The following is a 67,528-nucleotide window of genomic DNA, read 5'->3' as shown; positions in this document are numbered from 1 at the left end:
TAAAGTGCAGCTTATTTTAAAAGTGTTACTCAGTTCAAGATAGCATTTTTGTCATGTGTTTTCTTATTCAAAAGACATTTGACATAAAATCACAGTTCCTGGAGGGGCACACTTGAAAAGTTTCGACTCCTAAAAAGATGTCTCCTCTTAAATGTAGGGAAGCTCTGCCGTAGGTCATTTCCAAGAGCCTTCTTACTTCTGCCCCCTCTGGACTGTACCCTGCCCTCTTCCTTGCCCTCCTTGCCCGGTCTATGATCGGCAGGGCCTTAGAATGAAGGAAAGAGGGACAGGGGAGGGGCAGAGACGGCGGGCTAACGTCTGGGGGAACAGGACTTCCCGTTTTCATGTGACCTCTGTCATTCAGGACCACGAGGACACTGTCTAGCATTGGAAACACCTGGGTTGACAAAAGTCAAGCAGCCACCCCTCAGCCTTCTCTTCCCTCCCCTGCCTCCCAACTCACAGCAAACTTGTCATAGAGCCGGTAAGTGAGCAGGGGATCCGGCAGTTCTCTGAAGTAGGCTTTGCACAGGGAGGAGACGCAGTGAATGTCCTGCAGGTAAACATCTCGTCGCAGGTCTGGTTTCCGCTCTGCCTCAAACTCCTGCCTGGGGACGTGCAGAGTGGTCAGGAGTGGTGGGGATCAGGGGTAATATGGGGAGAGGTGGGAGCTGTGGAGATGGGCTCCAGCAGGGCCAAGGGTCAGCGTGTGTGGGACTTGGAAGGAGGATGTTGGTGTGTACACGTGAGGCAGCAGGGGTGACGCACTGTGTGCGCCACCGTCTGCAGGGGATGTGAAGATGCAAAGTATGTCTGCGTGTGAATGGGGACACGTGGCAGGGACATGGCTGTAGGTGTGAGTAGCAACGTAGGGGTAGAGTCAGTAGAACTGAGGGGGTGAGTCTACATATAGGTCTCTGGATATGTATAGAAATGGCTGTGAGTAACTCTTAGAGGAAACATAGTGTGAATCTGCATGACCCTGGATTCGGCAACTGTTGCAGACACAGGACACCAAAAGTACAAGCAACCAAAGAAAAAATAGACAAATTGACCATCAAAACCACAAGCATTTGTCTGTCAAAGGACACTATCAAGAAAGGGAAGACAACTCGCAGAGAGGGAAAAAATATTTGCACATCATAGATTTGATAAGTGTCTAATATCCAGGATACACAAAGAACTCGTACAAGTGAAAAGAGAAAACCCGATTTAAAAATGAGCAAAGGATTTGAATAGACATTTCTCCAAAAATATATATTCAAATGGCTAATAAGCCCAAGAGAAGGTGTTCGACATCATCTGCTATTAGGGAAATGCAAATATAAATGAAATATCACCTCACATCCACTAGGGCGGCTCTAATAAAAAAAGACACACAGTAACAAAGGTTGGCAGAGATGTGGCGACTGGAACCCTCCTGGATTTTTGGTAGGGATGTAAAGTGATGCAGATGCTACAGAAAACAGTTTGGCAATTCCTTAAGAAGTTCAACATAGAGTTACCATAAAACCTAGCAATTCTACTTCTGGGCATAGACTCAAGCGAATTGAAATCTTATGTCCATACAAACGCTGGTACATGAATGTTTATAGCAGCATTATTCATAACAGCCAAAAGGTGGAGACAACCCGCAAAGCCATCACTGATGAATGGGTACACAAAACGTGGTAAAGCCGTAGAGTGGAATATCATTCAGTCATAAAAGGAAAGGAAGTACTGGTACATGTGACAGCGTGCATGAACCTTGAAAACATGTTAAGTGAAAAATAACATACGAAAGTTACAGTTACATGATTCCATTTATGTGAAATATCCAGAATAGGCGAATCCATTAAAACAGAAAGTAGACCAGTGGTTCCTGGGGCTGAGGGAAAGGGAATGTGGAGTGACTGCCAGTGGGTGTAGGGTTTCCTCCTGGGTTGATGAAATGGATAGTGATGATGACGGCATAACCTTGTGAATATACTGAAAACCACCGAATTGTACATTTTTAAATGGTGAACTTTATGGTATGTGAATTATAAATATATTTTCTTAAGCTGGGTAGGTGTATGTGGGAGTAGAGATGTGTGTGTGCGTGTGTCTGTATGTGTGCACGTGCACACATGCTTATGCATGCTAGACTGGGGGCAGTGGGGTGCATTGTCTCACCCTTCCCTGAGGACACCCTAGCTCCTCGCATCTATGTTCCCTTCTCCCCATGTCCCCTCACCCCTCTGGCTCCCTGGCCTCCTGGCCACAGAGCCCTCCCCTCACTGCCTGGAGGCCACAGAGCCCTCCCCTCACTGTCTGACTCACCGGAGCTTCTGGATGTTGGAAGAGACCCCTGAGAGACGGTAGATCCCATCCACCACTCCATATTCTTCCACAAACTCGGCACAGCTCCGTAACACCTGGGGCACTGGGGACACAGATGGGGCAGAGGAAGAGAAATCAGAAGGTCTAGGAGGTCAGAGACTGCAAGGCATGTGAGAAATGGAAGCATCAGGGAAGGTGGTCTGGGGAGACGGATGGCAAAGCTTATGGAATGCAGTGTTGTCAGAAAGATTCTTACAGGACACCAGCTCCAACCTGCCGGCCCAGATACCATCCCCTCTACAGTATCTCTGCTCACTGGGTCCAGAGCCTTGGCATAAACCCCTCAGTGAGGGCAGGCTGCCCTTTCCTGTTAGAAAGTTATGCCTTTGTTGAGCTGAAATCTGGCTCGTAAGGACTAGTTGTTACTCCAGAATTTTTAAAAGGGCAGCAGTCTGTTTGGAAGGGAACTCATGGTAAAAGACTGTTCTTGAAAATGCATTTATGTTGTACTCTACATAAGATACAGGAACATTAGTTATCCCAACCAAATGGAACAGGGCTGATGGGGACTAGTAACATGCCCTCTCTGGTAAGCAAGGATGGATATTAGATCTGTCACAGGAAGGCACACAAAACTGTGACTCACCTTCAAACAGGTTAATTCAGGAAAGAAGTGACTGTGTGCCAAGCACCAGGCAGTAGGCACGCTAGTCCCCATTTTGCAGTTAAGAAAACTAAGGCTCAAAGGAGTAGTGAGTGTCTAGTGTCAGCCAGCTAGAGCCAGGATTCAAATCCAGGAGTGCAAAAAGCTGTGTTCTCTCTCCCCGCCTCAGACTCCCTCCCCTGTCATTATACTGAAAGCTCCTTCAGGACAAGATCTAAGCGTGATGCATCTTGATTTTCCTCAGTTTTCTGACACGGTGTCTCAAACATGGGAACCCTCAAACGCCATGTATTTCATCCCATCTCCACAAGGCCATATAGTTACTAAAACACTTTTCTGCTTTACATCTTCTGCTCCATAAACACCCTGTACCATCCTGATATTCGCCACTTACCTTACAGATTACAGAATAAAATATGAACTCCTCAGCATTGTATATATAAGACCCTTCACAAACCAGGGCCAACTGCCCCACTCCAGCCTCGGCTTCAACCAATTCCCCAACAATTTCCATGAGCCAGCTCTTTGCTGCCCCATGAACAAGCCTTGGACCAGCACTCATATTATTATCTTGCCTGAAAATACCCTCCCCTCTGTCTGTGCCTGGTGAACTCCTATGCATTCTTCAAAACACACCTCAAACATCATCTCCATTTCTGAACCCTTGCTTATATCTGTATTATAGTGCTTACTGCATTTTGTTATGATTAGTTTCTTTTCTATCTATGCCTTCTCACAAAGACTAACATCCTTCTCAGCGCCTAGCACGGTGTTGAAACAGAACAGGTATTCAATAAATGTCTATTAAATGACTCAATGAATTTATCAATCAGCGATAAGGATTAGTGACATCCCTTGGAGGTTTAATAAAGAATATTGCCTAAGACAAAACACTGAGTCCACTGAACTGAGCCTCGCCAGAGAAATCCTTTGCACATGCCAGTGTCAGAAAAAGCTGTGCTTCTCCTAAGTCGTCTACTTCATTTTTTTTTATGGGTTTTATGAGTTATACTTAATTATTTTGACCACCAGGAGGCTCAGAGCCCACATCTAGGAACCATACAGAACCACCTGATATGCATTTCTGGGCACTGATCTTACCTTTCCTCTAATTCTCCCTTCCACCCAATTCCTTCAGTGACTTAGTCTATCATTTTGCAAAGTTTTGGGTTTTGGAAGTCATCCATTCCACGCTCTTTGGCATTAAGATAGAGAAATATAGAAGGAAGGAGATAATCAATGAAACCATCAACCACTGTCTTAAACCCTCCTCTTATGCCCTGGTGTCCACGCCCTTTGCCCTCCTGTACCCCAGAGCCAGGACTTGGGTGAGACAAGGAAGGCATCTTAGGGTACAAAACTTCAGGAAGCACCCACTCTTAGGGCTATGCAAGTGCCAGCTGTGCACAGGCACGACCCTGAGTGTGAACGCCTCCCTAAGAAAGCCAGACTTGCATGGCCTTAGAGTGAGAGCTTCCTTAGCGTTCTGCGATCCACTATCCATCCCCTCAGGACGTGCACCCATTTGCTTGCCGGGGTGTCCCTGGCCTCAGGTAGCCAGCACGGACACAGAGGTGGGGCAGGCTCTCCTCCCTCAAGCTGCAGCCCCGCTCTGGGGTGCCTGGTGCTACACCGACTCCTTTGGCCTCCAGGTTACTCGTCGACTCACACATACTCCCCTGTCACCTACACCCTAGGTCCCCTTCACGTGAACTGCAACGCAGCCAGGTCTTCCCATCCTGTCATTTTCTGCAGATTTTGAACCTCCAGAGAAGACCCTTAAGGAAGGCACTCGGGACCCTCAGGAGACAGAGCCACAGAGGAAATAGGTTGCGGAGATGCGAGAAAAGGTAACGGGGTCAGAGAGATGGTGAGGGGAGGTCAAGGAGACAGAGATCAGAGATCAAAGTTAGAGGCAGGGCTGGGTTCATGGAGTCAAGAGATGGAGACATCAAGGAAAGGAGGTGGCACCGGGGAGGGGGGACAGAAGCCTAGGGCTCAGAGAACCAGAAACCTAAACAAGGGATCGAAGAGATGAAGATCAGTACCCACAGGGCTTGCGGGAGGGAGAGACCCGCCTGGGGCAAACACCTGGCGCAGGATGCTGAGATGCAGCAAGCGGGTAAGGATGGGAAGCCAAGATATCAGGAAGGATAAACTAACCAGAAACAGCTCTCCGCTGGCCTGGGCTTCCACTGCTGCTGGGCCTTGGGTTAAACGGACAAGCCAGCACCAGCCTCTTTCGGTGCTACTTCCCAGCTGTGCCAGGAGGAGCTGGGGGATGGGGAGAGGGGACCACTGCCACTCTGGGCCCAAGATCAGGCCCCCTTAGGTTTAGGTGAGGCTCTGGGGAGGGGCAGGAGGTGCCGCTCTCGCCCTCTGGGGTTTATTAGGATCAGGACCCAGCAACCAGATGTCTATGCCTTCCAGAGGACATGCCCCTCACCTGCTGGGAAGGCAGGCAGAGGCCGGGAGTGGTTACAGGTGTGGGTTTTGGGCTGGATCTAGGTTCAGTGTTTCTACAGAGTTGGCAGGGGGCCCACAGGGAAGGGCAGTGCCTGGATGAGGAGGCCGAACTGAGGGTTTGCAGAGAACTGGGAGAAGAGCACCAGCCCCAATTAAATCAAGTGGCCCTTGGCCAAGAGTCATCATTCTCAAGAGGAACCCCTTGTAGAGGAGTCAGCTCTGCGCTGGCAACCGGGCTCTGCGCGAGGATGCAGAGAAGCCACTAGGGCTGTGCAGCTCTTCCTTGGGGCCCAGGCCTTCCCTTAACCAAGGCGGGTGGGGATGGGGGCCTCTGGGGGAGGAGAAAAGGGGAAGGAGGCGTCTGGGGGTGCGGGGGCGGAGCCCAGAGCAGGAAATGAGCTGGGAACCACCACCACCCTCCCTCCGCTGCAGGCACCACAGCGCAGCGCAGCGCAGAGGGGAGGACAAAGAGGAAATGACAGATTGGGGTGGGGTGGGGGGTGGGGGGCAGAATCGTGCTCTTCTCTGGGAGGAGCTCCAAGTGCCAAAAACAAGCTGGGCTGGGCAGCCAGGATACCTGCGTTCAATTTCAAATCAAACCTCCTGCCCCATCTTGTCCCTGATCCCGCTGGTTTCCAAGCCCCTTCCAAGGTAACTCGGGGAGGGAACTGGGCGAGCGGCATCGACAGTCCCACACCCTTCCTGTGCACCTTCCAACCCCAGCTTCCACCAGGCCTCTTACTCTCCTGTTGTTCCCCATTTCAGCAGCTTCTCTCCTCGTCCTCCTCTTTGCACCTGTTTCTCCTTTGTACAGGGAAAGCTGGACAGCCACAGAGACCAGGAAGGCGGCTCTTCTCACCCCACATCCTCACCTGTGGCCCAGCAAGACTGCAGAGGGGTTGGGGCCCTACAACCTTGAACTTTGTCCCTGGGCACTCTCCTCCAACCAGGAAATCCCCATCCTCCACAGGGTCATTCTTAGAGTCTCAGCGGCCCTTCTTCTGTCTCCTTTCATTCAGACCTGCCACCCACTGTCCCCTCACCGTTCATCTCCACTTCTCTAGCCTCTCTCTGCTGTCGCCAGCAGTCATCCCCTTGCCTCTGGAGCTTCTACCTCTCCTGAGCCTCCTCCAGTCTCTCCATCCTCTCCCCTCAGTGCTTCCTGGCGCTCCCATCCTCGACCCCTCCACCCCCCCAGACCCAAGCGGTTCCATGGGGCCTACCTGCCCGCCTTGCTGTGCCACATTTCCTGCCTCGAATGCTCGTCCACCTCCTGGGTGGTGACCCCAAGCCACTGCCCCTTCCCCAGGAGCACCCGGAGGCTGCCCGGTCCCTCAGACTAGATCAGGCTAGGGGGCTCCGTCCCTGCCCCGCCACCCAGCAGAGCTGTGGGGCGGCCTCCTTACCCTCCTGGCCTGCATGCTGCAGGTGCTCCTGCAGGTCACACCCAAACACCCGCTCCTTCGAGCTGCCTTTCTTCTTTCCTTTCTGCCGAGACTTCATGGCCGGAGCCCCAGGGCTCTGGCCCAGCCACCTCTGTCCCCCAAGACCTTTGCCCTACCAGTCCCCCATGGGATCCCACACCAGCCTCTGGGCTGGGCCTGGCCTGGGGGGGCAGGGCTCTGAACTGGGGGTGGAGGGTGGCCTGGGCAACAGGCCACAGCTCCTGCCTCTGGGGCTCCGGCCACACGGAAGTAGCTGTGGAAGAGGAAGCTGCCAGGACACTGGCAAGAAGCTGTGTCTCGTGGCCTGGCCTGGCACTCGCCCTTCTCAGCCCTGGGGGGCAGGAAGCTGTGCAGCTTCTCAAACCCGCTTCCTGTTAGAGCATCTTTGCAACCACAGGGCCTGGGGTGGGGGAGGTAGCTGACATTCACATCCTCAACCCATGATGGGATTTGTTCATTGGTCAAGAGGAAGGTGACGTCAGAGCCCTGGGGTGGGGTGGTGGCGCCTAGGGTGTGAGCAGGTGACTGACACCCTTAGAAACCAGAATTCGGGGTCCGAGGTAGAGACCTGACGCGGGCCTTGGGGCGAGACGGCACGGGGCTGAGCAAAGCACACCGAGGATGGAGGATACCCCGACTCTGCCCCTGGCGTGCTGTAACGTCGGTCAGGTCACGTTGCCTCAGTTTCCACACAGATGAACATGAAGGGTGTGGACTTGGTGATCTTTAAATCCTCCCAGCGCTAACATTCTGGGGAACTCCTCTGAGTTTCGGTTTCTTTCTCTGTACAAAGTGTATATGACTGTGGACCTCCCAGGTCTGCTGTGGTGAGACTGAGACGGCACAGGATTTACCACCCTGCAGACTAAGACGCCGGCTATCCTGGAAGGGGCTCTTAGCTCCTGTCCTTCTTGGGGACTCTCAGAGATGGCTAGAGGCTTCGTGGAGGCCATTTCTATCCCCTTTTCCTCCCTGCCGTGAGCATCCTAGCTCCTCCCCTGTGTGGGACCACAGGGAGGATGATGCTGAAAACAGAGAGGAGAGGGGGTCAGGCTTACAGAGCTCAGGGGGCAAGGCAGGCACCAGACAGAACAGGTTTTATCTGTTTATTTAAAAACAGAATATCGCTTTATGTACAAATATGCACATATTTACACAAAATGTACATACGAGGAATCGGCGGGCTGCGCATCCAAGGTCCTGGGCCATCTGGGGATCGGGGGATAGAAGTCTCTCCCTTGGTCCGGAAATGCGGCCGATTTCCGCGCAAGCAGGGTTTAGGCACTGGATTTAGGTATGCTGGCTGGGTGTTTGGTTGACCAGGGGAAAAGGACCTTATCTAACCTCAGCCCACACCCACAGAAACTGCCAGAAGAGCCCGAGTCAGTGACCCTGAGGGCCCTAGAGGAAGGGAGACACCCGTGCCCCCAGCAGCTCCTTCGCTCCTCGAGTCTCCCTTCCTTGGTCTGTAACCACTACCCTCTCCCGTACACCACAGCGAACCACAAGTCCGCGGCGCCCAGTCTCAGCAACCCGCCACAGGACCACACACTGCGGGTACAGCTAAGGAAAGAGATGAGGCCAGGAAGGGCCCAGGAGCCGCAGGGCCCAGGCCCTGCCTTATCCTCCCTTAGCCAGTAACTGTGGACTCACGGCCCTAATTCAGACCCCATGGCCCTCAGGCTCCCTCCTTCCCAAGGGGCTGCCTAGGAGCACCTTTCAGAGCCCCCTGGGGTGGGGTCTCAGGAAGGCCTAGGTGTGCTGACTTCAGGTGTGGGGTGGCCTCCCTTTAAGCTATCCTAGCAGTGACAAACAGCCAGATAAATCAGAAGTCTTTTAACTGTTCTTTTTCTCTTATTAAAGGATTCGGAGCAGTATTCCTTAAAGAAGCTCCCCCGCGCAGGTTTATTTACAGAAAGTATGTACATGCAGCAGGCCCAGAAGCCACCAGAGGGCAGAGGGCTTCTTGGCTAACAGCTGGAGCCTCTGGCAGCACCCCCAGGGCAGCTGCAGCACGCACCCCACGGCTCCCCAGCAGTGGGAGCCCGGCTCCCCCACTGAGGCAGCCAGATTCCAGCTCCAGCTAGGCCAGCACACCTGGCTCTGGCCCACAGTCTCCACCTCTCACCTCCAACCTCTGCATCATTAATACTGCTCTGGGGTCTGAGGAAAACACCTGCGTTTACAGGCAGAGGTCACAGAGCCACACAACACACAAACCAGACCCTGACGGTTCCCCATGCCACCGCCCGAGTCCTGTGGAGCACACACTGCGGTTCACTTGGACTCTGACACGACAGCACGATGCACACCATGGGCACAGTCACCCCTTTACACGCTCACACGGGCAGCGAACACTCACACAGGCACCAATGCACACACAGTGACCCGCACACGCGGAGGGGAACGACTCAACCAGTGGAGCCCTCCCCTCGTCCAACAGCAGGGTTGGAGGAAAAGGTCGAGCACTCAGTGGGCTGGGGAGCATCTTCCTCAAGAAATGGGATGTTTAGGGAGGCCCCAGAGATAAGCTGAAATCCTCCATGTCAGCAGGAGGAGCCTGGGTCAGGGAGGGAGGCAGGCCTGGGTCAGACCAGGTGCCCCCGCCCATTGATGTAAATGCCGTTGCCAGTGGGCTTGGCCCGCAGGGTTCCGTTCTCCTGGACAAAATGGTTCATGGCCTGTTTGATGCCTTCGTCCCGGTCTTCCTCCTCCTCGGCCCGCCCTGGAGACAGCAGTTCGGTCTGGGTCTCGATCTCCCTCACCGTGGTCAGCGTGGAGTAACTGCGGCCCTCTGGCTCGTCACTCTGGAGAGCAAGGGCAGAGGGCAAATCAGGGACCAAGGCAGGGCAGCCAGACACGAGGGGCGCTGGTTGGGGCTCGGTGGGGTCCGAGGTCACGCACAAGCAGGGGTTACAGTTGACCCAGAGGCAGAGCAGCTCAGAGATCAGGGGCCAGGAGTGAGCGTTAGGCACGGGGAAGGGGAGACAGAGAGCAAAGGCGCAGCGGAGGTGAGGGCCAGGCGGCAGGAGCCCCGGCTGAGGCGAGGGAGCTGCTGGCGCGCCCCACGTGGGACCAGGAGAGGGGCCTGAGGAGCATGGTGGGGACACCGGTGGGGCCGGGGGCCTCACCATCACAGAGCAGCTACTGTTGTCCTTGAGACTATCAGGGTGGCCCTCGGCTCTCAGCCCTACACTCTCCTCCGGCTGCAGGGCCCGGACACGGAGGAGGGGTCAGAACAGGGCTCGGCTCCTCACGTCGGTCCTCCCCCAGCCTCCTCCCTAGTCGCCTTCCCCCAGCCCCGGTGCCTCCTCTCTCCTCGGTACAAACATCTTCATCGCTTCCCACCCTAGTCCCACCCAGGCACCGGTGCAGGTGGCGGGCGGCTCGCAGAGCAGCCCGAGGCCAGTGCTGGGGAGCCTGCGGAGGAGCCCGGCAGACCCAAGCCCCTGCGCCCCAACTCCGCCCCGCGCCGCCCCAGCTGCCAGCCAGCGGCCAGACCCGGCGGAGGGCTGAGCTCCCACTCTGCAGAGGGGCCCGGCCCCGTGAGGGCCTCCAACCTGCACGCACCTGGCTCCTGGGGTCTGCGTGATGGGAATGCAGCCTCCGGATGGAGTTCTCCCGGGTCAGCGTCAGCTCCTCCTCACTGGGAAAGACACGCCCCGTCAGGAGCTGGGGGTGGTGGGAGCCCGCCCGAGGCGAGCGAGGCCTGGCTGAGCCTCTGTGAGAGGCGAGAGTGTGTGTGCGCTGCGCTGCCCTGCAAGTGTGAGTGGGTGGCTGCAGGTGGCGGTGTGGCTCCAAAGCGAGCATGCCAGGACGTGCACCTGCGCCAATGTGCGCTTGGTGGGACTGAGGCACGTGGGCCTGACCTGCACTCGGGCAGTAGGCTTCTCCCGCGTCCAGCGGTGGTTCAGGCCCCAGGCTCCTTCAGAAAGACTCTGCCCACCTGTGGCCCATAAGCCCCCAGGTGTCAGGCCCCTGTCTCCTCTCTCTCTCCTCAGTTCTGGCCCACCTGCTCGCCTCCTCTTTGTTCCAAGCTTAGCTCTACTGTCCCCAGAGTGGCCAGTACTCACTATTTCTGGGTCATCTGCTGGGCCTTTCGCCGATGGTATCGGGACATGAGCACCACCACCACCACCAGAAGGCAGAACAAGAGCGCGGCGATCACACCCACCACCACCACGGAGGCCGACACCAGGTCCACCTGCTTCCCGGGGGCCTCCTGAGGGTCTGCTGGAGACAGGCGTCTGTCTGAGGTGGATGCCCAGATGCCTGGTCCACCCCCAGACCCCACAGCTCTCACAGAACATCCCAAACCACCCCCTCAGCCAGGCCCTCTGCAGAACGCATGCAGCTCAGCCCACTCCGAATAAATACTCTCCCAGGTCACTCTCTGTCTTTCCCCTATTGCCCCACCAGGCCCTGGGCCCCGGGCCCCGGCCCCTGGCCCCTGTCTCTGCCCCAGTGCTTACCAAGAACATCCACAGTGACCTGAGAATCCCTGGAGGAAAGCTCATTGCTCACACGGCAAACGTAGATGCCACTGTGCTCAGTGGTCAGCGGGGGGAAGCCCAGAGTGTCCCCTTCCACTCGTACCCCACTGGGCAGAGGCCCATCCAGCCTGGAGGATAGGGAAGCTGATGGGTGCCGGCCGGGGCGGGCTGCCCTGCCACCAGCCAGCGTGCCCAGGCAGCTCTCCACCTCCCTCCCCCTTGATGTCACCCAGAGCCGGCGGCTGTTCCCACGGTGCCCCTCCCTCCCCTAGGCAGGTCTGGACAGAGGCCCCCTTTCCCTGCCGCCCAGCCTGACCCTGGCACCCCCCACACACACTCGGGGAAGACCCACATGTGTGCCATCCCACATGCTCCCACACCACGTCACCAGCACTGGGTACCAGGTACAGATGGAATAAAGTCCACAAGAGGGGACACTCCATTCCTCTCTGGGCTCAGGTGTACTTGGAGGTGTACTGCGTGCCCCGACCCCCATGAGGCTGCATGGCAGGGAGGTGAACAAAGCCCCAGGCACAGGGCCACATGCATGGCTCCTCTGCTCACCCGTGAGAACATGCTTGTCATGGGCTCACATGCATGTGCACCTGACCCCTCCCTGACTCTCTAGACATCACAGACCTTGGAAAAAAGCCAAGCACTGGTGGAGGTGGGTGGGTGCTTCTGAGGCACTGGCAACATTGTAGTGATGACAGGAGTGCGGGTTTAATAACAATCAACTCTATCTTTTGTCTTCTCCACTTTAGACACTTACATAAATATACAAAATATTGATACTTGAATACTATATTTCATAATTTAAAAGTTGGGGGAACAAAACACAAGGGCTTATTAGCTTATTTCCCACCAATAACCAAGTAGCCTAGCCTCCCTGGTGCAAGCCAGTAATAATATTTGGTGACCATGCATGTTCTTGCATTGGTCTGAACATGTGCCCCAATTTATTTGGGGTTCAGAATATACTGTTCCGGCCCATAATGAGTACATGCTGGCCCTGAGAGGGAAGGACTCTGGTCCCAGGCTAGGCCTGGAGGAGGGCCCAGGCCCTACCGTGTCCAGTTATACGAGGGAGGGGGGTGTCCTTCACTCAGGCACTTGAGTGTGGCCCCTTCTCGGCCAACCTGCCACAGCTTTTGGTCTTCTAGGCCCCTCACAGAGGCCTCGGCTAGGACTAGAACGGGAGACAGGAGGAGAGAGAATGGGAATGATGCTTTTGATCATGGTGTTCCTTGAAAGGCCCCACCCCATACCCCGCCCTGCCCGTAATAGCCTCCCCCTGCCCTTCTCCATCCTATTCATCTGCAGCCAAACCTAGTCCAGCCCCACCTTGCTGACAGCTCTCAACCACCTGGTTCCCTCCCACTTCTAAGCTCAGAGTCCATGCTTTGCCTGTGCAGTAAGCCTCTAAGTACCTCAGCATAGCGATGTGTCACCCTTTTTCTGAATCCCCTGTGGTCCCTACCATAGTGCTAGTCACAGAACAGGTGCTCAGCAAAAGCTCTCTGATTCTTCAAAGACTTAACAGTCCTACTAGTTTATCCACTTCCTTAACAACTTATTTGTTGAAGACCTATTTTGTGCCAAATGCTGGGTTAGAATGAGTAGAAAACAGTCCTAGCCCCCAAGAGCTCAAAGTCTCATGCTAGAAAAACAATGTCAACGTTTACTGAGCACCATCTGTGCACTATGCACTGTTCAAGATGCTTTGCATTCACGGTTCCCATTTCCCATCAGAACCCTGTAAGGTTGGTATAATGCTATTCCTTCTGCTGGTACAGAAAATGAAGCCTAACGAGACTGAATAACAGCTGGTAAATAACAGAACTAGGACGTGTCCCAAGTCAGTCTGTCTTCAAGTCCTAAACTGTGAATTTTGTTTGTATCCGAGTCTCCCAACAACCCGGTGACGCAGGGCAATCCCTTTGTAAACAGGAAGACACCAAAGGTCAGTGATTTGCCAGGGTCATCTGGGATGGGCTCCAGGTCTTCTACCTTTGGACTAGTGCTCTCTTGGCCACCACGTAAGGTGGCTTCCAGGACCCAAGCTGGCCAGACTGGTGTGGCTCAGGGTCTCTCGGTATCTCACTCATCCTCTCAGAGCCCATGGAGTCTCCCTCCCCAACATCCAAGCACTCACAGGCCACTTGGAGGATGTGGGTGATCCTTTGGTCCTGGAGCAAGCCAGGGTGGGACACCACACAGGTAAGCGGCTGTCCATTCATGCTGCGGCTGGGCACCAGGTGGAACTCTGAAGTGACAGCAGCTGAGCGGGAGTGCTTGAAGGAGCGGCTGGACGTTGTGCCCTTGACCTCTGTGTCCCAGGTCACATTGGGGGCGGGGCTGCCCTCTGCGGTGCAGGAGGCTGCCAGCGTCAGGCCCTGGCCCTCTTCGAGTGCTGGCCCAGGATTCAGTGAAGGCAGGGGAGGCACTGCAGATGGCAGGGGGCAGGCGTCACGATCTTCACCACCTCCATCAGGAGGCCCCGCCCCACCTCCAGTCTGTCCTGCGCAGGTGCAGGGTCGGGCCCTTTTTCTTCTCTTACGTCACCAACAAAGACACGGGATGAGGGGAAGAATCTCAGCTGACTATGTACTTTTCTCCATGGTTTGAATTTTTTACAATGAGCTCGGGTCATTTTTTATAAAAATACTGAAGTAATAAAAAACTAATCAGATGACAGCTATATAATAATAGCCACCATTTATTCAGCACTTACTATGTGTCAAGTATCATGCTGAACACTTTGCAAACATCTCATTTAACCCTGTCAACAAACCGATGAGGTAGGTATTATTATCCCAGTTTTACAGGTGAGGAAATGGAGACTCAGGGAGGTAAAGTCATCTGTCCCAGACTGTCCGCTGGTAGGTGATGAAGTCTAGGTTCACTCCCAGGTTTTTCTACCTAATGGTTGCTGTCACTGACTGTCATGTGGTGAAGGGACACTATAAAGGCTTTTACATGTAACTTCATCTCATTAAGACCCAGTGACAGGATGGAAAAGACTTAACTTGACCATCCATCCAGGCCATCACTGACCATGAGCGCCCACAGCACAAAGTGGCTTGAAAGGCGATTGTGGTCTCTGGCCACATCCCCTGAAGGCCACACTGGTCAGAGCTGGGCTTGCATGTCACATCTGGGCCCCACTCTTTACAACCATGGAGCTCCAGATAGCAAGGGAGGCTTTAGGTGAATGTCTTTGGTAGAACTGCTGCGGAAACCAGTGAGTTCAGCTTGGAGAAGAGACTGGGGGTGTGTGGGTATGTTGCGGGGGGAGCGGGGGACAAGACAAAGGACCTCTGCTCTTTGAAAGACTTGTGCCAAAGAGAGAATAAGCCTGGATCCTATTGCTCCAGAGGGTAAACGTCACCGAGACGGAGGTTTCAGAGGGAAGAACTTCCTAATGAACGGATCCTTCCCCAAGGCTGACCAAGCCCTATCAGGCTGTTGGGGTCACTGAAGAGAATCTGTGGATCGGGGAGGAGGATGGGCTGGATGAGGCTCCCTCATCTCTCCAGCACCCCACCCCTTACTCCTGTTCTGCCGCTGCCCCCACCCATTTCTACAGTCCCCATCTCAGCATCCCCCTGCCTCGGGCCTCTGCCCTCCAGGCCCCGTGCCTCTGCACACACGCAGTAGCCCGACCTTGCCGGCTGGAGCACTTACCCAGCACGCGGAGCCGCAGCCGCGCCTGGAAGCTGCCGGCGGGGAAGGTGCTGACACGACACTCGTACTCGCCCTCATCGGCCTGCACGGCGTTGCGCAAGAGCACCGCGCCGTCCAGGGGGTCCCGCGGGGGCGGCGGCTGCTCCACGCGGCCCTCATAGGGCGAGCTCACGTGCAGCCCGTATTTGGAGTGCAGCAACGCCAGCTCCCGGGCGCCCTCGCCCGCATCCACCCGAGCCCATGCCACCTGCCCCACCTGCTCGCCGGGTTCCCCTCGGTAGAAGCAGGGCAGCTTTGCGTCCTGGCCCAGCACCACGGTCACCAGGTCCGAGGTCTCCAGCTCGCCCGCGGGGCATCGGCCTGCAGGGGGCAGACAGGAGCAGCCAGGATTAGGGGCGCTGCCACAGCCGGGGGAACACTTTTTCATAATGGTAATGACAGCAAAAGCAGATGGAACTCCGGGAGCATTTTATGCTTGCAAAGCGCATTCAGTCCATGACCTCATTAGATCCACAATACATTCCCAAGAAGTAGGCGTTATTATCACCACTTAACAGAAGAGCAAACTGAGACCCAGAGAGAAGAAGTGACTTGCCTAAGGCCACACAGACTCCCAGCCCAGGACTGTGTCCTGAGCAATGGCCAGGTGGGAGGCTGGGGCTAGAGCAGAGACCCAGCCTCCGCCCTCAGGGAGCTCTCAGGCCTCTCAGGGAAAGACTGGTGGGGGGAGCGGTGGGGAGACGGCGTGACAGACTTTCACAGAAGGCTCCTCCTACCAAGGGGGAGAAAGTGAGTGCTTTCAGGCCGTGTGGCCAGGAGCCGACGAAGGGCGAGAGCAGCTGGTGTCTGGAGTGGGACGTGCAGTGTAGGAAGGGTCCCAGTAGGCCCTTCAGAGCATTCTTTTCATGGCTTGGAGATGAGAGACCTGGATTCCCAAAGAGAAGAAGGTATTCTATGTAGGAGGGATGGCACGAACCGAAGCTCGGAGGCAGGAATGAGCAAGCCATCCAAGACAGAAGGGCCCCAGGTCAAAGGCCCAGGGAGATGAGGTCAGGGTAGACACGCAGCGGCAGCGTCAGTGGTTTGCCAGAATCAGAGGACCAAGAGACGGCACCCAGCGATGAAGGAACAGTATGACGCACTCAGGGGTGTGTATCCCGTGGCTTTATCTGCAAAGAAGGACCCATTTCCTGTCCTGGAACCTGAGATCTGTTCAGGTGGAGGAGTTCCACGTGGAGACAAATACGGAAACCTGTGTGATTCCTGACTGAGTGCCCGGTGTGTGTTGCAGGCAGGTTCTAGGATAGGACAGTCGCTGTGGACCTGCGTCCTGCGGGAGGACCTCACGTACCAGCAGGGTAGGATCAGGAGGGGGAGAGCCCCGGAAGGGGGTCCCAGGTGAGGGGCCAGGATGGGCATGGAGAGGTGGCTAGCTCAGGAAGCAGAGAGGAGACACAAGCAGGGACTGGGGGTCGTGCAGGAGTGGAACACACGGTCAGGCAAGTCACCCAAGACCTTCCATACCAGGCAAAGGAACTCTAACCTGGTCAAGAGAAAATAGGGAGTCAGTAAAACATGAGGCCGGTGGTGATGTGCCCTCAGACTAGGAAGTTGGGGGTGGAAGACAGGACAGTCACTGGGAAGCTGCAGTTGCAGCCTGTGCGGCACCACTGGGGTGGAGAGGAGGGCGCAGGCGCCCGGGGGGGAATCTTAGCTGGATTTGGTCACCGACCAGAAAGAGAGAGAGAAGAGAGGAAAGACCCAAAGACAACTCCTAGGTTTCCAGGATGAGTAACTTCTGAGGGAGGCGGGGCCTGGGGAAGCTCGGGGCCAGGAAGAAATACACACGGAGCTGCGGATTAAAGCAGTAAAATTTGGGCTGGGGGCAGAGCAAAGGCCCTCTGGGATGGCCAAGGCTCCTTGCCATGGAATTTGTATCCAGCAGCTCCCAAAAGTTCACAGCCCCTGCCTCTGGCCAGCACTTCGCACACGCCGCTGTTGCTCACCTTGCGCACACAGCCCCTGCCTGGAACGCCCGCCTGCCTATGTCTGGTAGCTCCTACTCATCCTGCAAGACGCCGCGGAGACATCACTTCCTCCTGGGCCTCCCTGCCCCCACCTCCACCTCAGGCAGGGCCTGCGTCTACTCTTCTCCTTCCCTCGCACCCTGCCTTTCCCTATAACTGTACTTTATCCCACAGGCCCTATTTGTTCTTTTCTTGCCGGCCTCTCCCACCACACAGAGCTCGCCAACAGTAGAAACTGGGTCTCACATCACATTCGGAAACATGCGGTCTGCATGCCTGGCACGTAATTGTTGCTCAATTAATGTTTGCTGACTGAATGAATGAGAGATGACCAGAAGGAAAGTGTAGAAGGGGGAGGGCTGAGTAGTCGTGTGTTGGGTTGGGCAGGGAGGGGGCTGACAGGGCAACCTTGGGGCAGAAGCCGGATGGACTGGCTAGCTGAGTCCACTGCCAGCGGGAGCACCCCTGACTGGGCTTAGGGAGAGAGAGGGGGACGGAGGAAGAAAGTGAAGCCTCACTAGAGGGGTCCTGTGAGGCAGAGCATGGGGCAGGGGAAGGGGGTCCTGTGGCCCTTGCTAGAAGGGGTGAAGGGAGGGAGGATGCTATCGGGAGCTGGGAGGGGCTGAACAGGACAGGACAGACCTGCAGGGCCAGATACCAGGGCCCTGACCTGTCTAAGCTGGTGTGGGTCCCACCCAGCCCAGACTGGGAGTCCAGCTAACCACCCGCACCCACCCTCCCAGGCACCTCCTCCTGGCATTGGAGGGGGCAGGGCTGCCAAGGAAGGCCTGGAGGTGGGCTTGAGATGGGCCTTCCCAGCCTGTCCGCTGCTTCAAAAGCTGGTGCTGGTGTCTCTGCAGGGATCCGAAGCCCTGCTTCCTTAGGACACTCAAACCCTTCCAAAGACTCTGTCAGGGACAATGTCACATGACATGTTTTCTGTCTCCATCCCTATGCCTGCTGACCATCTGCCCCCTCCCCACCACCAATCACCTACATTTTCCCTCAGACCATACCCTCTTAGGACCCATCACATGCCTGAGTCTAAATTCTCCCTCCCCACCTGTGAATCCCCAAGCCTCACTCCCAAGTGACAAGCCCAAGCTTTTTAGGATAAGGAACTTAGTAAAACAGGAAAGTCCCTTCTGTGTTTCCCCCAAAGCCCCTCACTGTCCTAAATCCACTATTTAGTGGGCACATCTCAGCTCGGGGCAACACCCCCCTCCAGCTCACACACGTGCATTGGCACACACACACACACGCGCGGGCTACAAGAGAAGGGATTTGGCCTCTAGAATCTCTATCCTGGGCTGAGCGGACCCAGAGCCTAGACTCCCAGGCCAGGGCAGGCCAGGACTGCCTCCTCCTTCTCTCCCCCACCCAGTGCCCGCCCGGCGTCAGCATGATGATGTCACCAGAGCAGAGGAGACACACCGCCTGCCTGGTGAGGTCACCCTGCGGGCATGCAGTTGCCAAGCCAGGCCAAGCTCACGGACCCAAACTGTTTGCTGAGGCTGGTGGACTCTGCTGCCTGGGCACTCCTCCCCATGGCCCTCCCCACCCCTCCCCCCAGGAGCTGCAGGACGCAGGGCCGGAGCCTTGGAGATGCAGACGCTGCTGCAAGGCCCCAGCCCCAGCCCCAGCCGCCACCAGCCACCACCTTGCGCAAGGGAGAGAACAGGCCCAACTAGCCAGACGGGATCCCTGCCCTCGGCCTCCCCCACCCGTGGCCAGGCCCCCACGGGCCTCTTTGGGGCCCTGCCCTCGGTGCACCCCGCCCGCTCCCAGACAGGCCTTCCATTCCTGGCTTGGGCTGGCTGCCTGCTCCCCACCCTTGCTTGGGTCCCAACTTTCCTATTTGTGTAAGGCCTGGCCTCTGATCTCAGGAGGGGAAACTGAGGCTGGCAGCAGCAGATAACATTTTTGGGGCCTTTCTCCCTCAGCAGGGGTGCAAGTAAATACAGAGGTACACATAGCAGTCCTAGAGGTGGGTCTGTGAAGAGGAGGAAGGGAGGAAGTGTGAGTCTTTTGTGTCTGAATGTGTAATACCTTTGGGCGAGGGCCCGGAGGGAGTCAGCACTGGTTCACACGCATGTGAGGCTGTCTCCTTGCATGAACTTGGGGGGTTTCACACATACATGTGCTCACAGCGTATCTTTCGGAGGGCATATGTGCTTGTCTGCATCCGGAGAGAAGAGCTGGGGACTGCTGAGCGAATGTGTGTGCACACCCATTCCATGTGCACCTCACGTGTCCGTGTGCATGGCATGCATCCCATCCCGCGGAACTCTGCATACAGAGTAAATATTTTGGTGTTGGCTTCTTGTGGCTTCCGCGTGTCTCTCCGCCTCAGCTGCCCTTGGTCAGTGGTGTGTGGCTCTGCGCCTTTGCCTCTGCGTCCTGCCTGGAGTGTCTCCCAGGCATCCCTCCTCACCTCACCTGGGGCTGGAGGGCAGATTCATCTCAGGTGGAGGTACCCAGAGATGAGGTCACTGTCCCTCCAGGTGATGAGAAATTGCCATCAAGGGCTCCCCACAGAACAAAACAAAAGCCCGTTCTACCCTTGCTCCTCAAGTTCTACAGAAGGACTCCCACCCGTCCACCCCACCCCCAGCCACTCCCCTGGCCCCCCAGCTCCTCTGGCCCCCTGAGAAGGCCTCTCCCTGGGAATCTGTCAGGCCTCTGCTGTCACCACCAGAAAAACCAGCTCCAACCCCAGGCCTGGGGTAAGGGTTGTCTGGTGTGGGTTTGGTGGGAAGGGGGGGACCCTGCCTGAGGCTAAGGGGAGGGGTCCAAGCTGTCTAAGGGGCTCTGTCTCCTTTATTAACTCTTGCGTCCCCTCACCCCACAGCAGCAGCCTCCACCAGAGAGAGCTGGAATATGTGGGTGAGTTTGGGGTAAGGACCCGGGAGGGCGGCCCTAAAGCCCCCCATTCAGGACAGGTGACATCATCGACTCAGCAAGCCATTTTTCTTGCACTCTCCCCCCATAACCTTGGCCTTGGAGTGCCAAGGAACTTTGAAAACAAGGAGATTCTGCCTCTGCCTTCAACCACCTCCCTCCCTCACCCCCACTGCCCTAAGCCCCCCAGCTTAGTTAGAGCTTCCCAAGCCCCAGGCCAAGCGCCCATCACAGATCAGTGTCTGGGGAGGGGGCACAGCAATAACAAAGGGCGAGGGGAACAGTGGGGGAGGACAGGCCTCGAGGCAGCCCAGGCTCCGGCCCAGGCCCAGACACAGCTCCCCACACAGGTACATCCCCTAAACCCCCCCCCCCAACTCCCAGAGACAGACTCTGGGCCTGGCTGAGTCACCACAACAGCCACACGCGGGGTGGGAGACCCAGAATTCAGTTTCTCCCAGACTCCTGAAGTCCTAGATGCCCCCCTCCCTAAGATCCTGCCAGCCAGCCACCCCCACCAAGTGTGGCCAGCTCTGCCCCTGCCCCACCCCAAATCACAGCCTCAACCCAGCTCTCAGGACACACCAGTTTTAAAGGCAAGTGGGGAGGGAGGTGGCCAGAACACTGGGAAAACCTCCTGAGGCCAGAAGCTCAGTGCTGGTGGAAGAACCATCCCAACCACCACCTCCAGGAGGCTTGGAGGCTGGCCCCAGTTCTGGACTTGACCTTGGCATTTCAGGTCCTGTTCCCAGACCCAGGCCCTAGGTTCCTCTCCTCCTCTCCCTCCGGACTCAGCTCTCCACCCCGCCCCCAGAGAGCGCCCCTTCTCTCTGCTTAGACTTTGGTCAGCACAAGGTCAAGTCGTGGAGGCCAGAAGACCCAGGCATTCTCTCCCCACTCGGCTTGTTCTCCCAGGTAGCAGGCCCCCCTCACTTTGCCTGGAGGACCCCAGGATTTCCAGGCTGTGGTCTAGAAGCTGGCACTGTGGACTCTCCTGTGAGCTCCTCGCTGCCATCTCTGTGGCTGGGGTCCCCTTAGCTCAGCCTCTGAAACACTAGGGCAGGACCGAGGTCACTGGGGCCCTGGGGCTTCCCTGGGATTCTCCTAGTTCTCCCCACCTTGGGTGGGGAAGCTGGCCTTCCTTTCTGGCTTCCCTGGGTTTGGGTAGATCCTACAGGAAAGGGCCTGCCCCCCTCTGTAAACAGGGGTAGGAGAGCAGGGGTGGGCCTCCCCCTTTCTAGGAAACTAACCTCAGTCAGAAAGCTGATCCTAACCCTCACAGGACAGACCTCAGGATTCAGAGAACCCCAGACCCACTGCAGGGCCCAGCGAGGCACAGAGGCACAAAGGGCTGGGAACTAGGATCCTAGTAGAGGGGTATCTGTAGATTTGGGCCCCTCAGCCCCAGGGCAGGAAATGAAGGAGGGAGAAGGGACGGGCCCTCACCCGGAAACTCATCCCACTAAGGAGAGACAAAGAGCTGTGGTGTCAAGGCGCCTCCCAAACCTGGGCTCCTCTCCCTGGCAGGGGTGGGGCAGGGCCCTGGGGCTCAGAGCTCTAATGGCTCAAGAGTTGGGGGGGCACTGATTTGCAGCAGGGCAGGGCCAGAGGGCAGTATGCAAGGTAAGGCTACCCTTGGTCCCCACTGAGAGATGGGGCCTGGGCCTGCCCCACTTGTATCTCTGCAGCCAGACTCACTCACTCTCCCAGCATCCCCTTTCAGTCAGGGGCTGGACAAGCACACAGCCTTAGAATTTCAGAGCTGGAAGGCCCACAGAGATCATCTGGTCCTATCCCTGCATCTTCTAAAGTCTAATTTCTTAGTTGCCCAAAGCCACCTAGCAAATTAAAAGCAGAAACGGGGCCAGAACCTGACTCCTGATTTCCCAGGCCAAGGCTTTTTCAGAGGCAAGAAACACTCCAGTTTTCTGGGGCCACTGGGTAGATGACTGCACCCAGAAAAGCCAGAATGGGGGTGGCAGTGGAAGTGGGCCCTTCTGATCGCCAGGCTGGGACCCTGGGTCTGAGTTCGAGCCCTCAGAGCACACTCCTGCTCCGGGAGGTCACAGCGGCAGTGGCAGGGGAGGGGGCGCTCACTGGGCACCAGCTCCCCGGGGCTGTCCTGGAGCTGGGCTTCCTCGCTGGCCACAGCATCTGTCCACCAGGCACTGGGCAAGGGCAGGCTGAGGCCCTAGCCGAAAGGGGGCTGCCTCTCCCCTTCCGTGGGCTCTCTTAGGAAGAATAGCTTGGTGCCATGGAAAAGGAAGGCCAAGATCATGTCTTACTCCCCATTGCGTCTCCAGCATAGAACCCTGGCTGTACCCCGTGTGTACTTAGATATATTCTTTAATGAACTAGGAGTTGGGAGACCAACACATTAACCTCAGCTGTGCTTCTAATACTGAGTAATCCTGGGATCTCTCCTGGCCACCTGTTTCTCTGTTTTCCCATCTGTAAAATGAGGGAGTTGGAGCGGCGATCTCTTTGATCCCTTCCAAGTCCTGAGACATCATGGCTCCATTCTGTAGGTGTGGGTAGATCCCATAGGCTAGCGACTGCCCAGTTCCTGGCCCTGGCATCCAGGCCCCGCCCTCTTGGCCTAAGCAAGTGCGAAGGTGTTCTGGAAGGTGGGAACTGAGATGGGGGGTGGGCAGGGAGAGGGCAGGGGTTGGAGCTCAGGATGCTGTGACTGGAGGCAGGGCCAGCGACCCTTCCATTATAAGATAGGAGCACGAGCAGCCCCACCCCTCCACACATCTAGGCCTCCTCTCCTCCTGACAGCTTCGGCTGGGGATGGGCTGCGGGGTCCCCACTGGGCCCCGCTGGACAACTGCAGCCCCCATGCTACTGGGCTTGGGACTGGGAATCAAACTGTCCTGGCCAGACAGGGGCCTGTCTTTCCGAGGAGAGAGACTTCTCAGTTACTCATTACCCTGGAAACAGTCTATGGAACCCCACTGTGTTCTCATTGTGCACACACACACACACTCTGCTACTCTGGAGATTATAAATTCCTGTAATTTATATCTGCTTGATATACATTAGGCAGGAGTAATACAAAGCATCTAGTTAAGAAAATGGGGAAGCATGGAACGAAAGGGGGCCACACCATCTAGAAGGTACCCTACCCTAGATCCCCACTCATTTATGTAACCACCTTATTACCACCCTGGCATCTAACAGTGTGCCCTGGGAGAGAGCGGGGCTGGAGCTAGAAGTAGCCTGTCTGCTCTCTGGGCATCAAGCTTCCTACACCATGATGACTGCTGAGACCAGCTCAGCCTGAGTCAGCCCCAGCTCCAGTCAGCAGTTCTGGAGCCCAGGGGGTAAGTGAAGGTGCCTCCAGGAAACGCTGGGGTGGAGAGGTTCCCACCAGTTCCACTTCCCTGCCCACTTGCCCAGGGTCCACATATCCGTATCCCCACTGGCAGCTTTGGCCCAGGCAAGGCCTAGCCAGTGGTAGTCAGGAACCCCAGACATAGCAACCTGCCTGGGACTGGAAGGGGACCTGAGGGGGAAGAGCTACACTGGCTCTTCTGGGGGCCCCGCAGGCAGCTGGGGGTGGGAGAGAGAGAATGATGGCTCAGTCCAGAGTCAAAGGAAACAATGTGTATGCGCGTGTGTGTGCGTGTATGTGTGCGTGTGCGTGTGTGTGTGTGTGCTGGCTTAGGCTCAGGAGCAAAGGTCCTGATGGTCCAGGCAAGTCCTACCTGTAAATGATGCCAGGAGCAGCACCAGCAGCCAGGCCTCAGGCCCCCACATCTCGGCTCCCAGGGACAGGGCCATGGTCACAAGGCAGAGCTGGCCGGAGCTTCTGAAGTCCCACCGAGTTCTCCCTGGGAGCCGGCTCTAGCGCTGGGTAGGGCACAGACTCAGACGGCAGAAGTCACGGCGTCCTCACTGGTGCCCTGGTCCACTGGGGTCTCCACAGCGGTCCAGCCCCGTTCCACCCACCCAGCTGTAGCTGCCCCCAAGAAGCCGTGATCGGGAGCTCTGAGCTCCCCCAGAGCTGCTTCCCACACCGTGGCCAACAACGACGGCAGAAACCTGGGAACCTGCTCAGCAGGTCAGAACAGGTGCGTCTCCGGGGGCTGGGCCTGGCACAGAGACTCAGCAGCCGCCGCCCCCATGGCCCAGGCCAGCTAATGGGCGCCAGGGAGGGAGGGAAGGAAGGAAGGCCCTGGGAGGACCTGGTGGGGGGGATCCCATCATCAGCTCCAGGCTTTACCTGGCTGTGTGTGCAAGGGGCAGTGAAGGCAGAGGTGGGGAGGGGTGGGGTGGGGAAGGAGAAGGCCCAGCGTGGCTCAGAGAGGGAGGAACCATGCCAAGGGGAACAGGGCAAGGCCCTTGTGGGCGGAAGGGAGCCCAAGCATCCCACACACCCCCGGCCTTGCCGCCTCCCCAGTCTCCTGGCGGAGGGCTCAGCTAGGGGGCTGCAGAATCAGAGAAGGCCAGAACTGACCAGAACAGCCCTGAGGCCCAGGAACCCTATTCTTCAGGGGAGAAAAGAGACCCAAAGAGGGGCAGGGGCTTGCTGGAGGCCACACACTTGGGTAGTACCATGGTTGGCTTGGACACCTCTATCCCCGAGGCAGGGAGCTGGTTCAAAGGCCCCTGAGAAAGCAGTCACATGACCTTCCCCGCTCCCACCCATGTCCAGAAGCAGAAGGACCGGTCCAGGAATTAGCCCCAGGGTCCTGGCTCCCCAGCAGGGCCCATCTCTCAGCTCCTGAAAATGCATCAGTTCAACCTGAGTGGAAAGGGGCTCCTCCCAACCATGTCCATGGTCATTTTACCCATTTATTCTGTGGTCACTGGACAAGACCATGTATGTCTGGACTTTGCAAGGACAATCTTGGTTTCAGTACCCTGTTCCCATATTCCTACAAGTACAGTCACACCTGTAAGACCATGTGTTTCCATTTAGGATGCGTGAAACGTAGCCACCACATTGTACAAAACCTCACTGGCCAATCTGGGCAAGCCACAGAACAAGGGGCGGACTCTGAGCTCCCTACATACTGAGTGAAGACGAGGGGTGAGGCCACTGACACACTGGGGCTAAAAAGACAGGTAAATATACAGATAGACATGAGAGAAGAAAGAAAGGTATGGGTTAAAATCTGAAGCAGGACCCTTTTATCTGGAGAGGGGCAGGAAAGAGGAATCAAGGGCAGTTAGGGAGGGTCATTTCACGTAGAATATTTCCCACCCCACCCCCTGCAACCTTACCTGTCAAACCTTGTTCACCTTTCAAAGCTGACCTGGAGTGCCACATCTTCCATGAAGACGCCTCAGCTCCTCCCACCCAAACTAATCTCTCTCCCTTCCGTTCCTCCTCAGCCTCTGCTAGTCCCTTCCTTACAGCTTGTGTACTCATAATTTGTGCACACCTTATCTCTTTCACTAAACTGTAAGCCTCAATTCAGGAGGCAGCGATTGAAGTCTGTTGTGTGCCAGGGAATCAGTAAATGCGTTAAACTGTAGTCTGTGAACCCTTCAAAGGTCGGACTTGTTTTGTAACCTTATCTCAGTTATCCATGCTAGGACAGCCCACAGCACTTACTGGGGACAGAACACATTTTTGTTGAAGATGTGAATTTATGAATGAACAGATGTCAGTATGGAAGATGGTCAGGTGAGGTCGGCGCAGCAGACCTCCTGACTCATGGACCGGGGCAGTGACCTGGACTCTAACCCTACTCTGGAGCATTACCCCAACTCTGGCTCCAGGTCCCCACTCTCAGCAATGGCCATAGTAGTGCCCTCTTCTTCGAGGGCTGTTTCCCGTAGGTCAGTGGTAGCCCCAGGGCCAGGCTGGGTGCCAGGCTCCCCGGGTTCTCTCCCCCTCTGCCTGAGCGAGCCCCTTCCCCTCTTCAGGACTCAGGTCCCCACCTGTGCCAGGGGAGCAGCCCCACCCTGATGCTGCTTTGAGATCCACTGTGGCAAGGGCGGGGTAAGGCCGGGGGAGTGGGAGGGGGAGCATCCTGTATTATAATTATAATTATCATATCACACCTTGGATCCTATCGCCTGGTTTCAGAAGAGCTCCTTTCCTTCCCACGGCTTGCCCTTCCCAGTCCAGGAAACCGGGGGAAACTGAGACATGGGGGTGAGAAAGCAGTTAGGTCCCAAAGTGAGGGTCCAGGCCCTGTATCTCCTTCAGCCTTGCCATTCACAATGCGTCCCAGCCCTCAGTAGGGCTGCCAGCCAGGAGGCTCTGAGTTCCTGGTTGGGACCCTTTCTCACCTCCGACTCCAGCAGTGGGACACTGAAGGGAGGAAGCCCTTCCAAAGGTGGTATTAATGCCAGGATGGACCCAATATTTTCTCATGGGTACATTCAAGTCCTAGCACACAGCGGAGGGGGCTTGAAGTGAGGGCTACGGGCACACTGGGCCTGGGAGGGAGCACCCAGACCGGGCAGGCATTCCAGGCCTTTCTCCCCCCCTCCCAACAAACAGCCATCTCCGAGTCCCTCTGCCCCTTGCGCCCTCCATCCCGTATGTCTCATGAGGGCCATGCTCTCAGGGCACATGCCGTCATACTCACGCCTCTCCTCCCCTCTTCTGGGATGAAGCCTGGGGAGGGCAGATTCCAGGGCTGGGGCTGGAAGAAAATGCTGGTTGGCAGACTTTCAAGCCCAGTGCCTGGTCTTTTGGGTTCTGTTCTCTCTTCCTCAGTGAACCCCAATTCCCCTCATGCCTATCTACCCTCCACCCACCCCACAGTTTGGGCCCTAAGAATGGCAACAAGTCAAGCCCAGGTGGCATCTTTAGCATGTATGTTTGTCTGCGTGGCATCACACTGTGCCGCCGGCATGCCTTAGTTCATTCAACAGACATTTAGTGAGCACCACTGTGCACCAGGCTCCAGGGAGGGGACAGAGACACATAACACATGGTCCCTGCCCTTAATGAGCCCTCAATTAGGGGAGACAGAAACATAAGCACCTATGACACACTGTCCCACTATCATGTGCTCCCCGCGTGTGTCTGGATGAGTACACGCCGTGTCCATACCCAGGGCTGTGTCTGTGTGCATCACCATGTATGTTCATCCCATGCATGTGTCCAGGCATCCGATTGTAACCTGTCTCTGTCCCCATGGCAGGCTGCACACCTAAGCCAAACCGGTTGGAGTGGGTTGTGCTGAAATTTTTGTTTGTGGCAATGGGACTTGGAAGTGAGTCAGGGAGGGACAGGGATGGGTGGGGTGGGGTGGGGGGAGAGTGAGAGTGAGGGTCAGACTGAGTGAGAGGGAAAGGGAGGCAGTGGGGCAAGGTGGGAAGGGCTGGGGGTGGGGGTGGCCGAGGATGGTTTGGGGGTAGCACGTGGTGAGAGAGCTCCTTGTGAGTAATACCGTGTTGGCGGTGAGATCCCAGACCCAAGAAGAGTCAGAGGCCCAAGGGAGACCCTTGTGCTTTGGGGGAGATGAGAGTGGATGATAAATCAAAGTGGAACTAGTTGGAAGCAGGGATGTGGACAAAATGCCTGCACTCCATCTCTGCACAGCTTGGTTTCTCCATGTTGTTCAGCGATTCCTGATCGGCTCATTGCCTTGGTTTTCCGCAGTTTGTACAGAAAGGTGACGGGGTGGGGGGCGCTGACTGACACTGCGGTGGAAGTTTACTGATACGGGATTTGATTCAATCACCCAGGACCAGGGCTCTTTCAGGTGGAAGCTTCAAGACCATTCCTCCTGCTCCTCCCAAGGATGCTCCCACCCATGGAGGGGTGGGGGGGTACCCCCGCACAGAAACCAGGGGCTCCAGCAGCTTTTCCTCCAATGAAAACACCTGTGCTCCCCTCTACTCGGAGCTTCACTTTGCTCAGTGTTAGGATGGCGGCATCCTGTTTTCCAAAGGCTTCCACCTAAATTTCGCCGTGTGTTGTGCTGTTCCTATCTGCCTGTTCCGCAGGCCCTTTGATCCCCGGCACCAGTCCCATCTTTGAATGACAACCACTCTTCCCAGTTGCCTAACTACATCCCCTGGCGCTCAGGAGGCGGGGTTTATTTGTTCCTGAAGAGGTGGAAAGCTGGAATGACCCACCCAGGGGTGGGGGAGTTTGCTGAACGTAAGGCATTATTTGGGGCTGTTTCTCAGTCGGCCGTTGTGTGCTGAGCCCCCTACTTTCACTTGATGAACTAAGCTTCTGTGGATTCACGACCATTAAGTCGGGGACCAGGGCACAGGTTAAGAGACAGATACCTTTATTCTTTGACCCTGTGCCTCCTAATGGACTGGCACTTTTAGAAGGCTCTAGAAATAGGTCCTGGCAAATATAGGACAAGCGGAGGAGCCCTTGTGGAAGTCAGTCCTCCAAGTGGTAACAACAGCAGAAGTCACAGCAGCGAGGGGAGGTAAGAGCAAAGCTCAGGTGGGGTCATAGGAATTTGATGAGAGAATGGATTCCAGTGAGGGCCCCAAGCCCTGCCGCCTGCATTCTCCCCATCTGCATCCCGACCACAGAAAGAGCCAAGCTCCTCCCAGGGAGCCCCCCTGCTGGGGAACATGCAGACAGCCTCAGGGGTCAGTGTGGCCTGCAGCGCCTACACCGCCAAGGGCACCTTCGGGTGGTGCCGAGCCTCTGTGGCTTCTCACGCTTGCCTGTAAGCATCCAGGTTGGAAGCTGAGGATATGATCCCTCTCTGAGCCAAAGACGGCCACTTGCTGGCCATCAGCCTGAGTTCCCGCCACCATCCAACTCTGCTTCCACAGGGAAAAGCCTCCTGAGGCCCTACAATCAAGGATCACCCTGGACCGAGCATGGGTGGCAGCGGAACAGCTGCAGAGCAGAAAACAAGGCTGTGGATCAAGAGAGCAGGAGACCCAGGGGCTATGAGAAGCCTGGAAGGGCTGGGAGCTTAGGAAGAGTGGAAAAGAGCCTGGGGGAGAGGGCAAGTGAAAGGACCCCAAGGGAAGAACAGGGTGGTGGGGGGAGAGGGGCAGGAACTGAGAGGACACAATGGGGAGGTGGGAACTGGAGGAATTGGTGGGAACTGGGGATTCCTGTAATTGGAGGGCAGAGTTTCTTTTGAAGTGTCGGCATAACCCTCCCTCCGTATGGTCCAGGAGTATTCTCTTCTCCATTTTGTAAACCCTCCCGAACCCTACCTCCCTTCTTCCTCTCCCCGCCAGGACCCAAAGTCACCCGGATCCACAGCTTAGCTGCTTCCATCACCAGTGCCCAGTGCACAGCAGGCAGGTGTGGGCGCCCCGCTCGGAGGCGAGCACATGGTGGAGGTGAGAGGACCCCTCGTCCCAGGTGCCCAGGGCCCACTCTCTGCCTCGAACTAGAAGGCAGGTACCAGGTCTTCCAGTTCCAAGACATCCCCCAGGCCCTGCTGCAGCAGGGCTGGCCCTTGGGCTTGCTCCCACTACATGTGGGGACTTGGGCCCTGTCCTGCATCAGTTTTCAGTCCCAGAAGCAGTAAGGTGGGGAGGCTTTGAACTAAGCATAGAGGAGGAAAGTACTGGTCTATGGGAGAAGCAGGATGGAGGCGGGTGGAGCACGCCCCGACTCCCCTCAGCGTCTCCCACTGTGCCTTCCTTGCAGGAACCCTTAGTAACTGTCCTCCAGGCTCACTTGCAGCCCTGCTGAACCCTAATTTCTCCTTCAACTCTAGAAGTGGCATAAAAGACCATGGCATACAAGAAGGGCAAGAGATCAAGAAACAAAACCAGGGTCCCTTGCCTGTGATAATTAATAAGGTCAGGAATCACTGGTCCATGAGACGTAAGGAAAGGGGAGAGGAACAAAGACCGCAGTCTCACCTCCCCGGGCCAGCCTGCTTCCCTCCTGGGCCCGGGCCTCCATGCGCCAAGATCTTCTGTGGGGTAATCATACTCCCTGAAAATGTCCCAAATGTTGAAGTTCTCTTAGGTCCTCATCAGTAATCAACACCTTATGACTATGGTCAGGGAACCCAAACTGATTCTATAGTTCTAGACACAGCTGAATGGAAAAGTCTGGCCACTTCTGGAAGGTTCCAAAGCTCCTTGCAGGCAAGTCAGATGGTTGGCTCTGTTCAGCAATACAGAGAGAGAGAGAGAGAGAGAGAGAGAGAGAGAGAAGGAACAGAACAGATGAACAGATTCAGGGAAACAAAAACACAAAAGTAGAAATGGTGAGAGATCTCAAGTCATAGTGAGACAGAAAAAAAGTTCTAGAGAAAGATAGATGCAGAGAGAGAGGAAATAATACACACACAGAGAGTTACTGAAAAGGCGTAATTCAAAGAGACAAAGCAGCAGAGACAAAATGGAACAGAGACAGAAATTTCTGAATGCCTACCGCCCTCCGCTGGGATCACTCAGGGACTTCCCTCTTCTGCCTTCAATTTCAACCACTCAACAACGACCTGATATTTTTTAGCTCAATATCACCAAGTCCCTCAAAAATGTAGATGATTCCCATCCTTATCCCACCTCTCCTCTTTCTCTACCTTGCCTGATTCCCACTCCCCAACGCCCCAAGTCAGCTTACAGTTCTTTTTCTCTCAAGCTCCTTCCAGAACATGTCTCATCAGAGGAGCTCTCGAGATACGGCCTCTTGCAGTCTCCTTTCCTGATTGTTCCTCTGTCCTTCTGTTTGTCCATGTCCTTATTCTGGCTGAGCTGGGAGCAAAAAGCCAGAATTGGGGCTTCGAAGGCATGGCGCCAGGACGTCAACTGGCCAGAATAAGCGGCGGGAAAAAATGTAGAAGGGTCAGAGCACAATGGAGAAAAAGCCAGAGAGGGCCTGAGAGTAGATCATCCCGGGAGTCACAAGCAGAAGGAACTGAGGGTGTCTTGAGGATGTGATGAAGACCCCCCTCAGGACCAGTTATGGCTTTCTGTTTGCACTTTACAATACTGAGAGCCATGGACGGTTCCAGGGTCAGAAAATGGGTTTAAGGGAAAGAAAAAATAGACTAAAGTTCTGTGAAGGTTTGCAATGAGGTATAGATTTGGGGCTGGGACAGACATCTAAGACTGGGAAGCTGGGCTGTGGGGATCCTTGCTTGTCAGGAATGGCCAACTGAAACCAAACTCATGGGATCATGACAAGATTATGAGACTTTCAGTATGATCTGCCCTGACCCCCACTCCTGGACAGCGGTTGTCCCTGGATGTCATTAGCAGGAGCAGCCCTCGCTGCCCTTCTCCCTCTCTCTCCCAGTTCTCCCTCAAACCCACCCTCACTTCATCTAAAGCCCGCGCCCTTTTGATATCACTGACAGGGCCAGTAAAGGCCACTTTAGATGCTGCCCTGGGTGTTAAGGAAATCATACACGTGCAGCCTGTCCTGTTCTCTTTTTTTACCCCCCGGATTTTCTTGTCTCCAAACACTGGCTTGATTCAGACTAACCAGGGGAGGTCAGAGTCCTGGGCAGCTCCTCCCCAGGGCTGTGTTTGGAGCAGCAATGGACAGATGCCTCCAGCTACTAGGTGGAACCGGAGGAGGTACAGCGCTGGAGGGGGTAGAGCCAAGGAGTGTGTGAGGTTTAGGCTCCCTGTGCAAGCGAGATGCCAGCTGCTGAGAACCCAGAGTCGGAGTGGAAGGTGGGAGGAGAATGAAAACAAAGCTGGGAGAGAGGAGCTGGAAAGGCCCCTGGGGCGGGGAGTTCCCTGTTCTATCTGGGAGAGGCAGAAAGGAGTCTGGCAGAACAGCCAAAGACTTAGGCAAAAGCAAGAGCCTAAAATGGGCATATAGGCCAATAAGGTTTCAGCAAAATGACCCCACCCCCCAGGCAGCCTCTCACCTAAATCCTAGGAGTGTGTCAGACGTGAATCCAGCTGTTGGGAGGCTAGCCAGCTAGCTGGCTTAGGGAGAAGACTGGCTTTCGGATTTCAACCAAGGACGTCGAAAGTCAGTGATCTTTTTTTAGAGATTTAAAAAAGTCATGGTCTGGGAAAATTGGGGCTCCTTCCTGTCAGACTCAGGGAAACCTATAGTTGGGTGGGCAAAGGCTTTCACAGCTATTATTGGGTCCCAGCCTCAAGGTACTGGGAGGAGCAGATTCTGGTAACTTTCCACGCCTCTTTAGGTGCGCCTCGTGCCCGTAGTCTTCTTCTGCTGTTTTCTCTGAGGAAGAGTTAAGACCAGGAAGGGGAAAAGCCCTGCTGTGCTACCAGATGCCTGCATTACGCGTCCATCCCCACGGTAGCCCTGACTATTCTCTACGGCCTCAATTTCTCGGGCATAATGGAGATCAGGTTGGTGCATAGAAACCAAAGCTAAAGTAGCAGTCGTCACGACTGGGGAACACAAGTCCTCTTTTGGTCCCACCCCAGCTATCCTGAGAGTAAGAAATCTGTCCACATTTCATCCTATAGCTGAAACTAGTCAGCTTGGACCTGGGCCTCTTCATTCTTCACTGGGTCCTGGAGGGACAGAGTTAAGAAACACCTCAAGGACCTGGCTGGGATAAAAGGAAGACACGAGGGAGGGGCAGGAGTCTGTTTTCCTCACTCCTCCTCCACCTCACCCCCAGCCAGCTTCTAAGGCTGGGCAGCTTCTGCCTGGGATCTTATCAGGAGAAGCTCCCTGCCCTTAATGCCAAATTCCAGATGCCACAGTACCTCAGTTTCCTTGTGTTGATTAGCCCAGGAGGCAAGATGAAATAGGAATTACTCTTTCCAGAAGTCAGTACTGTAAAATTCTCCAAGGCCCAAGTATGTAGGAGGTATTTTCCCTCACCCCCAAGCCAACCACACGCCCACAACTGCAATGTGTCCCCGAGAGACTGTGTTCTGCCACCCTCTAGTGGCCAGAGCGGAAAGGACTTCCCCAGCCACGGGGGACCCTCATGCCTTCACCGCGCCAAAGTCCGTCTGGAAGGCACTTAAGGGATAAACCTAGAGCACATTTTATAAATGTGAGAAGGCCCGGAGAGAAAAACAGTCACGTGAGAGCCAGGTACGTAGTTGGGACCAGAATCCGAATCTCCTGACTCCAAGGGCAGTGCTCAGTCCGCTTTCACTGCCTCACCCGGACCTCGTCTCTCCTTCCATCCCTGAGGTAGGTACCAATCAGAAACGCCGGAGAAAGGACGTGGTCCCTCCCCGTCCCCTGCAGACAACACGTGCACCTCCAACCCCAAGTCAGTGCGCAGCTTAGATAACAGGGGGTCCTTCTGAGGAACTGTCTGTCCTGCGGCTTTCTGAGGTCAACAATCTTTCCGGATTGTTTTTACCTCGCACAACTCCAGCCGCCGAGGTGACAGCCCTGTACGACTCCCGGTAGCTGCCCAGGTCTCCTGTCTCCATGGTAACCTGGGTTTTGCGACCTTCAGTTTGCAGCGGTGGCGCCGCAGCTACGGTAGTGGTTGCTAGGCGACGGCAGAGAGCAGCGCTTGCTCGCGCTGGGGATCCGGGTGGGCCTCCGGTAGGGAGCGTTCCGGGGAGGCCCGCGGGGGACAAGGTGCCGGGGCCCATGTAGGGGCGCGCTCCCGGCCGCTGACCCCGAGGCCAATCGCTCCCCCGGCCCACGGCGATGGCGGGGGGCTCGAGCTGGACCTGGCGGCCGGTGGCTCGGGACGCGCTCCTGGCGCGGGCCTTTCACTCGTGCACCGAGCTGCGGGGCCGGTTCTACGTGGTGGGGGGCCTTCTGGCCGGGGGAACGAGAGAGCCAAGCAGTGATACGGTGGTCTTCGATCCGGCTGGCGGCCAGGCGGTGCGGGAGGTAGCCTCGGGCTGCCCCCGGCGCAGCCACCATGACGCCGCGCCTGTGGGCGGGCGCTGGCTTTGCGTGGTGGGCGGCTGGGACGGGGCGCGCCGCCTGGCTACAGTGGCCACGCTGGACACCGAGCGCGGGGCGTGGGAGGCGTGGACCGCGGCCCCCGGCGACTGCCCCCCTGCGGGCCTCAGCAGTCACACCTGCACCCCCCTCTCCGACCGAGAGCTGCGGGTGGCAGGCCGGGAGGGCGGGACCCGCACTCAGCGGCGCTATGGAAGCATCTACACCTTAAGGCTGGACCCCGGCGCCCGCACCTATTGGTATGGCGCCCCCTGACCAAAACCTTTCCCCCTCCCTTCATCCACCCTGGAAAAGCAAAGGCTAAACAAATTCGCAGGCAGTTGGTTTATCCACACATCCTCACTCAAGCACCCTGCTTCCTGGGAATCTAGCATGCTTGAGATAGCTGAACTCTACCTGTAACTACCACCCTCTCTTCCCACCTACAGCACTGGCCCATGCCTCCTTTCTACGCTGGACAAAGGGGTAGGGAAAAGACAGTCCAGTGCTTACATTTTTCAGAAACCCAACTCAGGCCTGAATTCCTGCACATCCACAGCTATAAGGAAGAAGGCTGCCGCACAGTCTCACGCTCAGGTCACTGTGCTGCCCTGCTGCAGACTCATGGGCCCCAGCCAGGTCACCAGCTATTGCTCTTTGGGGGCTGCAACTCAGCTGAACCAGAAGTAGCTGGGAATTGGAGTCATGGGAAGATTAAGGTATCATCTACTTACATCTTGCTTAGGGTAGAAGGGGGCTAAAACTGTGATCTCCAAATCCCTCCAGACAGCCCCTTCTTTCTCTCCCAAGGAGGAATCACCTGGTGCCCCTTGTTTGACTGAACAGCTTGCAAGGCTTGTGAGCAGAGGGCAGGGGTCCCAGCAGGGGCCTCGGGGACTGCGGCATCACTCGTGTTCTGTGGTGGGGCCCTTTGCTGTGCTGTTTGGTGGAGAAACCCTGACCAGAGCAAGAGACACCATCTGCAATGACCTCTACATCTATGATACCCGTGAGAGGCAGCTTAATGGTTGAGGAAGGGGAAAAGGTGGAAAGACAGGAGAACCTAAAGACTACAGAAAAAAAGAGGATGGAGTGATGGGGTGGGAGGAGGAAGAATTAGTTGACAAGTTAAAGGAATACAAGAGAATATTAAATTTTGAAGAGGCCATCCTGCCTCTTCAAAAATCAAAAATTTTGATTTTTAAATCAAGATGAAAGGGGGCAAGCTTTCGTAAGAGCCCCATGTGTGCCACAGTGCTACTGCCTCAGTAACCACCCTCTGCCCTTCCCCAACAGGAAAGCCTCCCTCTCTGTGGTTCCACTTCCCCTGTGCAGACCATGGGCTGAAACGCATGGGCCATCGGACCTGCCTTTGGAATGATCAGCTTTACCTGGTTGGGGGTTTTGGTGAAGACGGCAGAACAGCTAGTCCACAGGTTTGCATCCTGGACCTCTTTATCTAAAGAATAGTGCCAAGACACGCTGCCAAGCCTGTTTTGCTGCAAACTCATAAAACATTATCACCAGAGCTATCTGCCTCATTTCAAATGCTTATTAAATTTCAATCTGAGAGTCAACACTTGTCTCTGGATCTTTTTGGGGAGAGGACAGAAAACAGACACATCTTTATTTGCAAGGAAAAGGATAAAATATGGGGCCTCCTCTTCTATTGGGAGCTACTAACCTGATGGAACCAAAAACCATGAATCATGTGCTTTTCCAGGCCCCACGCGAACTCCACCCCTAATATTGGGAGAAAGTTTCAGGCTAGAGCTAAGCATTCTGACCAAAGCATTTAATTAACAAAAAAATATTACAATAGCAGAGAAAATAATAATAACAACAATATAGAGATATTAGAAGAAGTGGGGATCAGGGTAGAAAAACCGCAAGGGCCCTGGTCCCTAGGAGACCAACACTCCGGCTGAGCTGGCCTTAGCCTCGGCCCCTTCTGAGTTTTCCTTGGCTGCTGGCTTCTCATCTTCCCCCATGAGACGAATGTTGTGCTTTTCCCGGAATTCATTTAGTTCCTTTCCCTTTGCCTGAAGCTGCTGTGTAAGTGTCTCAATGATCTTCTGTATCTGGAGGGCAAGTGACAGGGATTATGTAAGGGTTTCAGGACTCCTTCCCCCAACCTGGTATGGACTATGGATGAGGGAAATGGAGAGATGATGCCTCTAACTTCACCTCTAAGGATGATAGTAGAGGCCCGACACGAAGCATATGCCTTTCTCAAACAATGGTTTGTAAACTTCAGTGTACATAATTATGTATCACCTGGGCTGCTTATTTAAAAAATGCCACTTCACGGGCCCCATCTCCAAAGGTTCTGGATCAGTGGATCCAGGAAGCTGCATGGTAAATTAGTCCTTTAGATGATCCGGATGCAGATATCCGTGGACTACACTGTGAGAAACATGGCTCTAACCGCCTCCCCTCGCCCAAATCAGCCACGCCACAGAGCCCATGGGAAAAGGCACACAGCTGGCAACTCTTATCTAAGGAGTTGCAATAGCAGAAATATCACAGGCTAACAGGCTGTTTTTATGCTGTCGTCAACATGAGTTCCTACCCACACTTTCCATCACCATTATTTCCTAAATCCTTGGCCTCTCCTTCCTCAGCCCTTTGTTGCCCAGAGTTTCTCCTCAGGGCTCCTGGCTTACCTGCTCCTTATTGTTCTCCAGGGCAGGCAGCACCTCTTTGACAGTCCGCTCCACCAGCACGCCTCCAACCATGCGGTAGCACTTGCGGGTTTCATCGACCTCCTTAAGGGTATCGATCACTAGGCTGGAGCAGGAGGACAAGGCAGGATCTGAGAATTCGGTCGCATTTCACTGCAACCCTCCCTTACAAAACGCACACCCAGCTCTCCTACTGCTTGCTTCTCCCCAGCTTCCTCACCTGTGCTCATTCAACTCCATCTCCAGCTCAGCTGCCTTAGATGCCAGGCCCCTCTGTTCCTGCCGAAGGCGGTTGAAACCAGCAATTACCTAAGAAGGTGAGAAAGGTAAGTAAGGGAGGAGACAGTGGAAATGGCAGGCTCTGCAAAGATGCAGTGGTGGACATCTTGTAGAACACAATTTGCAATCTCTAACTTAAGTCTGTCTGGGATTCCATTCACCAAACCCTCGCCGAGTGCCTATGTGTGAGATACTGCCAGTCCATCTTGCAGGTTATGGTTTGGTGAAGAATAGGCAGTTGTAACATAGGGACGAAAAGGCTGCGCAATGAGTAACTCTTGTCCGAGTCTGCCCAGCCTCCCTCCCACCAGGGAACTGCCCCCTCCTTAACTCAGCGGGGTTCCGGTGGGGTTATAATCACAGGACCCTTTCTCCTTGACTACAGTGACAGTGACCTATTCTACACCAGAGTCCCTCTACAGGAACTGAATACTGGGTAGAGACAAACAGGTACAGAAAGAGGGCAGTTTGAGCTAAGACACTACTTGTCCTATGGAGATGATTCTCTGTTCCTATTCCTGAAATCCCCAAGGCTGTCTCAGTTCTTGAATTTTGTGTGGTCCTAATTATTTAACCTTTCTTTTCACTATGTTTAGATTCCACATGAGATTATACAGTATTTGTCTTTCTCTGGCTCCTTTTCACTTAACATAATGCCCTCAAGTTTCATCCATGTTACCACAAACAGCAGGATTTCCTTCTTTTTTATGGCTGAATAATATTCCATGTGTGTGTGTGTTACATGTATCACGTTTTCTTTATAGATTCATCTTTAAGACATAGTTTTCTTATTTTTAAGGGCTACAGCATTTATACCCTAGTCATGTATTTTTATTATTTTTTTTTAAATACTCAACTTTTTAATCCTATTTTTATATTTTTAAAAACTGTCTAACCAGTCCTCTTGTTGTTGGGACATTTAGGTTGTTTCCAATCTTTCTGTAATAAATAGCATTTATGTTAAATATTTGGACATACTCACAGCTTTTACTTCCTCTTGCTAGAAAGCTCTCCAAGATGACCAGATGAATTCACAGTGCTACCAACAATGCCGTGATTATGTGTTTCCCCAGAGCCCTATGGGTAGCTTTTATTATTTTTGTTAATTCTAACTATTAATAATTGAAAGAGATCTTACCTCCAGAAACCTTGGAATCATCCTTGACTCATTATAAACATCCAATGAATCTCTAAGTCACCATGCTCAAATTTACCCACTTCTATCTCATTGTCACCTCTCACCTGTACTCTGGTAGCCTCCTAGCTGAGTTCCACACTGCCTCCAAATCTGCCCCCTTCAACTCACTCCCTAGAATGTGACAAAAGTGACCTAAAATTTCAGTCTAACTGCCATATTACTCCTATGCCTAAACCTTCAATTACTCCTATGCCCACCTTCAGTGGGTCCCACTGCTCATACCAGGATCAAATCCAAACTACTTAATGTAGCGAAAAAAGGTCCTATAAAGACCTGGCCCCACTGACCTCTCCCAATCAGTCCTTCCCTCCACCTCTTACACTTAGCAGTCTTGCTGTCTTAAACCACCTGGAGTTTCCCTAATTATTTGCCTTCAGGAATTTGGGCAGAATCTTGACCTTACCTGGCATACTTTCCCAAACCTCTCTTATTCCATGTATCTCTAACTCAAATTCTTCCTTCAGGTTTTAACTTAGATTCTTCTAGAAAGCAGTTATGGCTGTCCCATAATTCCTTCTATGTGCACCCATATAATATAAATGCATATCAGTTCCTTAAACTTTTTGATAGAAAACTTTTTCTATTTAAATTGTGTTCCTTATTTTCTACCATGCAGTCCGCCTTCTAATCTTTATTTTCTTTGAAAATTTTAAATATGCAAAGGAAACCAAACCTTTTTTAAGTACCTTTTTCTTTCATAATCCTGTAACAATCTGCCTTCAAGTTTGGAGTAGTAAAGGAACACTATTATATGTAGGCACTGTGCTAAACTCTATCTCATTTAATTCTAGAACAAACATTATATAAGACATGTACCTTCATTTGATAAATGGAGGAGACCAAGGCTGGTGGACTGTGTGTGTAGGGGGTAGAGGGTAGGGGGAACAGTGGTTAAAATAACACAATGAAACTAGTTCAACCATTGTGGAAAGCAGTATGGAGGTTCCTCAAAAAACTAAAAATAGAAATACCATTTGACCTAGGAATTCCACTCCTAGGAATTTACCCTAAGAATGCAGGAGCCCAATTTCAAAATAACACATGCACCCCTATGTTTATCACAGCACTATTTACAGGAGCCGAGAAATGGAAGCAACCTAAGTGTCCATCAGTAGATGAATGGATAAAGAAGATGTGATACATATACACAATGGAATATTATTCAGCCATAAGAAAACAAATCCTACCATTTGCAAAAACATGGACAGAGCTAGAGGGTATTATGCTCAGTGAAATAAGCCAGGTGGAGAAAGACAAGTACCAAATGAATATGTGGAATATAAGAACAAAGGAAAAACTGAAGGAACAAAGCAGCAGCAGACTCACAGAACCCAAGAATGGACTAACAGTTGCCAAAGGGAAAGGGACTGGAGGGGCGGGGGGTAGGAAGGGAGGGACAAGGGGAATAAGAGGCATTATGATTAGCACACATAGTGTAGTGGGGGAGGAGCACAGGGAAGGCAGTGTAGCACAGAGAAGACAAATAGTGATTTTATAGCGTCTTACTACACTGATGGAGAGTGACTGTAATGGGGTATGTGGTGGGAACTTGATAATCGGAGGAATCTAGTAATCACAATGTTGCTCATGTAATTGTATATTAATGATACCAAAATAAAAATAATAAATAAATAAATAACACAGTGATAAAAAAAAACAGTGATATGCAGAAGTGGTATTTCTACCCAGGTTTGCTTAAGAATCCATTTTCTATTGCTGCATTATTCTTGGCTCGTCATATATAATCTCTAATAAAGTCAAACTATTTCCATTTCATTTATTTTCCTGTTTTCTTTTTTTATTTAATCAGCCCCATACAGTTTTAATAAATTAAAGAAAAATCTACAATCATTACCTTTATCCCCAAAATGCCCTTGGTCTTAACTACACAACGCTTACTCTTATTGAGTTCAATGGAAAAATAGAAAAGGCAGAGAATATGATTACTTGCACCTAGAAAAACATTTTCTGGGTTATGACTCCACTATGTAAAATTCTTAGTTCAGGGCTCCCTTTTCTGACAACCATACTCAACCCTGTCAAAGAAAACTCTGACCTTTCTACTCCATCACATGATGATTCTCATCCCTTTCTCTTTATCAAAGTTTTTTACAATCAGTCTGTATTCACTGCCTCCACTTCCTCACTTCCCATTCACTCTCAACCCACTTTAAATGGCCTTCTCATTGTTTTCTGCCTATGCTAGTTATTAAATATTAAATTATTATTATATCTCTCAAAGATCATGAACAGCCTCCTATGTAGCAGCATAACCCAGTGACCTTTTCTCAGTCTCCGGTGTGCTTTCTGAAACTCTCTTCCTTAGAGTGGCAACATGGCATGGTGGAAAGAGCCCAACTTTTGATCTGATCTGGGTTCAAATCCTAGTTTTTCCATTTAAATGCTATATGACCAAGTTACTTAACTCCACTCGGTTTCCTCATTTATAAAATGGAGCTAATACACTATAGGCATGGTTTCTTTAACATCAGCTTTACTGATATTTTGGGCCAGATAATTTTTTGTTGTGTGGTGCTGTCCTCTGCATTAAAGAATGTCATCCCTGGCTTTTACCCACCAAAAGCCAGTAGCAACTCCTACTTGTGACAACTAAAACTATTTCCAGGCATCACCAAATGTCTCCTATGGGGCAAAATCACACCAGGTTGAGAACCACCACCATAGGGTACCAATGAGAACTGAACTGAGATAGTATGCCAAGTGTCAGATACAATGTGCATTCTCTAGTCTCTTTCAGTTTTAGGACTCTTCACTATCTGGTTTTCCTACCTGTCTCAACAATTTTTTCTCCTTCCTAGTTCATCCTCTCACCCCTACAATGAAGACACGACCTAAGAGTTCCATTCATAGTACTTCTCCCTTTATTGCCTATACTATTTCGACTGGTATTCTTAGCCACTTCTGTGGTTTCAACGATTGCATTTATTCTAATTGCCTACAAACCCAATTTCAGCCTTCTCTGAAATTCTAGACCTGCATTTATAAGTTAAAGGAGTTTTGTCGTCAGACAGAAATGGCTTCAAATATGATCATAAGCAAGTTACTTCTTTTTTTGAATCCAAGTTTCTTCACCAATAAAATAGAGGTAATATCTGTTTCACAAGATGTTGTGAGGATCAATTAATTACATCAAGGACTGAGGACAATACTAACATATAACAGACTGCCAATAAATAGTAGCTGCTATTATTACAGAACATCTCCACCTAAATGTCCTATGAGATACCTTAAACTTAGGCCAAGGCTAAACTGATCATCTTTTACCTTGTTTTAAGCTGTTCCTCTTCTTGTCTCCCCTATTTCTGCTAATGACACCACTCTAGCCCTCCAGGCAAGAAACCTTGCTTTCATCTTTGAACACACCCTATCCCATCAACTGCCAAATTTATTGCACCTACCTCAGCAATTTCTTAGACTCACCGACATCACCCTAGTTCAGGCCTTCATTACTTCTTGTCTGAACTACTCAATAGTCTTCTAAACTATCCCCTATTTTTTGAACTCTCCAAACCCATCCTATACACTGCTGCTAATTTAATTTTCCTAATACTTGGGATGACATAGAAAAACATTCATGATATATTATTAGGCTTAAAAAGCAGATTACAAAGCAGGATATACTTATAATACTAATTTTATAAAATATGTAAACGTGTAAAATATCCATGTCCTCCTTTTCCAGCTACACAAATACAAAACATAAAGGAAGGGTAAAAAAAACTCTCAAAGCATATACTCCAAAATCATAAGAAAGTTATCTCTGGATAATAGGATCATGGATGAGTGAGTTATTTTGTTCATTTCCTGTGTTTTCTACATTCTGTATGTACAATGACTATGTATAATTTATGGAACAGGGAAAAAAATCAACAGCATAACATAGATTCTTCTGTGACTCCCTCACTCTGCCCATGCAGACTCAGCTTGCTTTAAGGACCACATCTTTCTAATTAATACCTCATGATTTAACTAAACTAACCAGTCTCTGCACTTCATGTCAATCTCTGCTTTCCCTAGCTCTCTTCTTCTCACCTTATCCCCTATATACTACTTCTACCACCTGTTCAAATCTACCTAATCCTTCAGGCTCAGCTCAAATATCTCTAATGTGATCATGTTATAAGTGGAAAAATAAGTTTGTCTGATTCTCAAGTCCCTCAAAAGCCCTGCTCTTCTAGTCTGACTCTGGGTAAGCTAACTAAAGCCTCTGAAACTCAAATGTCCTTACCAATAGAGGGAGGACAATACAATCTACTTCAAATGACAGTAATTAAATGACAAGATAAAACCAGTGAGGTGCCTAGCACAATGTATTTACTTGCTTCCATCTTGTTTGTAAGGGACATGTGTGGCTCCTATCTGCAGCAGTGATGAGTCTTATAATTTATACTCAGTGTTCTCTCTGGAACACAAAGGCCAGAGAATGTTAAGCAAAAACATCCTCAGAACTCAGTTATCACACTCCTCAGTCTCTTCTGAGGGCTTCTCTTTCTCCACCACCCCTTAAATATTGGTTCCATCCTCATTCTGCTTCTTTTTCTACCTTTGCAAACCCTAGATGACTTCACCCACACCACTGCTTTGTCTACCATCTATAAGCTCCTTATTCTCTAATCTGTATCTCCAACTCAGACTTCTTTCTGTAACTCAAGTTTTACAAATCATACTGCCTGATAAATGTCTCTACTTGAATGTCCCACAAGAAACCCAAACTCAAAATCCTAAAACAAACCTATGACCCCACCAATCTGTCTACACTCCTACATTACCTATAGCACTGGCATCTATCAAAGAAAGAAACCTGAGAAACATCCTTTCATCCCCTTTTCTCCACATTCAAGTCTTGCAGTCCACCCCAAACTTTAAGTCCACCTGCATCTTAAAAATGGCAAGCCAGTTTCAAGCCTTTGTGCTTTTAAACACATTATTTCCTCTACTTAGAAAATTCTCCATTTCCTTCTTTGCTGAACTAACTACTCTCATCCTTTAGAACTGAGCTGAAGGAGTCTCTCTCCTAGAAAACAAAATAACTAGCATTTATTAAGAACATACTATATTCTAGTCACTGTGCAAAAACACATTACATGCCTTATGTTGCATAATAAAGTATAGCAATGTGGTAGGTATCACTGTATTTCTACATGAGGGTAAAGCTGAGAGAAATAATTCATGGGAGGTCATCTACAGATAGTAAACAAGAGAAATGTGATTTAAATACAGGTCTTCCCCACTCTGCACTTCTTACTCTTAGCCACTCCACTCTACGACAGCTCCCCTGGCTCCCACCAATCCCATAACCTCCTTAGTTAGGGGTCCCACCTCCAGCTGCCATAAAGGGGCGCCTGTGCAGAACACTACATCTTATTGTTTGGTTTTCACCTCAAGTGAGTCTGTGACGTAACTTGAAAACAAGGTCTATTTAATTTATCTGTTACCAGAGGGCCTGACACATAGCAGACCTTCAAAACATATTTGGTTCTTTCTCCCTTCCGTTTTTCTCTCTAAATCATAAAGTATTTGGTTCTGCCTCTCTAAAATCCTGTAAAACTTTATACCACAGTTAGGACACTACCTTCTGCCTCATGGTAGCATTTTGTATGTCTTATTTTCCCCATCAGACTAAGAGCTCTTTCATTGCATGAGTCAATTTAAAAATTCCTTATGCAGACACCCCTGCCTGTAGTAACTGTTCAAAAAATAACTGAAAAATGAACTAATTCAAAGAGCTGTCGTTTAAGTAGGTTTTTCTTTCCATCATGTAGATTTCTTCCCACTCCTATTAAACACAAGCCCCACTATTAGCAAACCGTGGTTCCCAAGCCACTAAGAGCTTTCTGATTAACTTGTCAACCCGTTCCGCGAAGCTAAGCACTGGAGGAAATGCGAACGCGGATTAGAAAAGGGTTTCTGGTCTCTCAAGAAATTCAGTCCAATAATGACTCCGGAATCAAGACAGTACGACACACGAGACTGTTCGAGTATGTGAGTCACGTGGCTTTGCAGAGAGACGGCAACTGTCAACGAGGTTTCAGGGTCACTTAACGGTCTACACAACAGCCCGCTGACTCATCTGGGATTCGTTACCTGCTGCCTAGCCCAGACGGATCCTGTTCGCGGGTACGATGAAGTGAGGAAAGTGACGATCCCATCTCCCCTTAGGCCTGTGCATCTCGGGGTTTTCCCTTCCCCAAGGCTCACCCAACACGCGGAGCGGGGCGTGGCCTTCACCTACCAGCCCGCCTACTCTCTCCCCAGGGGCCCGGCTAGCGTCCCCAAAGACCCTCCCCTCTGGGTGGCCACGCAAATTTGGGGCCGAAGTGAAGGCCTGCACCAGCCACCCGCTCCCCCCTCTTCTCGCATCGACTCCGCACCCAGCCGGGCTGCTCTCCCTCGTCCGCGCTCCTCACCTGCTCTGCCGACACCGCCCCCTTCCCCGCCGCGCTCCCGCTGCTCTTGCCGGCGCGACCGCTAAGCTCCGCCATCTTCGCCGTCTGCTGGGTTTCCGGCCCGCGCAGCCCCGCCCCCGCTGCGTCACGTCCGGTCTAGGAGTTTCCGCCCACTCGCCCCCGGCTGCCCTGCCTCCCGGCGGCTCCTCTGTGTGGATCCTGCGCTCGGTTTTGGCCGTATCTTCATGTAGGACCTACTCCCTACCCGCCAGCCGCGGTGAATTCCATCTGCGGCGCTCTAACTTGTGCAACAGAGAGGCTGCCCCTGGGAGAGGCGGGGAACGACGGGTTAACTGGAAAGTGGGGCACGGGTTGGGCTCTGGGTGCCAGTGTCCTCTGCACACCACCAGGTGGTGGGAACGAGAGGTAACTTCCCTTCAGAGATTCTGCTAAGGGGAGAAATATGCTTTGAGTCAATAAAGCTGTGCAGGTGCTCAGTCAAGAGGGGCTGGGAAAACCAGGGAAGTTTCTCGGAGATGGCTTGTGAACTGAGGAAACGTTTGACTGTGGAAAAGGGCTTCAGTTTAATGTGAGATCACTGGAGGTCGAGGTATTCAGGTGCTGTGCAGAGTCCTTTTCCTCCATCTTCCCACTTTATGATCTTTTCCTGTAGCCCATAATTACTTAAGAGAGTGTTTTGAAGACTTGGGAGTTTTTACTGGCAGGGCCCGATAGTCTCACAGTGTGAGAGAGAGGTCAGAGATTCCTAGAAATGGATTGCTTGAGGGAGGGGGGGTTGGTGTCCTGATTTCTCACCTTCCTCAGGTTCGGCTTCATCAAGTCTCACCAGCTCCTGTCCCTTCTCTTGTGTCCTGGACTCCAAATACCTCGACTCTCAGTACTTTGTGCACAGCCCAGGTAACTTGTTTTGTTGTGTCCTCAGTGCCTAGCACATACTAGATGCTTTTTGTTAAATGAATGGAGGGTGGGAAATACAAGGATGCCAACCATTCACAGAACATTTGATCAGTGGGTTCATTGTGCCCTGTAAGATCAGAATCAAAGGGAAATCCAGTCTTCCTGAGCCCCTTATCATTAAACTTGGGTTTCCCCATGCTAGGGAATCTTGAGTCCTGCCTGTGCCATTCACAGGCCCAGAGCCATGGCTATCTCCTCTTCCTCCTGGGAACTGCCCCTGGTGGCTGTGTGCCAGGTAACATCAACACCAGACAAGCAGAAGAACTTTAACATGTGTGCTGAGCTGGTTCGAGAGGCTGCCAGACGGGGTGCTTGCCTAGCTTTCCTGCCTGAGGCATTTGACTTCATTGCACGGGACCCTGCAGAGACACTACGCCTGTCTGAGCCACTGGGTGGGAACCTTTTGGGAGAATATACCCAGCTTGCCAGGTATCAGGGCAAGAGGGGGGGGAGAGGTAGGTCCTTTGTTGGGCAGTGTCCCTGGGTTGCCAGATACAAGGGAAGAGCCTTGAGAAGTTCTGTGTCCCCTCCCCCCCAGGGAATGTGGACTCTGGCTGTCCTTGGGTGGCTTCCATGAGCGTGGCCAAGACTGGGAGCAGACTCAGAAAATCTACAATTGTCATGTGCTTCTGAACAGCAAGGGTGAGACTTCACAACTCTTTTGCTTGCCTCTTTCCAGGTTCTTCGACCTAAGTTAAGATTCTCTAGGAAATTGTTTTATTTCCTTGGCCAAAGGTTTTAGGGGTGTTTGTACTTCTCTTTCTAGCTTATAAGCTGTCTTCTTGGGAGGACAGGAACCAAGCCAGGCTTCTAGAGCACCAGCACTTAAGTATTCCTTCTCCATCTTACTCTAGGGTCAGTAATGGCCACTTACAGGAAGACTCACCTGTGTGACGTGGAGATTCCAGGACAGGGACCTATGCATGAAAGCAACTCTACCATGCCTGGGCCCAGTCTGGAGTCCCCTGTCAGCACCCCAGCAGGCAAGGTGGGAGTTGTGCAAGGATGAGGGTGGGAGATATACAAGAGGGAGGGGAACAGTATTACTTTAAAGTGGCAGCAGAGGACAAAAAATCCTGAGGGAGTGGGAGTATGACTAGATGCTGTGACAAACAGAACAGGGGGGCTAAGTAGGTTGTTTTTCATTCCAGATTGGTCTAGCTATCTGCTATGATATGCGGTTCCCTGAACTCTCTCTGGCATTGGCTCAGGCTGGAGCAGAAATACTTACCTACCCTTCGGCCTTTGGGTCTGTTACAGGCCCAGCCCACTGGGAGGTAAGAGGACCTTTCTTCAGAATGGAAAAGCCTTCTCTTAACCTTATTCTCCTCCCTTGGCCCTTCCAGTTGGAAGATCTTTCTTCACCCTCCCATCTAGTGGGAAAATTCATTCCCGATTGTTGTCTTGTGTCAAAGAATAGCTAACATAGTAAATCATTCCTAGGCAATTATCAGAATGGTCACATTGGCCTGTAATGTCCAATGTCCACTGCCCATCACTTCCCCAGTAGTTGCTGCATGTACTTAAGTGAACACACATCTCATCCCCAGGTGTTGCTGCGGGCCCGTGCAATTGAAACCCAGTGCTACGTAGTGGCAGCCGCACAGTGTGGACGCCACCATGAGGCTAGAGCAAGTTATGGCCACAGTATGGTGGTGGATCCCTGGGGAACAGTGGTGGCCCGCTGCTCTGAAGGACCAGGCCTCTGCCTCGCCCAGGTCAACCTCAGTTACCTTCGACAGTTGCGCCAACACCTGCCTGTGTTCCAGCACCGCAGGCCTGACCTCTACGGCAATCTAGGTCACCCACTGCCTTAAGACCTCTGGCTTCTGTTGAGTTGAGACCCCCACTGTGAGCTGGTGTTGCTGTGACTTGTAGGCAGGACCCAGGCACAGCTCCCCTCACTTGGAGAACGTTGACTCTCTTGATGGAACACAGGCTCAGCTTCTTGGGAAAACAGAAACTTCCACCTGAGCTCAGATTTCAGTTTCAGAAAGGTGGATTTTTATATAGTCATTGTTTATTCATGAAAACTGAAGTTATGCTGAGGGCTGAGCAGCACTGGCATTGAAAAAATATAATGGTAAAGTCTCTGTCTGGGCATCTCCTTTGGGAGCTGAAAGGGGAAGTGGTATTTACCAGGTGGCCTCGGCTCCAGTTCTAGGCCTCCGGGCTCCTTCAGCATGCCTCCCCACCTAAATAAAAGTGCAGCACTCAGTGCATGTCCCCACCCCATGCTCCCAAGCCTGGGAACGGGAGTGGGCCTAGAGGTGGGGAAGGAGGAGGGAGGTGATGCCGAATTGCTTCGCTTTCACCTGTGATGCCCTTTGCCCAAGCCAGAAGAAAGCAGAGGGGAAAGGGGCTGCAGGGTACATTATTTATTCTCACTTGGACATGGAAGGAAAGTGTCACACTCCCCCTTCCCCTTTGCAGGGAGTGTATTTTAATCAGCAACCTCTTCTCCACCCATCCTGTGCATGTGTATATATACACACACCACAGTCGGGAGGGGTGACTAGGCCAACCTAGTTCTCTTACCTATCACTCCCTTGAAGAGGGTTTGAAAAGGGGAAAAAAGCCACACCAGAGATTTCGAGCCATGGGATGGAGGAAACAAGGCAGAGAGGAGCAGCACCAGAGGCCAGGAGAGAGCGGGAAGGGCCACAGCTTCTTTGTTTTTTAAAAATTCTATAATTTGGGAGAGGGTGGTGATTCATTTCCAAAATACACTTCAGGTCCCACCTTCCACATAGCTTACTCACAGCCCTTTGGTTTTTCAGACAAAATTTAAGAGCCCTCATAAAGCCAGAAGTACTCATAACCCCTCAATGCACCCAAAAGCAGTGTTCACTTCAGTCCCTTACAAAGACTATGTTCCATAGACTTTGCTTCTCCCTATACATTGTCTTACGGCTCAGTGGCAAGGTGGCTACAGAGACATACGTCAGGGGGTAAGTGGAAAAGGGAAACAAAGGGGAAGCCCAGGCACGTGGGTGCAGGGAGGGGTGGGGAACGCCACTTCCATTTTCGTCTTTTCCTTTAAAAAAAAAAAAAAGGCAGGGGTGTGATTGGTTGGAAGGGTAGAGAACAAACCCTAGAACAGTATGTAAGCTCCAGAGGTGGGTGGTAGGAACAGTCCCCAGAGAAGTGGAAAGGGGAAAAGGTCAGGGCAATGCTTGCAGCATCAAGTTCCTCAGGAGTTTCTGTCGGCCCAACTCATAGTCCTCCTCGTCCACATTCACCAGCAGCTTGATGGCTTCATGGCCCACAGCCTGCTTGAGGGAGTCTGTGATAAAGACACCTTTAAGGGCCTCTAATAATGAGCCATTGATGTAGTCGCGCCAGAATGCGTCGAGGTAGGTGAGCTCAGAGAACTTGATGTCACAGATGATGGACCCCAGGTCCCGGGACTTGAGGATGGTGTTGGCTTGGTTAAAGCGCTCAAACTGGCGCTCAAGTGGGTCCTGCTTGTTAGAGAAGACGTTGCCCTGCAGAGCAGTCTCGTGCTGGCAGTATTCAGCCCGAACTCGCAGTCTGATGTCTGTGGGGAAGAGAAGATACACAGATGAGCTGGTAGTGAGGGGTGAGTTTACCACCCAAGTTTGAAAGGTTGCAAAGAACAGCAGAGTAGCAAATTTGGGAGCTGTACCTAATAGCTTCTCCACCTCTCACCCAGGAGGAGTTCTCTTCTATGTACCTCTAAACTCCCTGCCTGCCTGCTAGAGGCCTTAAATGGGCCAAGCCCAGGTCAGATGATTCCCGTCACTGGCAAGCAGCACCTTGCTTCTAGGAGATACATTCTGATTAACAGGCACAGAAGTTCTTTTTAATCCTTTATCGTGAGGTAGTTCATCCTACAATAAGGATGTCATAACCACATCCCTTTGCTCAAGTATTAGAGAAGAGCTGAATGTACTCTGCCGCAAAAAGAGGGCTTCTCCCCCTCAACAGAGACCCTTCAGACTCTGCAACCACAATCAAAGTGAGCCTTGCCCTGTACAGCATAAGCTGCCCAGGATCCCAGCAGTTTTTATATTTCCCCTCAAGTCTACCCAACCTCTGGAACCCTTTAAGTTCCTCACCACATGTCTGCTTTTCCTTGGGGTCGGGTGTTACTGACTTCCGGCGTTTTCGCTGGCTCCCAAGTGTGGCTCTCCCTCGAACTGGCCGCTTGTTGCACATCTGAGGGCCCGAAGTGGGGCAGCACACCACAGGATAGTGGGGAGGCACTGACGAGAGGGCAAAAAGGAGTCAGAGTGGGGTAAAGGCAGGAATTCAAACACTTCTCTTAGAATGAGGAAGGAAATCATTCAGACTCAGCACTAAAAGCAGTACTGATGATGGGACCTGGGAACAGAGGACACAACCTGGGAACAATGACAGGACCTGGCTTGCCTGATTTTTATGGGGCTAGATATGGGGGGAACAGTGTCCTTTCATTTAGGCTGGCAAAGCTGGGAGAATGATGGGCTCGGTGTCTTCTCCCTTGATTATGGAAATCAGGAGGGGTTAGTATCTTCTCACCTGTTTTAGGGGGTTGGGGAGGCCTCGGTTCTGGATCACTGAGGGCTCTGGGAGTCACATAGCGAATTGATGTCTCCTCCAGATACTTGTCTACGAGATCGGGGCACACTGTAGGAGGAGAGGGCATCATTCAAGAAGAGATGCCAGCTTCCTTCTAGGCCAACCCACAACCGGTCTCGTAGTGCACTCTCCTAGTTCTCCCCAGGGTCGACACCTCCTCCCGCTTGGACTCCTGTTACTACCTCCCACACCCTTCCCAGATTCCAGCATCCCAGCCCCCCGTGCGCCCTCACCAGCCCGTCTCCTCTTGAGGGTGACGTAGGGCAGCAGGTCATGGCGAGTGATGATGCGCAGCAGCTGCAACACCTGGCGAAAGTTACTCTCGTCACAGCGGCCCTGGCGCTCCAGCGCCAACAAGAAGTCACGTCCGTTCCGGATGAGGCCACGCTCGTGGTCATCAATGACATCAACAAAGAGGAAGGAGAGAACGCGCACATCTCTGTGTGTCAGGTGGGTGCCCACAATGTCGAACATACGGTGCAGGCTGTACAGCCCGTGCTCCTGCTCACCATGCTCTTCTGGCCACACCTGGCTCGCCCGCCGCTTGGGGCCCGCCATACTGGGGGGCTCAGGTGTGCAATGCTTTCCAGGATCCCTGCTCAGCAGCCGCAATCCCCACTATACTGTAAGGATAAAGAAAGAACCTCTGAGCCACTCAATGGCAAGAACTGGTCTCGCTTGTTTTCTGTATATCCACACTGCCTAACACGATGTCTGGCACAGTGTAGTGCTTAATGTTTATTAGGGCTTTCCATAACCAACAGATATTGCCTTAAACCCAGACCCTACTGAAGGAATACAGTCACTTTTAAGTGGGAGACTTATATGCAATTTTCATGCTACATACCACCAGAAGTTGCTACTAGACATTACCCCCATCATTCCTCCTGCCTCCAAAATACTGCTTTTGGTCCCATGTGCTCTCCCTACCCACCCACTAACTAGTTCACCTCTTAAATGTAGGCAACATTGAGAGGAAGTAGAGAATTTATTAATATGGAAGCTGTAGCAGATGAACTTATGCACTGACAGTCAAGAAGCTGAAAACCATTAGGGTCAGAAGTACTTTCAAATCTGCCTATATTATTAACAATCTGTGTAGCTGTGTGACCTCAAGCAAGTCACTTAACTTCAAAATCTCACCATCCCATCTACACAACAGGGATGAAAGAAACTATTTCTCAGACCTGCTAAGAATCCAATGAGAAAATACATGTGAAATCGTTTTGTAAACCTTACATAAATGGTCACGAAAGAGATTTCAAAGAGATAAAGGTTCTTTGACCTCTGCAGCCCAGACCCATCCCTCAAACTATCTTAATTTCACTTACAATCCAACCAAGTCTGGAAGCCTAACTACTTGGAAGGTGAATCAATAATATTCACCAAAATACATGAATTTAAATCAGCAAACATCATTAAGCTCCTGTGCTGAGCATTCTCGTAATCCTCCTATGCCACTTGTCTCCTTTGATGTTCACACACTACTTGAATCTACCACATTCTAACCAATCCCCTGGCAATGACCAGTCACAGCCCTACCTTCATTATATAATTTGGCATTTGACCCTGGGTACCGTCTGTGGCCAACCAATATGTAATGCTCAAGTCTAACAACTGCCACCTCTACTACAGTCAGGCACACTCACTGTCCCACCACACAGTGCCACCCAGAACTGCCTACCCTCTGATCATGCCTCCAGTCACCCAATCAAGTATAAATTTCTACTGATGCTTGATTGCAATAGATACATATAAATATGTACGTTTATAATAGTGAAATGTATAACAGTGAAAAATTGAAAATATTCTAAATGTCCATTACTTGTTGAATGGTTAAAAAACATATGATGCTAATGCATCCATATTAAAGAACATATCTAACATTTATTAAGTATTACATATATTGAATATACTGAAATAGACTGCTTCCATTTTTATTAATAATTACCTATATCACAACAGTTGCATTCAGTTAACAATTACAAGTAAGCAGTGGCTAAATGAGGGTTTTGTTTTTGTTCTAATTTTACTGAGGCATGACTAACAAAGAAACATTGTATATATATATTTTTTAAATTTCTATCGATGCTACTTCTAAGTGTTTTTTAAATCTGCCTCACCTTTCTACCTCCACTGGTACTGCCTGGCTCAGGTCCCAACCGTCTCTCACCTGGACTACTGCAACAGCCCAAGGGCACTTCTGACCACCGACCTAACCCGCCTAAATTCTAACTCTGAACTAGCTACTGAAATGCACAACTGACCACATCAATTTTCTGCTAAGACCTATCTCCAGCCCCCTCCTTACCCATAAGAACACAAACTCCTTACGTACCACACACTAGAACTTCCAAGTTCAGGCCCTGCCTACCTCTTCAACCTCATAACCCACTTTTTATTCTCTAATATTATCAGTTTGTTTATAGCTCACATTCATCCTGCAATTCACTTCTCGGGCCCTCTCTCCAGGCTATTCCCTCTGCCCAAATGTCCCTCTCCCTTCTCTGTTTCACACCCCCATCCCCACCCTTTTTCAGATGGCTGACTCCTACTCATCCTTTACGAGTCAGCTCCAGTGCCATCGTCAAATTCATTCTCTACACCCCCATGCTGGGATAAGTAGTCCTCTTCTGTGCTCCTATGGAACACTGTGCATATTTCCTTTAAACCATTTATCAGTGTACTAAAATTATTCGTGTATGTATTATCCCATTGAATCTTCAGTGACTCATAAAGAGAGACAAAGTCCTATTCATCTTTGTATCCCTAATGCCTAGCAATGAGTAGAGGCTGGCACATAGTAGGAATCACCTATTGTTGAACTGAACTGAACCTCCAAGAGATCATCACAAGCCATACCAATTATGAAACAAACTCCTAGGTCCAAGAGTGAGAGGACCTCTCTAAAAACGATACATGTAATGCCTACACTTTAGCTAGCTATAGCCTCCCATACACTATGCAGAACTACCCAAACCATGACACCCTATTCAATAATGAAACAGACTGTTCATTCTGTCCATTTTATATACCAGGAAACTGAGGCTAGGTTAAGACAGAGAATGAAATGATATGCTGCTTCAGAAGAGCCAAGCTGATGGGGTCTCAGAAAACTGAAGAGCAAGTAAGACCTGGTCTTCTCTTCTTCAGTAATCCTGAAATGGAAACACAGGGAGACTCATTCCCTTAAGAAAAGGGGAGTTCCACCCTGGAAGCACTGAACCCCCTGCCATCAGTTCTAATATGTGGACAGGAAACAGAGCCCATGTCTAATTATGAGCACCCAGATGCTCCACCCAAAGCAAGGGAAACAGCTGGGAAAAAAGCTGTTCCACTACAGACTGGTTTTCCTTGTCTCTTCCTCTCGCTTCACCTGCTGCAGTCACTGGGTACAAATGAAGGGGAGTGAAGGAAAATAACTGCTTGTCGTAGCAGGCAACATGAGGAAACTGAGACACCTCAGAGCCCCTTACTTCTCATTTCCTCTCCCACTTGCTTCCCTTGACCAGCTGTTGATTATGAGACTCCCAGAAAAAGCAGATGGGCAGACTTTACATTCAACCAATCAAAAGCACAGGCTGCTCCACAGGTCCCTGATTCACAATGTCCTGACTATGAAGCCCAGGAAATGAAGAAATATTATCCCTACGTACCTGGCCACTGGAAAATGAGGCGGAATACAGGAAAGCACTATGGCCCTAATTATGTATCAATGGATGCAAATCTACAATAGGCCCCAGTCCTCGGAAGGTTAACTCCTGAGATTTAAGAGAGAGGGAGAGGAAAAACAGCCACTTTCAAGTCCTAGATCCCAGGTTGGATCATTCAGAGTGCCAGGAATTACCAGAGCTTCTAGCTCAGTGGCTCTCAACGAGGAATGATTTGCCCCCAGGAAACATTCAGCAATGTCCAGAGACATTCTAGATTGCTGTGACTGGAGGGGATAAAGAAGGGTGCTGTTGACATGCAGTGATCAGAGGCCATTCTAAACGTCCCATAATGTGTAAGACAGCCCCCCACAACAAAGAGTTATCTGGCCCAAAATGTCAATGACGCTGAAGATGAGAAACCCTAGATGGAGCATGATAAGGGTTGAAAGAACAGAGACAGTATGTCACTTTCACCCTAGATCAGGAGAAGGATGCAATTTGGTCCCTCCAACCCAAACCCATCAAACAATATTCCAGAAGAAAAGAATAGCCAGTCATGGACTCCTAAGTCCCAAAAGCACTGAGTTCCATCCCACTCCAACCTTTGCTTCTCTATCACCTGCCGCTGCCATTCAGGTGAACAGCAGGTGGTAGGGCTACCTTCCCTTCTGCCCCATCCCAGGAGGTCCAATTTGACCTAGTTCAATCTGGATCTCTGTAAAGATAAGAGAAATGCCATCTCTGCAAGACAGACAAAAAGGATCCTGCACTTAACCCTTATACCATCTCTAAAGTCCTGAAACTAGAGCAGCAGCAGACCCTTGTTAGGCTGCTGCTGAGACTTAATCTGCTTATTCAGTGAAGTGAAATGCAGTAGAGGCATAAGTTTCCCCAAGCCATGTCCTTGGGGGAAATGTCAGGAGGCTGGCATGCAGGCTTATTATCGTCTAGGATAGTAAATTCACTCACTCAGTAATCCAGGTGGGGGTTCCAAGAATCAATCTAACTTGAGCATTGAAAGAACATGGCCAAGTTCCTCTTACACTCAGTTTTCTCTGGCAGTGAAGCCCGGGAACTCAGCTTAAATTATACAGAGATCTAAATGAAAGGTATCAGACTAATGAGGAGAATGTACCTCCTCTAAAGAGAAGATTGGAAACAATTCCTGAATCTTGATGCCTGAAATACTGTGAGAACCTAAGAGGCACCCTTCCAGTAAACAGGAGTCCTGATGCCACCATTTGGTTTGGGTCCATTCTAAGAACCTAACAAATGGCTCCCCCACTACAGTTTACCAGTAATTATTCTTTATTTCGATGAATTACTGCATTTCCTGGAGTTGCAGTTTGTTTATTTGTTTTCTTTAGGGAGATCCAAGGCAGACAAGGGCCCACAGTACGTACCAGGATTGCCTCTTGACCGGTCGTTCTCTATTAGGGTTCTACTTCCAAGCCAGTTCTCATCCCAGCCAGGGATGGTATCTGCATTCTTTGTACTATCCCAAAAGTCCTTAGAGGAAAGCCATGTAGAGGAAATAAAAGAGTGATGTCTTGAAATGAAAATGATAGTCTACTGTCATCCCAAAGGGATGACACCTGTTTTTCACAGAACTACAGGGATCTGACTCTCTCTCATAAGCCCTTGGAAAGGAAGATCATGTGGAAGAACTAAAAACAAGCAATGTCTTGAAACTTGAAATGAAGAAGACACAGAAGCCTTCAAGATGGCTAAGAGTACATAAAGAGCTTTCCTGCTGGGGGGACTTAGGAAAATGTAACCAAATATCTGGAAGTCAGAATTACATAGCGTTTTTAAAAGATTCCAGGAACCCTGAACAACTAGAAGAGTAAATTAGAGAAAAAGCCTTCCCATGGAAAGTGCCTCAGCAACACTCCAAAGGCAAAATTTAGTAGACAATGTACTAGAGCACAATGTTCCGTATGTTGTTTTTCTCTCAGAGCTGACCAAGAAGACTAGATAACAACAAGCCAAAGCCTGCCCCCAAGACACCTAATTTCTGCTCTCCTTTCCCTCCTACCATTCACCAGCCACCCAGAGAGACAGTGAGAGCAACAGATCTTAGCTAAGCACTCAGTTGGCAAGGAGCTCCTGTTCCCCTACTCTACCCCTTCACTGAGCTCAACCCCCATACATTTCTCAGGCCATTTCCATTCCTTTCCATTGTTTGGAAACAATAAAAAGTTCCAGACTTACCTCTGCAAGAAACGTAATTGCCCAGGTCTCTTCCTAGCACAAGGTTCAAAGACAGCAGCAAAACAAAAAAACAAATGGGGGGGTGGGGTGGCGGTGTCAATTTTCAAGCTTCATTTTGAAACCTCAAAGGCCCAAAGAGTTAGTCAATCTCAGTTGCAAAAATACCCACATGGTCAAAGCCATTTCAGTTAACGTGATCCACTCCAGGCTAAACAAGAGGACTCACCCCAACAAGGTCCCTAAGTACCCCTAACTCTCTACTAGCCAATTTGCAAAACACCAACTCCAAGAAATTCCAGCCTGAATGACAAGAAAGGTCCCAAATTCAACAACCTGTAGGAAACCAATTATCCTCTGACACCTTCTCACCTACCTCAATTCCTTATGCGACCCACCTATTTTGTTACAATATTAACACTGACTTTCATCTACTAAAAACTAGGAGGAAAGTGGTTAAGAAGGCATTTTCTTTCCATCACTTCACTCATCAGACCAAAATGATCCTCCAAATTCTATCTTCACCGTCACCTGCACACAGTGAGAACAAAATACCCACTAAGGCAGTCTCACTCATGCATATACATTTCACTAGGGGACGTTTTCTATTTATGAATACTGATTGACCCCTCCGTACCCAGCACTTAAACAACAAAAGAACGGTCTGGAAACTGAAGTGTTCATTAATTAGCGGTACTACCTAGATGCCATCCTATATTTTCTGTTCCCCTTCTTGGACTTCCAGAGCGTCCACATTAGCATACAGGGCTCCAACATAGCATGGCTGTTTCCTCATTTTTGCATTGCTAATTGGTAAAAACTAGAAAAGTCTTTTACTCCTTCCACACTCCAGCAAGCACCCCCGTTTTCCTTCTTATCATAACCAGGAAAAACAAGGGAATAGGAAGCAAGCTACAGAACCTTTGGGTAGCGAATCCAGTTGAACCCTCATCCAACCCCAATTCTCCAAACCCACGTGACTATTCTCTTCTGCCCTTCCCACTCCATTAAAAGCTAAAGACCTGGCAATTAGAATTGGCTGCAACTGATGCTGCTTAACTCCGCTCTCTCTTCCCTTCCACGGGGAAAAGGGAAACCCCCGCACCTCTATCACCCGTGCAGCCCCACTGCCCCACCTCCCATCCTATTCCCCCTCCTCCCAAACTTTCTTCGTAGTCTCTCACTTTCTCCATTCCCTCGCCACACGGACACGCTCTCCATTCCCCAAACCTCCCTTCTCTCTCTTTCCACCCAGATTCTCCCCTAGGCCCTTCCCCACCTCCCACCTCCAATTTCACACTTTCAAAACCTCCCTGCAAATGCCCGAAGTCCCAGTCTCACCCTTTCCCACCTCTTCACAGCACCCTTCGCAAGGGACCAACCCTTCCAACCACTGCCGCAAGCCCCCGGCCCCTTCACACCCTCAGACTCTCCCTCCCGCTCCTACCCCCTCAATCCGGCGAGATCGCAGCCCCACTCCCACCCGGGCCTCTCTAATACCCCCGCCTGGCCCAGCCTGGGCCCTTGTTTACGCCCCTCCCCATGCCCCATTCGCCGCCGCGACCCCTGCCCTCTCCCATAGTTGCCACCTCCCCCGCACGCCCCCCTCGGCCGCTGCCCTCCCCCACCTCGCAGCGTCCCGTCACCTCCCTCTCCTGGGGTTCTCAGGCTGGACGTCGCCACCGCCTCCCCCTCCACTTTCCTTCCCCAAGCCCTTTGCGGCCCCGCCCGGCCCCGCCCCGTCCCGCTCGACTCCCCCTCCCCACTCCGGCCGCCCCGTCGCCTCACTCTCGGCTCAGGCTCGGCGCCGCCATGTTGGATCCATCCGCGCCGCTCGCCCGGGCCTGTCTCACGGCGCCGCATCCGGGCTCCGGCCGCCGCCGCGGCCGTGGGGGAGGGGAGCGGCGGGCGGGGGTGGCTGCATCCTGCACAGCGCCTCCCGGAACCTGGCCGGTTAGTGGCGGCTTCGAGACCATAGTGAGGCATGAGCCGGAGTAGCCATGCTGGGTGAGGGCAGCCGGGCAGCGGCATTAAACGGAGAGTGGATGGCTTCACTTTGGGAGCAGAGAATGGAGATTGGCAGCCATCTTGCTTTGGGGCAAACTGGCAACGCAAGTTTTTCTTGACGGCGGCTTCAGGGCCGTAGTATAAAAAATGAGCGAGCATTGCATTCTTGCATATGAAAACATTGGTGGCGCCAGAGCTGGTTGATCTCGACTTCAAGACCCACTGAAAGGCTGGGAGTGGCAGCCATGACGCGCAAGAGCAGGATATTACGGGATCGGACAGTCCCGCGAACTTCGGGGAAGGTTCCTGATCTGAACTTGACCTTTGCACCGAGCTTCCTGGTAACCCGGACGTTCCGTAAACCTGGGTCCGGAGCAGTAAACGCTGCTCAGATGCTTTCTCGAATTTCGTTCTTTAAGGTTTGCATTTTGAGCCCCGCTTTACTGAAGGAAGTGTCTCCTGAACTGAATCCTTAACTGTTGGGAATTGGGGAAAAGGGTACCAGATACGTTCTGGAGCTGTCAGCAGTCTGGTATCGTTGAGAGAGAGGTAATAAATGAGGCCCGTGGGATTGGGAGGTACCAGATTACTCAAGGCCTTGTAAATTAGTTGAGGACTCTTATCAGAAGAGTGAATAGTTCTATTTGCATTTTAGAAAGATAACTGCCTTGAGGGGAATGGGTTGAAAAACGAAGTTCCAGGCACAATCAGGCAAGTCTTACTAGGTGAGAGATGACAGTGGGTCAATAGAAGGGAGAGTGTGGATGGAAAAAAAAAAACGATCGGAAATGGGGATAAAACAGGAATCCAAGATATTTCCCAGTGTTCTGACTTGGGCAACTAGGAAATTAATACGCTATTTTCCTTATTGTTTGGGGAGAATGAGTTTTAGGTGCCTGTAGCAGGCAATCCATTAGACACTTGAATTATGTGGGTTGGGAGCCCAAAAGAAAGGTTTGGGTGTGTGCGGCCAGTGTGTGTGTGGAATATAGATGTCTATTCAAGCTATGGAAGTGGCAAAGATGACCTAGAGAGAGAGCATTCGAGGGATGAGAAGAAGGAGGGAAGCCTAAAAGGACACTTAGAAGAGGCAAAAAGAAACAAAAGAAGGAAACCAGGAGAGATGTATCCAGAAATTTGTCAAAGTGTTAACAGATCAGGTAACACTTGGACTAAAATGTGTCCTTTAGATTTTAGACAGGCAGTGATTTTTGAGAAAAGTTTCAAAAATAAGGTCGGGTAGAAACCAGATTGAAGTAAATTGAGTGGTTGGACAGGCAAATGTATACAGGCAACTTAGAGGCAAGCAGTGGGGTGCAGCATGAGGCAGAATTCCAAAGAAACAGAAGGAATTTTGGATGCGTGTTGGACAAGCCAGATAGAGATGTCCTAATGACAGTTTGAATATACAGATCTAAAAGGTAGGAGGGAAATACACTAAATGAAAAGGAAGTTTAAGTGCAGAAGAGTACATTGGGCACATTTACACAGCCATTGAAAAATTAACCATGAAGAGTGGGGCCTGGGAGGATAAAGTTTACACTTTTAATTTTAGATCCATCTTTACTGTTTGAATTTGTTTGGCTGTGTACATAGGTTACTTTTATAGAAAACTACTTAGCAACTCCAATGATGCATACACCAGAAATTCTGAATCATGAATATTTCAGTGGTAGTTGAAGTCATAGATTTGCATAAACTCTCCAGAGAAGAGCAGAGGGCTAGGAAGGGTTCTCTAGATAATTTCAACATTTAAGGCTCAAGTAGAAGAAGAGCCTTCAGAAATCTTTGAAAAGGAATAGCCAATGAGGAAGAACCAAACCTGGGTGATAATTGTTACAGAATCAGAGGGAAGACAGTGTTTCAAGAGGATGGAAGTTGTTAAAACTGTCATATGTCCCCAGTTAGGCAGCTACCAGGAAATGTGTTTTCAGCTCCAGACCCAGGTTTCTTGGAAGCTTGGCACAAGGACAAATCCAATCATGAACCCTCCCCCAAGTATCATGTGGAATCTCCCCTCATGCTATTCCACCCTTATGTGTCATGGCTGCCAGTCCCACTCTTTCCGTGGGTCTTAAGTTGACATCAGCCAGTTCTGGCCCCCAAAATGTTTCCACACTGAAGAATGCTCCCTCTCCCATTCCTTACTATGGCCCTGGAGCTGCTGTCAAGAAAAATCTGTGTTGCCAAATATCGTGAAGTTAAGGAATGTAGGAGTATATGTTAGAGTTGAGAAGGTCAAGAACTAACAAGGGATCCCATGGATTTTCCTAAAGCAATGCAGAGTGATATGAAGAGTTTGACATCAAGATTAATCAGTGCTGAAGTTCTCAGTAAGCATGAGGGTTAAAGCAAAAATACAGCCAAGTGGCATACACTTCAAAGGAGGAAGAATTTCTGAAAGAGGAGGAAAACAGTGGTCTGAGAGGAGCATTGGATAGTAAGGAGAAGGGTGATACCCTGCCACCCATTCCTACCGGATGACAGAATAAGTACCTTCTACTGCTTTAGAAGGTTGAAGGGAAGAGGTATCCATTAGAAAAAGCCAAAAATTTCTACCCCACTCATTTCCCCCACAATACACACTGGAACTCTGTTACTTTGTAAACAACCTCCCCTATATCCTCATTTTCTTCACAGATTGCTTCCTAACTTCCTAGATCTGATCTGATAGATTTCAGAACCAATAAGCAAAAAAAAAAAAAAAAAAAAAATCAGGATATAAAAAAAGTAACATGAGGTGCAAATTTCATTTAACAAGCATATATATAGCTCGCTATACACAACCTCAAATCACAAATTATTTTCAAGCACAGTTGGAACATGTTAAAAATTGACCATATATAAGCCAAAGCAATCCTGAGAAGGAAGAATAAAGCTGGGGGGATCACACTCTCCGACTTCAAACTACAAAGCCACAGTAATCAAAACAATTTGACATTGGCACAAGAACAGACCCATAGATCAATGGAACAGAATAGAGAGCCCAGATATAAACCTACACATATAAGGCCAATTAATATATGATGAAGAGCCATGGATATACAGTGAGGAAATGGCAGCCTCTTCAACAACTGGTGTTGGCAAAACTGGACAGTTACATGTAACAGAATGAAACTGGATTATTGTCTAACTCCATAATCAAAAGTAAACTCACAGGATGGTGGCGTGAGTAGAGCAGTGGAAATCTCCTCCCAAAAACACGTAGAGCTATGAAAATATAACAAAGAAAAATCTTCCTAAAATAGAGACCACCGGACACAGGACAACATCCAGACCACATCCACACCTGCAAGAACCCAGCGCCTTGCGAAGGGGGTAAGATACAAGCCCCGGCCCGGCAGGACCCGAGCACCCCTCCCCCCGGCTACCAGCGGGTGGAAAGAAACCGGAGCAGTTTTTTTTTTTGGCGAGTGCTTTTTGGAAGCCTTAAAGGGACAGGGACCCCGGTGCTAGGGAGGCAGGGCGGCGGGACTGGTGAGCGGGTGCCTGGGACCGGCGCCTGAGGACAAAGAATATCCCCCGTTTTTCCCTGCGGGACTGGTGGGCGGGTGCATGAGACCGGCACCTGAGGATGGAGGAAATCGCCCGTTTTTCCCCCTTTTTTTTTTTTTCTCTTTCTGGCGAGTGCTTTTTGGAAGCCTTAAAGGGACAGGGATCCTGGTGCTAGGGAGGCAGAGCAGCAGGACCGGTGAGCGGGTGCCTGGGACCGGAGCCTGAGGACAAAGAATATCCCGCATTTTTCCCTGTGGGACCAGTGGGCGGGTGCCTGAGACCGGCACCTGAGGACGGAGGAAATCGCGCATTTTTCCCCTTTTTTTTTCTCTTTTTGGCGAGTGCTTTTTGGAAGCCTTAAAGGGACAGGGACCCTGGTGCTAGGGAGGCAGGGCAGCGGGACTGGTGAGCGAGTGCCTGGGACCGGCGCCTGAGGACGAAGAATATCGCGCGTTTTTCCCTGTGGGACCAGTGGAGGGGGTGCTTTTTGGAAGCCTTGAAGGGACAGGGACCCTGGTGCTAGGGAGGCAGGGCAGGAGGACCAGTGAATGGGTGCCTGGGACCGGCGCCTGAGGACAAAAAAAAATCACGTTTTTCCTTTTTTTTTTTTTTTTTCTGTTCCCTCTCTCATTGTTGCTGTTATTGTTTTGGTTTGGAGAGTGCTTTTTGGTAGTCTTAAAGGGGCAGGACAGGTCACTTAGACCAGAGGCAGGGAATCTGGGGATCTCTGGGCACTCTAACCCCCTGGGCAGCAGGGAGCACAGAGGCCCCTTACGGAGATAAATAGCCTCCCGGCCGCTCCCCCTCCAACGGAGCTCCACCATTTTGGAGGAGCAGCCCCAGCCAGGCCATGCCCACAGCAACAGCAGAGATAAACCCCATAGCAGCCGGGCAGGAAGCAGAAGCCCTGTCTGCACACAGCTGCCCAGCACAAGCCACTAGAGGTCGCTATTCTCCCACGAGAGGAAGGCCACAAACCAACAAGAAGGGAAGCTCTTCCAGCGGTTACTTGTACCAGCTCTGCAAACTATCTCTATCACCATGAAAAGGCAAAACTACAGGCAGACAAAGATCACAGAGACAACACCTGAGAAGGAGACAGACCGAACCAGTCCTCCTGAAAAAGAATTCAAAATAAAAATCATGAACATGCTGACAGAGATGCAGAGAAAAATGCAAGAGCAATGGGATGAGATGCAGAGAAAAATGCAAGAGCAGTGGGATGAAGTCCAGAGGGAGATCACAGATGTCAGGAAGGAGATCACAGAAGTGAAACAATCCCTGGAAGGATTTATAAGCAGAATGGATAAGATGCAAGAGGCCATTGAAGGAATAGAAGCCAGAGAACAGGAACGTATAGAAGCTGACATAGAGAGAGATAAAATCTCCAGGAATGAAACAACACTAAGAGAACTGTGTGACCAAGCCAAAAGGAATGATATTCGTATTATAGGGATACCAGAAGAAGAAAAAAGAGGAAAAGGGATAGAAAGTCTCTTTGAAGAAATAATTGCTGAAAACTTCCCCAAACTGGGGGAGGAAATAATCGAACAGACCATGGAATTACACAGAACCCCCAACAGAAAGGATCCAAGGAGGACAACACCAAGACACATAGTAATTAAAATGGCAAGGATCAAGGACAAGGAAAGAGTTTTAAAGGCAGCTAGAGAGAAAAAGGTCACCTATAAAGGAAAACCCATCAGGCTAACATCAGACTTCTCGACAGAAACCCTACAGGCCAGAAGAGAATGGCATGATATACTTAATGCAATGAAACAGAAGGGCCTTGAACCAAGGATACTGTATCCAGCACGACTATCATTTAAATATGATGGCGGGATTAAACAATTCCCAGACAAGCAAAAGCTGAGGGAATTTGCTTCCCACAAACCACCTCTACAGGGCATCCTACAGGGACTGCTCTAGATGGGAGCACCCCTAAAAAGAGTACAGAACAAAACACACAACATATGAAGAATGGAGGAGGAGGAATAAGAAGGGAGAGAAGAAAAGAATCCCCAGACAGTGTATATAACAGCTCAATAAGCGAGCTAAGTTAGGCAGTAAGATACTAAAGAAGCTAACCTTGAACGTTTGGTAACCACGAATCTAAAGCCTGCAATGGCAATAAGTACATATCTCTCAATAGTCACCCTAAATGTAAATGGACTTAATGCACCAATCAAAAGACACAGAGTAATAGAATGGATAAAAAAGCAAGACCCATCTGTATGCTGCTTACAAGAAACTCACCTTAAACCCAAAGATAAGCATAGACTAAAAGTCAAGGGATGGAAAAACATATTTCAGGCAAACAACAGTGAGAAGAAAGCAGGGGTTGCAGTACTAATATCAGACAAAATAGACTTCAAAACAAAGAAAGTAACAAGAGATAAAGAAGGACACTACATAATGATAAAGGGCTCAGTCCAACAAGAGGATATAACCATTCTAAATATATATGCACCCAATACAGGAGCACCAGCATATGTGAAGCAAATACTAACAGAACTAAAGGGGGAAATAGACTGCAATGCATTCATTTTAGGAGACTTCAACACACCACTCACCCTGAAGGATAGATCCACCGGGCAGAAAATAAGTAAGGACACACAGGCACTGAACAACACACTAGAACAGATGGACCTAATAGACATCTATAGAACTCTACATCCAAAAGCAACAGGATATACATTCTCAAGTGCACATGGAACATTCTCCAGAATAGACCACATACTAGCTCACAAAAAGAGCCTCAGTAAACTCCAAAATATTGAAATTCTATCAACCAATTTTTCAGACCACAAAGGTATGAAAGTAGAAATAAATTCTACAAAGAAAACAAAAAGGCTCACAAACACATGGAGGCTTAACAACATGCTACTAAATAATCAATGGATCAATGAACAAATCAAAATACAGATCAAGGAATATATAGAAACAAATGACAACAACAACACTAAGCCCCAACTTCTGTGGGACGCAGCGAAAGCAGTCTTAAGAGGAAAGTATATAGCAATCCAGGCACACTTGAAGAAGGAAGAACAATCCCAAATGAATAGTCTAACATCACAATTATCAAAACTGGAAAAAGAAGAACAAATGAGGCCTAAAGTCAGCAGAAGGAGGGACATAATAAAGATCAGAGAAGAAATAAACAAAATTGAGAAGAATAAAACAATAGCAAAAATCAACGAAACCAAGAGCTGGTTCTTTGAGAAAATAAACAAAATAGATAAGCCTCTAGCCCAACTTATTAAGAGAAAAAGAGAATCAACACAAATCAACATAATCAGAAATGAGAATGGAAAAATCACGACAGACTCCACAGAAATACAAAGAATTATTAAAGAATACTATGAAAACCTATATGCCAACAAGCTGAAAAACCTAGAAGAAATGGACAAGTTCCTAGAAAAATACAACCTCCGAAGACTGACCAAGGAAGAAACACAAAAGTTAAACAAACTAATTACGAGCAAAGAAATTGAAACAGTAATCAAAAAACTACCCAAGAACAAAACCCGGGGGCCGGACGGATTTACCTCGGAATTTTATCAGACACACAGAGAAGACATAATACCCATTCTCCTTAAAGTGTTCCAAAAAATAGAAGAAGAGGGAATACTCCCAAACTCATTCTATGAAGCCAACATCACCCTAATACCAAAACCAGGCAAAGACCCCACCAAAAAAGAAAATTACAGACCAATATCCCTGATGAATGTAGATGCAAAAATACTCAGTAAAATATTAGCAAACAAAATTCAACAGCATATCAAAAGGATCATACACCATGACCAAGTGGGGTTCATCTCAGGGATGCAAGGATGGTACAACATTCAAAAATCCATCAACATCATCCACCACATCAACAAAAAGAAAGAGAAAAACCACATGATCATCTCCATAGATGCTGAAAAAGCATTTGACAAAATTCAACATCCATTCATGATACAAACTCTCAGCAAAATGGGAATAGAGGGCAAGTACCTCAACATAATAAAGGCCATATATGATAAACCCACAGCCAGCATTATACTGAACAGCGAGAAGCTGAAAGCATTTCCTCTGAGATTGGGAACCAGACAGGGATGCCCACTCTCCCCACTGTTATTTAACATAGTACTGGAGGTCCTAGCCACGGCAATCAGACAAAACGAAGAAATACAAGGAATCCAGATTGGTAAAGAAGAAGTTAAACTGTCACTATTTGCAGATGATAAAATACTGTACATAAAAAACCCTAAAGACTCCACTCCAAAACTACTAGAACTGATATCAGAATACAGCAAAGTTGCAGGATACAAAATTAACACACAGAAATCTGTAGCTTTCCTATACACTAACAATGAATCAATAGAAAGGAGAAATCAGGAAAACAATTCCATTCACCATTGCATCAAAAAGAATAAAATACCTAGGAATAAACCTAACCAAAGAAGTGAAAGACTTATACTCTGAAAACTACAAGTCACTCTTAAGAGAAATTAAAGTGGACACTAATAAATGGAAACACATCCCATGCTCATGGCTAGGAAGAATTAATATCGTCAAAATGGCCATCCTGCCCAAAGCAATATACAGATTTGATGCAATCCCTCTCAAATTACCAGCAATATTCTTCAATGAATTGGAACAAATAATTCAAAAATTCATATGGAAACACCAAAGACCCCGAATAGCCAAAGCAATCCTAAAAAAGAAGAATAAAGTAGGGGGGAATCTCACTCCCCAACTTCAAGCTCTACTACAAAGCCATAGTAATCAAGACAATTTGGTACTGGCACAAGAACAGAGCCACAGACCAGTGGAACAGATTAGAGACTCCAGAAATTAACCCAAACATATATGGTCAATTAATATTTGATAAAGGAGCCATGGACATACAATGGCAAAATGACAGTCTCTTCAACAGATGGTGCTGGCAAAACTGGACAGCTACATGTAGGAGAATGAAACTGGATCATTGTCTAACCCCATATACAAAGGTAAACTCAAAATGGATCAAAGACCTGAATGTAAGTCATGAAACCATTAAACTCTTGGAAAAAAACATAGGCAAAAACCTCTTAGACATAAACATGAGTGACCTCTTCTTGAACATATCTCCCCGGGCAAGGAAAATAACAGCAAAAATGAGCAAGTGGGACTACATTAAGCTGAAAAGCTTCTGTACAGCAAAAGACACCATCAATAGAACAAAAAGGAACCCTACAGTATGGGAGAATATATTTGAAAATGACAGATCCAATAAAGGCTTGACGTCCAGAATATATAAAGAGCTCACACGCCTCAACAAACAAAAAACAAATAACCCAATTAAAAAATGGGCAGAGGAAATGAACAGACAGTTCTCTAAAAAAGAAATACAGATGGCCAAGAGACACATGAAAAGATGCTCCACATCGCTAATTATCAGAGAAATGCAAATTAAAACTACAATGAGGTATCACCTCACACCAGTAAGGATAGCTGCCATCCAAAAGACAAACAACAACAAATGTTGGCGAGGCTGTGGAGAAAGGGGAACCCTCCTACACTGCTGGTGGGAATGTAAATTAGTTCAACCATTGTGGAAAGCAGTATGGAGGTTCATCAAAATGCTCAAAACAGACCTACCATTTGACCCAGGAATTCCACTCCTAGGAATTTACCCTAAGAACGCAGCAATCAAGTTTGAGAAAGAGAGATGCACCCCTATGTTTATCGCAGCACTATTTAAAATAGCCAAGAATTGGAAGCAACCTAAATGTCCATCGGTAGATGAATGGATAAAGAAGATGTGGTACATATATACAATGGAATACTACTCAGCCATAAGAAGTGGAAAAATCCAACCATTTGCAGCAACATGGATGGAGCTGTAGAGTATTATGCTCAGTGAAATAAGCCAAGTGGAGAAAGAGAAATACCAAATGATTTCACTCATCTGAGGAGTATAGGAACAAAGGAAAAACTGAAGGAACAAAACAGCAGCGGAATTACAGAACCCAAAAATGGAAATCCAAAGGGAAAGGAACTGGGGAGGATGGGTGGGCAGGGAGGGATAAGGGGGGTATTAAGATTAGCATGCATGGTGGGGAGGGAGAAAGGGGAGGGTGGGCTGCACAACACAGAGAGGACAAGTAGTGACTCTACAACATTTTGCTAAGCTGATGGACAGTAACCGTAATGTGGTTGTTAGGGGGGACCTGATATAGGGGAGAGCATAGTAAACATAGTATTCTTAATGTAAGTGTAGATTAAAAATTAAAAAAAAAAAGAAAGAAAGAAAGAAAGAGAGAGAGAGAGAAAGAAAGAAAGAAAGAAAGAAAAAAAG

General features: G+C 50.5%; 6 protein-coding genes across 21 annotated transcripts in view; 2 read left to right on the top strand and 4 right to left on the bottom strand.

The window, feature by feature from the left end:
• ARHGAP30 (Rho GTPase activating protein 30) overlaps nt 1–7,836 on the bottom strand; it is a 14,663-nt gene extending 6,827 nt beyond the window's left edge. For 2 of the 3 annotated variants that reach the window (XM_017640042.3, XM_017640043.3), the window contains exons 1-3: nt 6,838–7,836; nt 2,302–2,404; nt 464–608 (exon numbers count right to left, since the gene is read on the bottom strand). In XM_017640042.3, the coding sequence (XP_017495531.3) occupies nt 464–608; nt 2,302–2,404; nt 6,838–6,934 (345 nt within the window). In that variant the 5' untranslated portion in view covers nt 6,935–7,836. Of the gene's footprint in view, nt 1–463; nt 609–2,301; nt 2,405–6,837 lie in introns of those variants that run through there. The other variant, XM_017640044.3, reaches the window with a different exon arrangement.
• A 132-nt stretch (nt 7,837–7,968) lies between these two features.
• Nucleotides 7,969–24,119, bottom strand: NECTIN4 (nectin cell adhesion molecule 4). Of its 4 annotated transcripts, none has more exons than XM_017640045.3 (9): nt 23,695–24,117; nt 15,057–15,416; nt 13,525–13,815; nt 12,438–12,558; nt 11,349–11,497; nt 10,950–11,109; nt 10,447–10,522; nt 10,008–10,082; nt 7,969–9,683 (listed from the first exon to the last, which is right to left on the bottom strand). In XM_017640045.3, exons 1-9 carry the CDS (start codon nt 23,768–23,770, stop codon nt 9,465–9,467), a joined length of 1,527 nt encoding a protein of 508 aa, XP_017495534.1. In that variant the 5' UTR covers nt 23,771–24,117; the 3' UTR covers nt 7,969–9,464. The 4 variants fall into 4 exon arrangements, with proteins under 4 accessions (XP_017495534.1, XP_017495535.1, XP_017495536.1 ...); XM_017640046.3 differs by having other exon boundaries at nt 10,950–11,106; nt 23,695–24,113; XM_017640047.3 differs by lacking the exon at nt 10,008–10,082 and having other exon boundaries at nt 23,695–24,119.
• Nucleotides 24,120–33,279: 9,160 nt separating this feature from the next.
• KLHDC9 (kelch domain containing 9) lies at nt 33,280–35,284 on the top strand. Its single transcript, XM_017640064.3, has 4 exons — nt 33,280–33,967; nt 34,267–34,426; nt 34,518–34,716; nt 35,004–35,284. Exons 1-4 carry the CDS (start codon nt 33,465–33,467, stop codon nt 35,168–35,170), a joined length of 1,029 nt encoding a protein of 342 aa, XP_017495553.2. The 5' UTR covers nt 33,280–33,464; the 3' UTR covers nt 35,171–35,284.
• A 203-nt stretch (nt 35,285–35,487) lies between these two features.
• PFDN2 (prefoldin subunit 2) lies at nt 35,488–44,429 on the bottom strand. Of its 2 annotated transcripts, none has more exons than XM_017640065.3 (4): nt 44,297–44,429; nt 36,612–36,700; nt 36,374–36,497; nt 35,488–35,788 (listed from the first exon to the last, which is right to left on the bottom strand). In XM_017640065.3, exons 1-4 carry the CDS (start codon nt 44,369–44,371, stop codon nt 35,612–35,614), a joined length of 465 nt encoding a protein of 154 aa, XP_017495554.1. In that variant the 5' UTR covers nt 44,372–44,429; the 3' UTR covers nt 35,488–35,611. The 2 variants fall into 2 exon arrangements, with proteins under 2 accessions (XP_017495554.1, XP_036879958.1); XM_037024063.2 differs by lacking the exon at nt 44,297–44,429 and adding an exon at nt 43,974–43,997.
• NIT1 (nitrilase 1) lies at nt 44,401–47,346 on the top strand. Of its 6 annotated transcripts, none has more exons than XM_037024055.1 (7): nt 44,401–44,522; nt 45,101–45,193; nt 45,428–45,682; nt 45,792–45,895; nt 46,108–46,241; nt 46,405–46,530; nt 46,804–47,346. In XM_037024055.1, coding segments are annotated over exons 1-7 (981 nt in total). In that variant the 5' UTR covers nt 44,401–44,520; the 3' UTR covers nt 47,071–47,346. The 6 variants fall into 6 exon arrangements, with proteins under 6 accessions (XP_036879950.1, XP_073077829.1, XP_036879953.1 ...); XM_037024058.2 differs by lacking the exon at nt 44,401–44,522 and adding an exon at nt 44,663–44,701; XM_037024054.2 differs by lacking the exon at nt 44,401–44,522 and adding an exon at nt 44,736–44,864.
• A 575-nt stretch (nt 47,347–47,921) lies between these two features.
• On the bottom strand, nt 47,922–57,675 carry DEDD (death effector domain containing). 5 transcript variants are annotated; one of them, XM_037024062.2, is made up of 6 exons: nt 57,490–57,591; nt 55,705–55,737; nt 50,071–50,460; nt 49,778–49,885; nt 49,336–49,482; nt 47,922–48,794 (listed from the first exon to the last, which is right to left on the bottom strand). In XM_037024062.2, exons 3-6 carry the CDS (start codon nt 50,393–50,395, stop codon nt 48,418–48,420), a joined length of 957 nt encoding a protein of 318 aa, XP_036879957.1. In that variant the 5' UTR covers nt 50,396–50,460; nt 55,705–55,737; nt 57,490–57,591; the 3' UTR covers nt 47,922–48,417. The 5 variants fall into 5 exon arrangements, with proteins under 5 accessions (XP_036879957.1, XP_017495549.1, XP_017495548.1 ...); XM_017640060.3 differs by lacking the exon at nt 57,490–57,591 and adding an exon at nt 57,330–57,344; XM_017640059.3 differs by lacking the exon at nt 57,490–57,591 and adding an exon at nt 54,894–54,999 and having other exon boundaries at nt 55,705–56,824.
• Nucleotides 57,676–67,528: the final 9,853 nt, after the last annotated feature.

Source organism: Manis javanica, chromosome 14 (genome assembly GCF_040802235.1).
Source record: "Manis javanica isolate MJ-LG chromosome 14, MJ_LKY, whole genome shotgun sequence".
Taxonomy (NCBI): Eukaryota; Metazoa; Chordata; class Mammalia; order Pholidota; family Manidae; genus Manis; species Manis javanica.
This window is presented reverse-complemented; position numbering and strand designations above follow the sequence as displayed.

Coding starts and splice junctions, on each gene's coding strand:
- NECTIN4 (XM_017640045.3), bottom strand. CDS start 23,770: ATGGCCCTGTCCCTGGGAGCCGAGATGTGGGGGCCTGAGGCCTGGCTG. Junction 12,559..13,524: donor CCACATCCTCCAAGTGGCCT/GTGAGTGCTTGG, acceptor CTCCCGTTCTAG/TCCTAGCCGAGGCCTCTGTG. Junction 9,684..10,007: donor ACAGTAGCTGCTCTGTGATG/GTGAGGCCCCCG, acceptor CTTGCTCTCCAG/AGTGACGAGCCAGAGGGCCG.
- KLHDC9 (XM_017640064.3), top strand. CDS start 33,465: ATGGCGGGGGGCTCGAGCTGGACCTGGCGGCCGGTGGCTCGGGACGCG. Junction 33,968..34,266: donor CCCGGCGCCCGCACCTATTG/GTATGGCGCCCC, acceptor GCACATCCACAG/CTATAAGGAAGAAGGCTGCC. Junction 34,427..34,517: donor GGAGTCATGGGAAGATTAAG/GTATCATCTACT, acceptor TTCTCTCCCAAG/GAGGAATCACCTGGTGCCCC.
- PFDN2 (XM_017640065.3), bottom strand. CDS start 44,371: ATGGCGGAGCTTAGCGGTCGCGCCGGCAAGAGCAGCGGGAGCGCGGCG. Junction 36,701..44,296: donor GGGCGGTGTCGGCAGAGCAG/GTGAGGAGCGCG, acceptor TCACCTTCTTAG/GTAATTGCTGGTTTCAACCG. Junction 36,498..36,611: donor ATGGAGTTGAATGAGCACAG/GTGAGGAAGCTG, acceptor CTCCTGCTCCAG/CCTAGTGATCGATACCCTTA.
- NIT1 (XM_037024054.2), top strand. CDS start 44,812: ATGGCTTGTGAACTGAGGAAACGTTTGACTGTGGAAAAGGGCTTCAGT. Junction 46,242..46,404: donor TCAGCACCCCAGCAGGCAAG/GTGGGAGTTGTG, acceptor TTTTCATTCCAG/ATTGGTCTAGCTATCTGCTA. Junction 46,531..46,803: donor CAGGCCCAGCCCACTGGGAG/GTAAGAGGACCT, acceptor TCTCATCCCCAG/GTGTTGCTGCGGGCCCGTGC.
- DEDD (XM_037024060.2), bottom strand. CDS start 50,395: ATGGCGGGCCCCAAGCGGCGGGCGAGCCAGGTGTGGCCAGAAGAGCAT. Junction 49,886..50,070: donor CCTCAAGAGGAGACGGGCTG/GTGAGGGCGCAC, acceptor CTCCTCCTACAG/TGTGCCCCGATCTCGTAGAC. Junction 49,483..49,777: donor TCCCCAACCCCCTAAAACAG/GTGAGAAGATAC, acceptor CCCTCTCGTCAG/TGCCTCCCCACTATCCTGTG.